The sequence below is a fragment of the Aquarana catesbeiana genome, linkage group LG03, assembly GCF_042186555.1.
Source record: "Aquarana catesbeiana isolate 2022-GZ linkage group LG03, ASM4218655v1, whole genome shotgun sequence".
Taxonomy (NCBI): domain Eukaryota; kingdom Metazoa; phylum Chordata; class Amphibia; order Anura; family Ranidae; genus Aquarana; species Aquarana catesbeiana.
This window is the reverse complement of record NC_133326.1, coordinates 304,955,395-305,027,483: the sequence shown is the minus strand read 5'-3', so window position 1 is coordinate 305,027,483 and position 72,089 is coordinate 304,955,395. Positions and strand designations below refer to the sequence as shown.

Genomic DNA, 72,089 nt, shown 5'->3' with positions numbered 1-72,089 from the left:
CCCATATAGTTAAACTGTCCCTTATATGTAAACCATTTTGGCAAATACAATCAGCTCTGCAACATCTCCCAGGAACAACTAAGTAGCCATTTTTAATATTCTACCTTTCTGCAATGTACAGCTTCTAAAAAGCAAACACAAATGTGCTTTAGCTACAGTACTTACTGCTATGGTAAACAATAAAGCACAGGGAACAGTTTCAACCCCTGCCCGTTCCGATCCAGCCCACTCCAGCTGCCTCTTCTAAGTCACAAGTGGAGGTCTGAGGAAGAGCGGCGGGTTAAAGTATAGTGCCCAATGCTGATTGGCTGAGAGGCAGTGGAGGGCAGAGCAATCGTCACTGTTGCAGCCCCGCAGTGTCAAACAATCCCATCCACTTCCTACTCAGCTGGGCACTGTGTGCAGTGGTGGATACCTGCCACGGAGCTTCCCACTGTCAGTCTCCCTCCACACTTTCCGCCGGCAGCTGCTTTTTAAAGACGGCCCTGCCGCCGACAGGGGGACATTCCATACCACTCGTTAGGCAAATTAGGCATCCGCAAGGCCTCCGTGAGTGTGAGGCCTAAGGCGGCCACCTAATTTGCCTAATTAAAGAGCCACCTCTGACAGGGATACCACATATGTGGAACTTTTTGGCAGTCTAACCGCGTACAGGACCCCGAAAGCCAATCACCGCCTTCAGGCTTTCTAGGGGGCGTACATTTTTTATTTCACTCCTCACTGCCTATCATAGTTTCGGAGGCCATGAAATGCCCAGATAGCACAACCCCCCCCCCCCCCCCAAATGACCCCAAGCTATCTGCTGAGAGGCATGTTGAGTATTTTGCAGATCTCGCTTTTTGTCACAAAGTTTTGAAAATTGAAAAAAAAAAAAAAAAATACATTTTTCTTTTCTTTCTTCATTTTCAAAAATAAATGAGATCTGCAAAATACTCACCATGCCTCTTAGCAAATACCTTGGGGTGTCTACTTTCCAAAATGGGGTCATTTGGGGGGGGGGTGTGCTATCTGGACATCTGGACATTTCAGGGCCTCCGTAACTGTGATAGCTAGTGAGGAGTAAAATCACAATTTTACGCCTTTAGAAAGCCTGAAGGCGGTGCTTGGTTTTTGGGGTCCTGTACATGGCTAGGCTCCCAAAAAGTCTCAAACATGAGGTATCCCCATACACAGGTGAAGCAGCAGAATGTATTTTGGGGTGTAATTCCACATATAACCATGCCATGTTTGAACAATATATCATTTAGTGACAACTTTGTGTAAAAAAAAAAAAATATATTAATTTTCCCGCAACTTGTGGCAAAATATAAAATGTTCCATGGACTCAACATGCCTATCAGCAAATAGCTTGGGGTGTATGGAGTATGGGGATACCTGATGTGTGAGACTTTTTGGGAGCCTAGCCACGTACGGGGCCCCGAAAACCAAGCACCGCCTTCAGGATTCCTAAGGGCGTAAATTTTTGATATCACTCCTCACTACCTATCACAGTTTTGAAGGCCATAAAATGCCAAGATGGCACAACCCCCCCCCCCCCAAATGACCCCATTTTGGAAAGTAGACACCCCAAGCTATTTGGTGAGAGGCATGTTGAGTCCATGGAATATTTTGTATTTTGACACAAGTTGCGGGAAAATTACAAACTTTTTTTTTTTTTTGCACAAAGTTGTCACTAAATGATATATTGCTAAAACATGCCATGGGCATATGTGGAATTACACCCCGAAATACATTCTGCTGCTTCTCCTGAGTACGGGGATACCACATGTGTGGGACTTTTTGGGAGCCTAGCCGCGTACGGGGCCCAGAAACCAAGCACCGCCTTCAGGATTTCTAAGGGTGTAAATTTTTGATTTCACTCCTCACTACCTATCACAGTTTTGAAGGCCATAAAATGCCAAGATGGCACAAAATCCCCCCAAATGACCCCATTTTGGAAAATAGATACCCCAAGCTATTTGCTGAGAGGCATGTTGAGTCCATGGAATATTTTATATTTTGCCACAAGTTACAGGAAAATGACAAACTTTTTTTTTTTTGCACAAAGTTGTCACTAAATGATATACTGCTCACACAGGCCATGGGCATATGTGGAATTGCACCCCAAAATACATTCTGCTGATTCTCCTGAGTACGGGGATACCACATGTGTGGGACTTTTTGGGAGCCTAGCCGCGTACGGGGCCCCGAAAACCAAGCACCGCCTTCAGGATTTCTAAGGGCATACATTTTTGATTTCTCAGCAAATAGCCTGGGGTGTCTACTTTCCAAAATGGGGACATTTGAGGGGGGGGGTTTGAACTGTCCTGGCATTTTATGCACAACATTTAGAAGCTTATGTCACACATCACCCACTCTTCTAACCACTTGAAGACAAAGCCCTTTCTGACACTTTTTGTTCACATGAAAAAATTATTTTTTTTGCAAGAAAATTACTTTGAACCCCCAAACATTATATATTTTTTTTAAAGCAAATGCCCTACAGATTAAAATGGTGGGTGTTTCATTTTTTTTTTCACACAGTATATGCGCAGCAATTTTTCAAACGCATTTTTTGGGAAAAAACACACTTTTTAAAATTTTAATGCACTAAAACACACTATATTGCCCAAATGTTTGATGAAATAAAAAAGATGATCTTAGGCCGAGTACATGGATACCAAACATGACATGCTTTAAAATTGCGCACAAACGTGCAGTGGCGACAAACTTAATACATTTTTAAAAGCCTTTAAAAGCCTTTACAGGTTACCACTTTAGATTTACAGAGGATGTCTACTGCTAAAATTACTGCCCTCGATCTGGCCTTCGCGGTGATACCTCACATGCATGGTGCAATTGCTGTTTACATTTGACGCCAGACCAACGCTTGCGTTCGCCTTTGCGTGAGAGCAGGGGGGGACAGGGGTGCTTTTTCTTTTAATTATTTTTTTTTGCTTTTTTATCTTATTTTTAAACTGTTCCTTTCATTTTTTTTTAATCATTTTTATTGTTATCTCAGGGAATGTAAATATCCCCTATGATAGCAATAGGTAGTGACAGGTACTCTTTTTTGGAAAAATTGGGGTCTATTAGAACCTAGATCTCTCCTCTGCCCTCAAAGCATCTGACCACATCAAGATCGGTGTGATAAAATGCTTTCCCTATTTCCCAATGGCGCTGTTTACATCCGGCGAAATCTAAGTCATGAAATGCTTGTAGCTTCCGGTTTCTTAGGCCATAGAGATGATTGGAGCCATTCTGGTCTCTGATCAGCTCTATGGTCAGCTGGCCAAATCACCGTCTGCATTCTCGGGTTCCCTGTTGGGACAGGAGAGCCAGAGAAAAACATGGAAGACGGTGGGGGGGGCATTCCCTCCCACTGCTTGTAAAAGCAGTCTAGAGGCTAATTAGCCACTAGGATTGCTTTTACATGAAAGCCGATCGCTGGCTGAAAAGAATGATACCAAGATGATACCTAAACCTGCAGGCATCATTCTGGTATAACCACTCAAAGTCCAGCAACATACCAGTACGTTGCTGGTCCTTGTTGGGTATATATTGTAAACTTTTTTTTCATGCAGCCTGTGGGCTGCATGAAAAAAAGATATTGATCGGTGGGTATGCCCACCATTAGAATACCTCCCTTCATCCACCCACTTCTAATGATGGGCATACATGCACCGTTTACATATGCCGAAGCATGGGGGCATCCTCCCGCAAAAGGTAGGAGCAAATCGCTCCTCCACCCACTGCTGCCCCCACTCTTCGGCATATATGCTGAAGTATGTAACTGTGGTGGTGAAATCACCTCCGACAGCGCTGGAGTCACGGCTTTATGTATCGTGGGGGCAAACGCTGTTGCTGTCAAGATAAATAAATCCATGCTGCAACTGAATGGCGTACCTGCTAAGCAAATGATGGTTAACAATAAAACAAAGTAACATTACAGTATAACTGTAATGCCCCGTACACACGGTCGCATTTTCCGATGGAAAATGTCCGATCGGAGCGTGTTGTCGGAAATTCCGACTGTGTGTGGGCTCCATCGGACATTTTCCATCGGATTTTCCGACACACAAAGTTGGAGAGCAGGAGATAAAATTTTCCGACAACAAAATCCGTTGTCGGAAATTCCGATCGTGTGTACACAAATCCGACGGACAAAGTGCCACGCATGCTCAGAATAAATAAAGAGATGAAAGCTATTGGCCACTGCCCCGTTTATAGTCCCGACGTACGTGTTTTACGTCACCGCGTTTAGAACAATCGGATTTTCCGACAACTTTGTGTGACCGTGTGTATGCAAGACAAGTTTGAGCCAACATCCGTCGGAAAAAATCCTAGGATTTTGTTGTCGGAATGTCCGAACAAAGTCCGACCGTGTGTACGGGGCATTAGACTTACCATACCTGCAAAGCAAATACAAAAAAAATAGCAAAAAATAAAACATTTAAACGCAACCTGTGCCTAAAATATATATATGCCGAAGCATGGGGGCATCCTCCTGCAAAAGGCGGGAGCAAATCGCTCCTCCACCCACTGCTGCCCCCACGCTTCAGCATATATGCTGAAGTATGTAACTGTGGTGGTGAAATCACCTCCGACAGCGCTGGAGTCATGACTTTATGTATTGTGGGAGCAAACGCTGTTGCTGTCAAGATAAATAAATCCGCTCTGCAGCTAAATGGCGTACCTGAAAACAAAAAAATGGTTACCAAACATGATAAAAACATAACAACAATAAAACTTTGCAGAATAGAATACAGTAAAAAAAGAGCAGAACAATAGAGAGAGAATAGAGAGAGAGAACAATAAAACGACAACTATTTTTGGTTTTTATTATTTTATATTTTTTTGTGTTTTTTTTTTTTTTTTTACACTTCTTTTTGTAACTTTAACTTTTGTAACTGGTACCAGGTTTGGGTCTCTCAAAATGCGATGGCATCTTGAGAGACCCTGTGAAAGTGTGTCCTAGTCTGTGCAGTGCTGTACCCTACGCTAATACTCAACTAGTGTATGGTAGCGTTCAAAACATGCAAAGACCAGGATTGTCAGGACAGGAGGGACAATAAAACCGCGTCACGCCTAAATCCGCGCTTGCTGCAGACACGGCATCTTTTTTGGGGGGCTCGTTGGGTAGGGGTACTCGGGAGGACATAAAGAAAATGCCTCTCATGCAGCCGGCTTACTGCATTTGGTTGGGAAAGGTGAGGTGGAGCACCGTCTGGAAACAGAAGGGCTCTGATGATCTCTTCCTGGAATTTAAGGAAGGATCCAGTCCGTCCTGAAGCTCTGTAAAAAGTGGCACGCTTGTGTAATAATTGTCAATGTACAAGTGGTACCCCTTTCCGAATAAGGGTGACACCAAGTCCCACACAATCTTGCCAGCGCTTCCTATGTAGTCAGGGCAGTTTGTGGGCTCTACGTGACTATCTTTGCCCTCGTAAACCATAAAACTACATGTATAGCCTGTGGCCCTGTCACAGAGCTTATACATCTTGTCCCCGTATCTGGCACGCTTTCTGGGAAGGTACTGTTTGAATGACAAGCGGCCAGAAAATTTAATCAGGGACTCATCAACGCAGACAACTTGATGGGGGGTAAACAAGTCTGCAAAATGTTGGTTGAAGTGTTTTACGAGGGGCCGAATTTTGTAGAGCCGATCGTATCCAGGGTCTCCACGAGACGACAGAGTTCATTGTCATTGAAGTGCATGAACCGCAAAATCTGCTTGTATCGTGCCCTGGCCATGGAGGCAGAGAACACGCGCATATGGTAATTTGGGTCAGTGGACCAATATGACCGCAACTCACTCTTTTTATTTATGCCTATGTTGAGGGAAAGGCCCAGAAAGATCTTAAATTCAGAAATCGTAATAGGTTTCCAATCTCTGGCAAGGGAGGACTGGGGAATAGTGGCGATGTGTTGACCAGCGTACAAATTGCTTTGGTCCACAATAGATCTATAGAGATCTTCGGTGAAAAACAGCGAATAAAAATCCAGTGATGTAAAATCAACTATTTCCACCTGAATGCTGCGTTGGCCAGTGAATGGGGGAAGTACGGGTGCTGCAGAAGTGGTGGGTTCCCAATTCGGATTGGGGAATGCAGCAGGAAGGGCACTATGGGCATGACGGGCCTGTGTTCGTCTTCTTGGTGGCAGCGGGACACTACTTGTGCTTGCCACCTCGCCAGCTTGAACTGCACTTATGGGACTCGCCACGTCACCAAGACCTAAAGGGGGATAACCCTAACTGCCCTACCACTTATAACTGTCACAAACTGACACCAATGCAAAAAAAAAAAAAAAAACTATTGGTGTGACTGTGACAGGGGGTACAGGGGGGTGATCGGGGGGTAAAAAAAGTGTGCCTAGTGTGTTCTACTGAAACTGTAGTGTTGGTGCAACTCACAGACCGGCTCGAGGAGAGATGACATCACTTCCTCTGCCGCTGTTTACATTACAGCAGGAGAAGAAGATTATCATTCGTGGGGAGCGATTGTGAGGGGGTGGCCACGAATGCGTGGCCTCCCCCTCAGCCTGTATCGCTTCCTCAATGAAGCCGACCGCCACGGGCATCGGGGGGGGGGGGTGCGATGCGTCCCCAGCCCGCTGGAGGCAGATCATGTACCAGGTACGTGATTTTGCCTGCCCGTGTCATTCTGCCGCAGTATATCTGCGTTAGGTGGTCGGCAACTGGTTAACACATCGGATTGGAGCTGTAACTGTTGTGGGAATTAACAACCCAATCTGGGGGCTGAGCCAAACAATATCTCATAGGGTGACAGACCATGGTTTCCCCTTGGAGTGTACCTGACACTGAATAGGGCAATGGGCAGGCTATCTGGTCAACTCATTCCTGTTTCCTGAGACATTTTTTGCATTCTAGACTTTATTGTGCCATTTAATCTTTCCACTTTCCCACTGCTTTGAGGATGGTATGGGGTGTGGAAAGCTAGTGTGACCCCTAAAGCTGTCCATATTTCTTTGGCCACTGAGGCCGTGAAAACCGGGCCCTGGTCACTCTCTATAACCTCTGGGTCACCATATCTGCACACTATTTCCGCTAGAAGTCTTTTTGCTGTGGTCTTTGCTGTCATGTTGGTGACAGTCTCTTGTTTAATTCCATGATTCCTTCAGTTTCTGTAGCTCCTTTCTTGATCCACACTTCTTTCTCTTCTTTGCCAGCTGCTTCTTGTTGCTCCTTGAGATGGGTCCTGTTTACAGGAGGGTTTTGTAGAACCATGGTGGTTTGTATGGTTTCTTCAGGGGTATCCATTGGATCATCCAGAATGGTTGTATTCACTCTGCTGACCACTTCTCGCGTCCCATCTTCAGCTTGTTTTGCGGCGGTATCCACCAGGTGATTGCCTCGTGCTTCTTGGGAATTCAGTTTGCCGTGTGCCTTCACCTTAAGTATAGCCGCTTGTGCTGGGAGGAGTAGGGCATCCATTAGGTCCTTGATAGCTGCACTGTGTTTTACAGGTGTACCTGATGCTGTTAGGAACCCTCTGGCTTTCCAGATGATCCCGAAATCGCAGGCCACGCCGAGGGCATATCTTGAATCTGTATAAATGTTGGCTCTTTTTTCTCCTGCCAATTTGCATGCCATAGTCAGGGCCTGGAGTTCTGCTTCCTGGGCAGACATGGAGGAGGGCAATGCTGAAGCATGAAGAACTGTATCTTCGGTGGTGACTGCGTATCCTGTGTGGTGCTGTCCAGCACTGTCTGCATACCTGGAACCATCCACAAAAATTGTCAAGTCAGGAGTCTCAAGGGCTGTTTCACTGACTGTCGGTAGATGTGTTGTTTCCATTTTCATCACTTCGAAGCAGTCATGAGTGGTGAGATGAGGATCTCCATTCTCCAAAGAAGTTCCCCCCTCAAGAAGAGGAAGTAGAGTAGATGGGTTAAGGGTATCACATCGGAGGAGAGTGATGTTATCGGGGAGAAGCAAGGCACACTGGAGTCTGAGGTGTCTTGCTGAGGACAGGTGTTTGGGCTGTATTTGGTTCAGTATGGCAGTTATGTCATGAGGTGCCAGGAGGATCAGGGGGTGGCCCAACACGAGGTCAGCGGTCTTGTCCAGAAGAGCTTGGGCTGCAAAGACAGCTCTGAGACAGGAGGGTCCCCCCTGGCCACTGAGTCCAGTTGGCAGGAGTAATAACCAATGGGTCTGATCCTGTTGCCATGGGCCTGAGCCAAAACTCCTGTGGCATGTCCTTGTCTCTCTGAGACAAATAGTTTAAAAGTCTTTTCATAGTCTGGGAGGCCCAAAGCAGGGGTTGTGGAGAGGATCTCCTTCAGAACTTCAAAATTGTTCATGGCCTCTGGGGAAAGCAGGAAAGGATCAGATTTCAGGGCATCATAGAGAGGCTGCATCAAAAGGGAGGCTCCTGGGATCCAGGAGCGACAATAGGAGATCAATCCTAGAAAAGCATGTAGGGGCTTTTGACCTTTAGGCAAGGGGATGGCCCTCAATGGGGAGGGTTATTCTTGCAAGAGGGCCTCCTAAGTCTTCAGAGGATACCATGGAGGGGGTGAGTGACACAGGCTTGCCGAAATCCTAGAGGAGGAGGACCATGTGATCCGGAGAGGGGCGAGGTGGGGTGTCATGTCTCTGATACTGAGCATTTTCGTGTGTACCACGGTTGAGGCCTGGTTGTCTGTGGGTAAACTTCCGAGGGCTTTGGCATTCCCTTTTGAAGTGGCCGGGTCTTCCGCAGTTGTAGCAGACGCACGGATTTTGTGTTGGTAGGGGCAGATACGGTGTGTCAGAGGCCATCATGAGACGAGCTACCTTTCTGCTGCTCTGTGAGGATTCTAGGCCTTTTGCCACTAATAACAACGTATCAAGGGGCAACACTCTGTACGCTTGGCGTGATAGGAGCAGACCCTTTTGGATTGGTTCTTTGAGACCTGAGACAAATGTGACAGCCAGCATGTGTGTGTGTGCTTTGTTCCGCATGCTGAAACCCAAATCAGTAAACACTTGTGAGATTCTAGTGTGAAATTTCTCAACAGATTCACCTTTGTCCTGTGTAATATCTTGAATACTAGTCGCTTGGTCTGCGAAGCGTTCTTGAGCCCAGGCTTTCAATTGGGCCACAAATTTACATCCTGAGTTATAGCTATGATCACTATAACCTATATATACTCATTGAAGCATTTCTCCATCACCGGCCAGTAAGCATCCCCTGCCTTTATTTCACACAGGCTCACCAAATCCCGCCACGCGGCCGCATATGTCTTTTGGATTTGGACAATCCTTCTGTAAAATGGCATGGGCTGCTTTTCGGGGTCCGGTAGGCTTGTGACAAGGGATGCGGCCTGTCTGGGGGTGAACGTTATATACATCAGTCGAGCCTCTTGTGCCACGGCTATTCCCCTAGGTGCCTGCATTGCCCCCCCCCCGTGCCTTGTGGTGCGCGCTTGAGACCTTGGTGGGTTCTCGGTTGGGGTGTGTCAATGAAGGGGCCATAGCTTGGGTGGTGCGGAGTACTGGGTGGTACAGTGCATGGTGGGGGGCCCTGTGTTTGTGTTCGTGTATTAGCAGCATACGGGTCACCAAAGGTGTGAGTAAAGGAATCTATTGCGGCCTCTCCCATTTCTGAGTCATACTGGGGGGACGTGACAACCTGTCGGAGCGGGATTGTAGTTGCCCCGGTAGGTATGTTAGGTAGGCCTCCGGGTGCTGTGATAGAGTCCAGCCTGTCTCCGGATATTATGGCCGGGGCGGCGTGACTCTGGTCAGGGCTTTGTTGGGAGGGGCTGGACGCCTGAATCTCCTGGCCTGTTGGTGGGAGGGTCTCAGTGAGATCTATTACTGTAGGACCATCATGATGTGTCTCGTTATTAGGGCCCACCTCGTCCTGGGGAGGCTCACCAGAGACGGAGCTAGTGGGAGAATTTACCATCATTAACGGGGTGGGTTGGGCCTTGTAATATGCTCCGGACTGGTCTATCACAGGAAACATGTGGGTGGGCTTCAGTGGTTTCAGGGTGGGCGGTTCAGGGGGAGGTGGCGTAGGGTGTGTTGCCACAGGGGGGGTGTCAGAATGGGAGGTATCAAAGTGGGAGCTGTCATCTGTGGCAGAGGGGCGATGGATGAAGGGCGGTACCCAATTCCCGAGGACAAGACGCCATCATAGGGCAGTGGCTGACTGCCTGGCTCGGGTTTTGACCTCTTTTCTGGTTTTCTATACACATATACAATACAACCATTTTGATTAATTTCCTGTTCTGTCCACCCTTCTTCATGAATAGCTTTTGCAACTTTGAACCAAGCATCAACAATCCGCTTTTTCTCCTTAAAAGAATGCGCCATTCTTCCGGCTGTAGCCGTCCACCCAAATGCATAGTGACCCCACACACTTTTGCCAATTTCTTTCCCTTTTTAACAGCATCCTCTCCTTCTTGCTCTAGTACTAAGTCACAAGCCAGGCTACCCTCTTTGGGTCTTTCTAACTTCTGTCCCATCATTAGCTATTGGAGGGTTTATGTGTCCAGGCTCAGGATTTGTATGGCGGTTTTATGAAGCTGCCTTGGACTCAAGGGTCCGACAATTCTTCTGACCATCACCAGTCCCTCTTTCGGACCACTCTCCAATATATAAGGCTGCCTTGCTACTTTCTGTCTTGATGACAGGGATATTTATGTGTCTGCTCAGGATTTTAGACGGGTCACGAGATTGCCTTGGATTCTGAAAGGGTCTGGCAATTCCTCTGTTTGTCACCTGGTACCAGTTCAGACTATATCACAGTCTCAAGTTAACAAGGACAAAACAGATAGAGCGAGAGTGTGAGAGAGAAAAAGAGGAACGTCTACTGTGTTCGACTGCCATGCAAGTCTCCTTGTGTGCGTCTTCCTAAAACATAGACTAGTCACAGTCCTGTCCACCCGAGGTGGCCGCAGGGGGGGGTAGGTGAGAAATATTTGACCACTTATTACTCTCAACAAGACATTTAACAGACAGATAAGTAGTACAGCAGTTAATATTCAATGCACCACTCTTGACTGGGTAATGCACATTTAATCTGAATACCAACACATCTGTGATCTCTGCCAACAGGGGTTGGTAACTAAGAAATTTCCTCTTATACCCTGGCTCTACTACTTTGACCAGACCCCAGCCCCCTTCGTGTATACCAAACAAGAGTCCACAAACACACTCAGGACATGACATAACCAACAAGATGTGACCAACAAGATATGTGACGACCGTAGTGGAATACAGGATTACTCAGATCCTCACGGGATCCCCACGCTGCTGTGCGTATTCCTGACGCCCCCTCCTGGGGCGCACAATTATTTATTCCCCCAGGAGGAGTTTATCCACGTCAATTATCCTAGTCCGTGACTATATAATCAATCCCTCATTCCCAACAGCCGCCACAAGACACAAGATCAACAGAACAGAACATACAAGAATACAACAGGCGGCAGATATAATGCAGGTTCCTTATTATATCAATAGGCTTTGGGCAAGATATATCACCTGTCTTTGCCGACCGTAGGTAGCCGATATGGACACAGAGACCAACCAGTCACAGGTACAGGATAAACGGTAGACAAGATATTGAAAAGTGTCTTACCGTTTTTTTCAGAGGTGATCACTCTCCGTCCTGCCCGTGTTGGTCCGTCCCGGTCTCCTCTGGATCAGCTATCCCCAGATTCGGAGCCCAATGCCCCTAGTTGGGCGCCAAATGTTTTGGATCGGACCACCGAACCATCCGAGATATTTATATCTGCCATCCGGCCAAATTGGTTTCGATATGGAGTGTGCGCACTCTGAAAATAATCCACGCTGAAACACAGACAGCTCAGTGTAAAGTTACTTCTGCTTTTTTATTGTTTCATGGCTTTTTATAATATCAGCCGGACATTCGTGTCACACAAGGCAAGGCATACACAATACGTAATATTGTGACAATGTATAAGCAGCTTTAAGCTAGATTATGTCCATATAGGGGGGTAACAATTGATCACAGCTATGTAGAGTAACTTCTTTCGGACAGGAGGCACAATCTTCTTAACTCTTTGCAGTCCAGTTCCACAATAAGGGAGGGGTGAGCTCGCAACAAGATCTTTGAGTAAAGTCAAGGCTGATGAGCATAAACAGTAGCAATCACAAATATATGTATACTGAAATAGGCATTTAATCCTGATACTCTAATCACATCCATTACAACAACGTTGTGTAAAAAAAAAAAAAAAAGAATTTTCCTGAAACTTGTGGCAAAATATAAAATATTCCATGGACTCAAAATGCCAAATGCAAATAGCTTGAAGTGTCTTCTTTCCAAAATGTGGTCATTTGGGGGGTTTTGTGCTATCTTGTCATTTCATGGCCTCCGAAACTGTAATAGGTACTGAGGAAGTGAAATCACCATTTTACGCCTGTAAGGAGCCCCTTGCTCGCTCGGTTCCACTCTCCTGACACTCCTCTGCTGTCGAAAAAGAGATAGAATCAGATTGCAGATCGCACGTCTGATGGTTCAGTCATCTGATGCTCCGGGATTAGAACTACAGCTATGTGCCGTTCTAATCCAGTTGTGTAGCTCAGAACAAACACCAGGCAGGCTGTATGTAAGTTCAACCAGGAACCTCTTTTATTGAAAAATACAGGCTCTTTTATACAAGGTGTATACCTCCGGCTCATATTACTCTGAACATACACCTGTGACCAGAAACCTAATTAACATGGGCTAATTAACTAATCCCTTTAGACAGCCTAGATGACTCAGACATGACCTTTAGGCCAGACTGGCCGTCTTGTAGCTCAGAAAACCCAATCAACATTATCACAATAGCGGAGTTAATTAACACAAACAACAATGGGGATCTAATGACTCTTAGATCCCATACTAGAGACTTATTTACAATACACATTCTAGCAGGCAACAGACAGACAGGTGGCTGGAATTTACATCAGTATCTCCTAACAGTATTTGTCCCAGCATTATGAATCAGCCACTATTTCTAATATGGCAAATCCAGGGTCCCCAGAGTCTGTGTGTCCTGGGGGACCAGGACCCGAATCCACAGTAATACCACCTCAAGGGTCCCCAGGCATACAGCTCACAAAGAGCACCGTTCCCCCAAATGGCAGGGCCTACGATCGATCGGCAAGAGGCTAGCATTCAGTCCCCTCCAAAAGTCTGATGGGGCATACACACGGTCGGGTTATCCGACCAAAAGCTCCCATCGGACTTTGCGCTTGGTTTTCAGGGTCCTGTACACGGCTAGGCTCCCAAAGAGTCTCACACACGTGGTATTCCCTGTACTCAGGAGAAGCAGCAGAATGTATTTTGGGGTGTAATTTCACATATGCCCATGGCATCTTTGAGCAATAGATCATTTAGTGACAACTTTGTGCAAAAAAAAAATTGTCATTTTCCCGCAACTTGAGGCAAAATATAAAATATTCCATGGACTCAACATGCCTATCAGCAAATAGCTTAGGGTGTCTACTTTGCAAAATGGGGTAATTTGGGGGGGGGGGGTTTGTGCTATCTTGGCATTTTATGGCATTCAAAACTGTGATAGGTAGTGAGGAGTGAAATCAAAAATTTACACCCTTCGAAATCCTGAAGGCGGTGATTGGTTTTCGGGGTCCTGTATGTGGCTAGGCTCCCAAAAAGTCTCACACATGAGGTATCCCCATACTCAGGAGAAGCAGCAGAATGTATTTTGGGGTGTAATTCCACATATAACCATGGCATGTGTGAGCAATATATCATTTAGTGACAACTTTGTGCAATTTTTTTTTTTGTCATTTTTCAATCACTTGTGAAAAAAAAAAAATATTCAATGGGCTCAACATGCCTCTCAGCAGGTTTCCTTGGGGTGTCTACTTTCCAAAATGGGGTCATTCGGGGGGGGGGGGTGTTGTACTGCCCTGCCATTTTAGCACCTCAAGAAATGAAAAAAAAGCTGCGTAAATTCCAGAAAATGTACCCTAGTCTGTAGACGCTATAACTTTTGCGCAAACCAATAAATATACGCTTATTGACATTTTTTTTACCAAAGACATGTGGCTGAATACATTTTGGCTTAAATGTATGACTAAAATTGAGTTTATTAATTTTTTTATAACAAAATTAGTAAATATCATTTTTTTTCAAAATTTTCGGTCTTTTTCCATTTATATCGCAAAAAATAAAAATCCCAGAGGCAATCAAATAACATCAAAAGAAAGCTCTATTTGTGGGAAAAAAAGGACACAAAATTTGTTTGGGTACAACATTGCATGACCGCGCAATTACTAGTTAAAGCAGCGCAGTGCCAAATTGTAAAAAGTGCTCCGGTCATTGAGCAGCCAAATCCTCCGGGCTGAAGTGATTAAAGCGGAACAATACTCACGGCATCATCAAGAGGTCCCTGCCCAGCCACTGACATCTTCAGGTGGCTTGCTTCCGGGTCTGGATCGCCAGTCGCTGGGGATGACGTCACTCCCGCACATGCGTGGGAGTTCAGTCAAATTCAGCGTTGCCAAATTTGTACAGCGAGCTGCGCGTAAGTGGCTCACTGTACAAGGGAAGACAGGCAGGTAAGTAGTTTTATTGCAGAAGAGACAAAGCATGACCTACCTATCCAACAAATTTAATTTGTTATGCCGCGTACCCATGACCAGTTTTGCCGTCGGAATAAACTCCGAAGGTTTCTCTGACGGAACTCTGACGGAATTCCACTCAAGCGGTCTTGCCTACACACGGTCTAACCAAAGTCCGACCATCCAGAACACGGTGACGTACAGCACGTACGACGGAACTAGAGAAAGGAAGTGCAATAGCGAGTGCGCCACCCTTTGGGCTCCTTTTGCTAATCTCATGTTAGCAGAAGTTTGGTGAGAGACGATTCGCGCTTTTCAGCTTTCGTGCTTTTCAGTCCGTTACCGCTCTTCAGTTTGTGCTTGTGGGTTTGTATCTGCTTTTCAGAGCGTGTAGACAGTTCGTATCTGTTTTTTCAGTGTGTTCTTGTCAGCTTGTTTCTGATTTTCAGCTCGCTCTTCACAGGCCTTGCTGTTCTTCAGTACGTTCTGTTAGTTCGTTCTGACCAGCCAACCGTTTTGAAGCCATGTTGAGGGTACATACTCGTCGTAGAGTTCGTGCTATGCGGGTGCTTGGTGTTGGGGTTCATTCTTTGACCCAAGCCCAGTCCATGAACAGGGTGGGGAAGAGTTCATGGACCAAGAATTGGTTACTCCAGCGTGACCAATTCTCTTATATGCCCTTGCTTCGTGAGATCCAGGAGAATAATCCTGATAATTTCAGGAACTTTGTCAGGATGACGGACTCCATTTTTCACCGTCTGTTGGCTTTGCTGACCCCTTATATTAGCAGGCAGGATACCTGCATGAGGCAAGCCATCACTCCGGAGTAGGGTAGGGGAAAAAATCGATTAAAATCTTGAATCGAGTTGAGAGGTCAAATCGATTCAAAATTTAAGCAAATCGATTTTCTTAGATTTTTTTTTCACTGCGCCGGTCCTGAGGAGCTGCGGGCAGGAGTTTTTAGGCAAGGTAGCGGCTTCGGCCTAGTCCGCGAATCCGGACGATGAGAACTAGGCCGAAGCCGCGGCCTTGCCTAAAAACTCCTGCCCTCAGCTCCTCAGGACCGGCGCGGTGTCTGAAAAAAAAAAAACTTGAATCGCGAAACAAGTTTTTTTTTTTTAAAAATCACAGATTACTCCGGAGCAGAGGCTAGTCGCCACGTTGTGGTACTTGGCGATTGGAAGAAGTCTGCAGGACCTCAAGTTCTCGACAGGCATCTCCCCCCAGGTTCTGGGGACCATTATCCCAGAAACCTGTTCTGCTATCATTCAGGTCCTGCAGAAGGACTATATTAAGGTAAGTTTTTTCCTTTAACATCACATTTTGTATTGTTTTATATATTGTATTTAATTTATATTGTATTTAATGTTTGCCAATGTTTCCTATTTCTTTCCTCATTCCATAATTACCATGATTGTAATATGCTGTGAATGTCCCCTTTGTTCTTATGCATGCTGCAATCGTTTAGAATGCTCCTTTTTTGTCCTTCATGCATATTTCCCTTCACTAACCTCCCCAGCATGCTATCCTGGGCCCATACACACCTAGCCTAGTCACTTAACAATGTATTTTGTCAGCTCCATTGTAGTGCTTTACCCCAAACACCCCCTAAAATGTGTCCAAATGTTATTGTTGTCCTTAAATTCATGCAGAGTGCCAGAGGCTTTTTTTGGGGGTCCCAAACTCAGCCTGAACCCTCCCCCCCCTAAATTTTCTACAATGGGCCATCAGAGGGGGGGGGGTCTGATAAGTGGACCTTACAATTTTGGCTTTAAATACTCCTTAAAATGAATGTTATACTGATGTTGGCCAAGAATGTTTTACTCTATGCACATTCATGTGCGTTATAAAATTTTTTACAAAAATATATTTTTTTTTATCAATTTTTTTTTTTAGAAACAGGCATGTTTTAAAACATAACGTACACAACTCTGGAACTTACAAAGTTCAAAGTATAAAAACTGAAGGCAATATCAGACATTATAATGTCAAAAATGTCTTGATATTGCCTTCATCAGATGGGGTGATGTCACCCCTGTAAAAGCCAAATTTTGAAGATACACACAAATTGGGAGTCCAAATGGGTATTTCCCCACTGATCCCATGCCTAATGTCAACATGTGCTTTCTCCCAACATGAGGGATCAATGGACGTGTTTTGGGGGTGCAACCCCTTCCTCTCACCTACTAGAGTTACGAGGAAAGGGTTGGGCTCACAAAATGCTTACATTGAGATCCCTTGATGGCAGATAGCACATGTTGACACACCGTGTGCATCTTCAAAATTTGGCTTTTAAAATGTAAAAAGAAAAATTTGGTTTAGTCCAAGAAATGGGAAAATGAATGGGATTTGAAAGCAGTTTATATTCTCCCCAACACATCTATCACGTTCTTCATTTGTTGTTCCATAACATTCAGTTTTTTCCTTATAATGTCTATTTCACCATTCCACACCATGTTGTGGATGAACCTTTGGGAGCTGTCACTTGTGAAAGGTCCAGCTTGCTCTTCAACAACCAGCACATCACCTAAAAATTGGTTAAAAACATGTATTATAAATATGCAGGCATACATAGATTACCTGAAGCTGGGGTGTCAGATACTCACCTGTTTGGGTGACAATCTCGCCCACTTCTTCCACCTCTCCTTCCGCCGGATCCTCGGGGGGTCTTGGGCTGATTTCCCCTTCTTGGTGATGTGGTGGGTCCCTGGTGTCCTCTGAGTGGTGTCCTCCGAGTCTTTTCTCCCCTATGAGAATGAAACAAAAGGTATACTTAGCACACAGATATTTGAGTCCAGAAATAGGAATATGAAATATTGCTGGGAAGTGGGGTACAATTGTCTGTTTTGGGCAGAGTTCCAAGCTGAAGACATGATTTTTTACCTTACCAATGCTGGAATACTTACCTTTTTGTGACAATTTTCACACATGGAGACACCCTAAGTATCCACTGGAGCACCTGTGTGGGACACCTTAAAAAGTTTGTTCTTGTGTCCCACACTAGTGCTCCTGAGTCCAGATGTGTAAACAGTCCTCTCCTTACATTACACTGAATCAAGCTTGCATTTCATTCTAGTTACAAACACATCTAGACAGCAATGTACAAAACTTCATTTTATACAAATAGGCATGACCAAATGTATTTAACCTGTATCTGCCCAAAACATCGTATTTAATTAGCGAACAATGTTTCCTACGACCGATTACTGTGCCCACGAACATGAAATTCGCCATTTTAAAATGTACAACAGTAAAGAAAAGCACATGGCGCAGCATGCAAGTAATAATAATGATAGGAACACACAACAAGTACTTACTTTTTAGAAGCACTCTCTTTATTCTTCTATACTGATCCGGCTCCCTCAGGTCAGACCAGCGTTTCCTTATTTGCTCTTTGGAGTGTCGTACCCCAAAATTCTGCCACAGACTCTTCACAACTTTCGTCATGATCTTGGCCTTTCACAAATTAGGGTTTAGGTACGGTCCATGCTTCCCATCATAGTCGTTCCTCCGCAAGATGTACACCATCTCCACCATCTCTTCAAAGGCCATATTGGAGGCCTTAAATCTCCTCCTTCGGGCTCCGGGCTTTCCTCCTCCTCGTTACTGTAATAATTTCCACACACCTGCTCTTTATCCACCATGTTACTCCTACTGCGCGCTGAAGAGAGAAGGGGCGGAGAATCTTCGAGAAAGAACGTCAGGGGCGGGCGGAGTTTCCTGCATGCGCAGTCTATATCAAGCTAACATGCATGTGTCGTACGTACGATGTGTGGAGGAAGGACGAACGGAAGGTAAAATTTAACTTGGCTTATCACAGTGGCATATACTGCTTCAAGATTGAGACCTATATTGGGATTTGATAATGAGAGTTTAGGCTGACATTAGTGTTTTTGTCTTGTGTATTGTCTTACAGCAAAGATGAATCACTTTAAGGACCCAGAATTCATGGCCAGTTTCATAGACAGATACAGGGACATGAGGAATTTGTGGGAGGTGAAACACAGCTTATATTATAATAGTAAACAAGCTAGGAGGTCATCGCTGGAGAAACTTCTGAAATTTGTGAAGACTTAGGTCCCCGATGCAAACATGAAGTTTTTGGACAATAAAATTAGGATCTTGAGGAGCATGTATAAGAAGGAGCATAAAAAAAAACAAGAAATCACTCAGATCAGGAGCAGCAGCAGCAGCGCAAGTGTATGTACCCAGGCTGTGGTACTTCAACAAACTGCGGTTTCTGGACGACCAGATTGAAGCCAGGGAATCACTTTCTACCATTCCCTGCAGCCTTCCCTCCACCCTTCCCTCAACCCCAGCAGAGACTGACAAGGAACTACCGAGGCCTTCCATCCTGGAAGAAGTGGATGCGCCCAGCTAGAGCCAGGTTTATTATTAGTAGACATATTTATTGTCCTAATATTAATGATGCTAACTAGATGTTATAATTGATAACTAATTAATGATTTTAAACAAAGTGATTTTCATATGAATAGACAGTAGTGGCCAAAATGTTTGGGACAAGAAAGAAAAATGCTGGGGTCAGAATGATAGTCTTTTCTATTTATTAACATTCAATTTGCAAGTCACGAGCTAAAAATTGTTTGTGATTTATGAAGCAAAAACTAAAACTATGTCTCTTTTTTATACACAGGATGAGCTCAGCCAGGAGGAGGGTCTGGAAAGTGGCAGGCAGGAGGAGGCCATGCCCAGTGACAGCGAGGGGTGGCTGTGCCCAGTGACAGCCAGGAGGTGGGCGGGCCCAGTGTCAGCCAGGAGGTGGCTGGCCCCAGTAGGAGCCTCACCCAATCCCAGGTGCCTCAAACAAAAAGGCCCAGAAAGGGGACGATGACGGAGGAGGCAGCACTGGGCCTCATTAGGGAAGCAAATGATGTGCTCAGAGGCCCCCCCGATGCTGAAGAGGCCTATGGCTGCTATATAGCCACAAGATTGTTGAAATTGGAGGAGGGCCCAACGCTTACTGTGTGAGCGACTTATTTTTGAGGACCTTCAGAAGGGGTTGAGGGGCCAGCTGACAGAGAACAGCCACATATATGATCTCACCCAGCCTCCTCCTCCTGCTACAAGTCCACCACCAGAAACACAGCCTCCAAGGAAGGCTGCAGGGAAGGCTGCAGCGAAGAGAAGAAAGTGAGGGCCTGGGTTCAGTCTGGTCTGACAGAAGACGCAGGCTGGTATAGTACCACAGCCTGGGGACATAGATATCATCTGCTGCTGGTCCTGATCTCAGGGAGTCCTGGACCAGATTGGGCTCAAAATTATATGGACTCAAGATAACATTTTTTATTTACACAGACTTGATGTCTGCCCTGGGGCCAAAAGGCTTCGCAAATTCCAAAAGTTTCTCCAGCTTTGCCTTCCTCTTTATTTTGTTAACAAGAATAAATGGATATTTTATTTTGAGAAAATACTTGCCTATATGTGTTATTAAAATAGGACAGATTGTTTGTGAGTAGGCAGGTACAGTTCAAAAAGACAATGTCAAATTAACAAGGGACACCAACCAGCCTCCTTGAGGTTACAAAATACAAGATAATAATGTTATTATGATAACTTGAAACACCAAAAAAAAATAAAAAATTATGGAGATCACTAGAAAAAAATTTTGCAATAATCAAAGGAGATCATGATGAAAAAAAAATGATAAAAAGAGATGACTATAAAAAATAATTCTAAACATTATTCTGGAGATCTGGCTTTAAAATTATAAAAGATTATTCATGAGATCACGAGAAATAATAAAGAAAAAAAGTTTGTGAGAACTGTGTGTGAATATCAGCAGCAAAACAAGTTCATTCTCCTAGCATTATAAAGCACAAAAGAATGTGCTGCATTAAACGATCACAGATTTTGCAGCATGAGGAATGTGCTATCTCCATTCCGAACACTAGTTTTACCAGACCGAGCGCTTCCGTCTCGTACTTGCTTCTGAGCACGCGTCGTTTTTGGTACATCGGAACAGCATACAGACGAGCGGGTTTCCCGATAGTAATTAGTTCCGTCGGTAAAATTTAGAACATGTTCACTATCTACGTCCGTCTGAATTTTCGACGGGAAAAGTCCGATGGGGCATACACACGGTCGGAAAATACGATGAAAAGCTCCCATCTGACTTTTTCTGACGGACATTCCGCTCATGTGTACGCGGCATTAGCATAAAGTTCCACTTTAACTGACAATTAATCAAAATAAATAAAATGTATATCATTTTTTCCACACAAATAGAGCTTTCTTTTTGAGGTATTTGATCACCACTGTGTTTTTTATTATATAAATTAAAAAAAAAGGAAGATGAAAAAAAAAAAAATGTACTCTCTGTTATAAGACATATCCAATAAAATCAAATTTCTTCATAACTGTAGGCCATATGTATTCTGCTGCATGTCTTTGGTAAAAATAACACTGTGTTTTGGGATGCTATACTATTGGGGACACTAGTATAATTCCGACCGTGAGTAGGATACTGATCTAGACAGACAGCCTGCTGACAAATTCAGGCTGTATCCAACCACAGCACAAGCGGCAGAGAGCAGGTGCGCCTGTAAAGCAGGACAGTCCCCTTGGATGTGCAGGTCGTTGTGGGGAAACAACAAATCCACCAGCCAGCAGTAAATGTTAAACTGCTGGTCGGCAAGTGGTTAAAGTGCAACGCAGCATGCCAATGCTTGTGTGTTTACTTGTGCTCAACCCACATATTGCAGTGTTATTGGGCCCTTAAGAATAAATGGCAGCGTACTTACAGCTGTGGCAAAAAGTTTTGAGAATGACAAAATTTAAATTTTTACAAAGTCTGCTGCTTCAGTGTTTTTAGATCTTTTTGTCAGATGTATACTGAAGTATAATTACAAGCATTTCATAAGTGTGAAAGGCTTTTATTGACAATCACATTACATTTATGCAAAAAGTCAATATTTGCAGTGTTTACCCTTTTTCAAGACCTCAGCAATTCGCCCTGGCATGCTGTCAATCAACTTCTGGGCCACATCCTGACTGATGGCAGCCCATTCTTGCATAATCAATGCTTGGAGATTGTCAGAATGTGTGTTTTTTTTTTTTTGTTCACGCGCCTCTTGAGAATTTATCACAAGTTCTCAATGGGATTAAAGTCTGGGGAGTTTACTGGCCATGGACCCAAAATTTTTGATGTTTTGTTCCCCAAGCCACTTAGTTACTTTTGCCTTATGGCAAGGTGCTCCATCATACTGGAAAAGGCATTGTTTGTCAACAAACTGTTCTTGGATGGTTGGGAGAAGTTGGTCTCTGAGGATGTTTTTGTACTCTTTATTCATGGCTATGTTCTTAGGCAAAATTGTAAGTAAGCCCTCTCCCTTGGCTGACAAGCAACTCCACACATGAATGGTCTCAGGATGCTTAACTGTTGGTATGAAACAAGACTGATGGGAGCGCTCACCTTTTCTTCTCCGGACAAGGTTTTTTCGATGCCCCAAACCATTAAAAAGAGGATTCATAAAAAAAAAAAATGACTTTACCCCAGTCCTCAGCAGTCCAATCCCTGTACCTTTGGCAGAATATCAGTCTGTTCCTGAAGAGAAGTGGCTTCTTTGCTGCCCTTCTTTGACACCAGGCTATCCTCCAAAAGTCTTCTCTTCACTGTGCGTACAGATGTACTCACACCTGCCTGCTGCCATTCCTGAGCAAGCTCTGCACTGGTAATGCCCCAATCCCTCAGCTGAATCAACTGTAGAAGATAGTCCTGGTGCTTTCTGGGCTTTCTTGGGCGCCCTGAAGCCTTCTTCTCAAATGCAGAGGAAATGTTTTTTATGGGATTAAAGTATTTATTACCCCCCAAAAAATAAAGATCCTGTTCCTTTAACCACTTGCCGCCAGCCGGCTGTCATATGACAGCGAGGCGGCGCGGCTCTCGTTCTGGGAGGGCGTCATATGACGCCCTCACCTTCCCTACCCACCAGGGGGCGCGCGCGCCGCCGACGGCAATCGCGCACGCGCCGTGTCACTGGGCCCCCGATGCAATGTCTGCCGGGCACACGCGATTGCCCGGTAACACGGCAGGACGTGGATCTGTGTGTGTAGACACACAGATCCACGTCCTGTCAGAGAAGAGAGGAGACCGATCTGTGTTCTCAGTACAGAGCAACACAGATCGGTCTCCTCACCTTGTGAGTCCCCTCCCCCTTCAGTTAGAAACATTCTCTAGGAACACAGTTAACCCCTCGATCACCCCCTAGTGTTAACCCCTTCCCTGCCAGTCACATTTATACAGTAATCAATGCATTTTTATAGCACGGATCGCTGTATAAATGTGAATGATCCCAAAAATGTGTCAAAAGTGTCCCATGTGTCTGCCACAATATCGCAGTCACAATAAAAATCGCAGATAGCCACCATGACTAGTAAAAAAAATTAAAAAAAATAAAAATGCTATAAATCTATCCCCTATTTTGTAGACGCTATAACTTTTGCGCAAACCAATCAATATACGCTTATTGCGATTTTTTTTACCATAAATATGTAGAAGAATAAGTATTGGCCTAAACTGAAAAAAAAAATGGATATTTATTATAACAAAAAGTAAAAAATATTGTGTTTTTTTCAAACTTGTCCCTCTTCTTTTGTTTATAGCGCAAAAAATAAAAACCGCAGATGTGATCAAATACCACCAAAATAATGCTCTATTTGTGAGGAAAAAATAATAAAAAATTCATTTGGGTATAGTGTTGTATGACCGCGCAATTGTCATTCAAAGTGTGACAGCGCTGAAAGCTGAAAAATGGCTTGGGCAGGAAGGGGGTTAAAATGCCCTGTATTGAGATGGTTAAAGCATTATATACAGTACAGTGCTTGTGCTGTGTAATCCCCCCCCCCCATATCACCTGAAATATCTGGCTGATCCTGCCAGTTTCTGCCCTCCCCTGTGTACTTTGACCACTATATATTAGGACTGCTGAGCCTGAACACCGTTGTCAGCAATGCATATGTGCCTCCATCAGCCGCAGCCCTGCTCTGTGTCTCCTCCCCTCCCCGACTGTCAGCTCCGTGTCCGCACCACCCCCTCCCGTTCTGCTGCTCAAATTAGAGTTAACCTTACATTATCCTCTTTTTTGATTCATCTAATGTCTCCCTGTGACTGTGCTTTATTAAAAAGGCAGCTATCTATATACCTTGTTTACTGAGCGCAGATCGGCAATCACGTGACATGCTGCCTCTCTCTTCTTTCGCATGACAGCTGCAGCGGGCCTCCTGAATGATGTCAGTGGGGGATCCTGGGCCCCACCCGCTGCATCTGTCGGGCCGAGAGAAGAGAGAGGCGGCATGTCATGTGAGTGCCGATCTGCGATCAGTAAACAAGGTATATAGCTGCATTTTTATTAAAGCTCAGTCACAGGGGGACATTAGATGAATCAACAAAGAGGATAATGTAAAGTTAACCCTGTGGGTTAACAAACACTTTAAGTTCATTTTCATGGTAAAGAAGGACTTTGCAATTAAATTGCAATTCATTTGATCACTCTTCATAACATTCTGGAGTATATGCAAATGTGGCCTTTATAAAAACGGAGGCAGCAGACTTTGTGAGAATTAATATTTGTGTCATTCTCAAAACGTTTGGCCAGGGCTGTACAATAAAGACACCCATTGCTACCACGTACAAATGTGAACTGCAACTAAGGCAAAGTGCTTGTCCGTGCATTGGGACTGCGTTGATCAATGGGGCTGGTGCAGTGTTATGACTAAGGCCTTATAGGCTGAAACGCGTCAACAGATTTAATCTGCGTTTGTTCACTGTGGCTATTCAATAATAAGGATGAGCTCCGGCGTGTTCGCAGACACCACGTGCAGAGCTCGCCAGAAAGTCGGCCCTGCGCCATGCTAATCACAGGCAGTGAGACATTGTCCTGATGCATGGCTGCAGAGATCGGGAAATGTCTCACTGCCTGTGATTAGCGGAGGAGGAGCACATTTTTTACTGACAACCTGAAAAATGACATTAAAAACTATGAAAATCACTATGATAAAACAGTATAAACACAATACGGAAACATCGACAATACCCGTAGCAAGCAATTTGACTAGTGTACACTTACAAAAGTCAACACAGCATGACAAAACGATGAGCCCCCGAGATTCACAAACAGTTGTAACAATTACTGATTTTTACAAACTGTCTGTAAATTTACTGACGGCTGGCAACATTGGGCTGGTGTGAACGAGCTCTTAGTCTGGAAATATAAAAGTAGTGCTTTATAAGCTCTATGGAAAGCATTCCCCAGTGAGTAATTGAAATAGATGGAACAAGGCACTTCGCTATAGATAAAGGTCACCTAGCAGAGATGACCTCGCACAGTGACATTGGAGTCAATCACAGCCATGTATACACTAAACACCAAGTCAGGGCGATCAGGTGACGCTCACGTAGTGTACGTAAAAGTCCTTCTGCCGTGCGTCACATGGCCAAATCCGCCCTTCTTCTGTAGCAGCCAATGAGGACACCGGACTGTTAGCGGCTCTACATACGAGAGCCAATGATGTCGACGTAGAGGTGGTGGGGGTGTTGCCTCTACGTCACAGAAGGACAAATTCATTAGGTCTGGAGGACGTTCGGTCTCTGTTAGCCGGTGAGGGCCGTGTGAGCGCCATCTTCTAGGTAAGTGTGAGTAGGCCGCGGAGTGGGGGAGTCATTGCGGGAGCCGGGGATGGGCGGGTTGTGGCACGCTTGTGGTAATAGGTGGTGTAAGGAGGTGCTCATTGCCGGGATGTCCTTCACGTGTTTAGCGGTAACAGGACGAGGCGTGTCACCAGCAGACGAGGCCTGTGTGCCTGGCGGGGGGTTCTCGTTATAGCGCGGTGTCCTTGAGAGCCGGGAGGAGGAGGAGCGGGGATGGTGTGTGCGCAGGGTGATACTGGAGAAGGAAGCGCTGAGTGCTCATCTACATGGGACACTCTGCTGTTTTCAGCCGTCTAGGCAGTGACCTCCAACCTGGACCGATCTGATCGGCGTTCTAATGTACTAGATATTAGTCTATTGAAGTCTGACCTGTACCAGGATTGCCACAAGATCAGATCACGTCCATTCACTTTCATAATTAGGAGGTTCAAGTATAACGAAGGGCAAACTTTTTTTTTTTTTTCTTTTTTTTTTTTTGATAGTGTAGATATGCAATTAGCGGACCTCCAGCTCTTGTAGAACTACAAGTCCCATGAGGCATAGCAAGACTCTGACAGTCACAAGCATGACACCCAGAGGCATGAAGGGACTTGTAGTTTTGCAACAGCTGGAGGTCTGTACACCCATTACTGTCTGATCAGGTCCGCTTGTCAGTTTTTCAGGCGGACCTGATCGGACGCTCCATTCAGCTCTATGGAGCGGCGAATGTTTTTGCGCCCCCCCCCCCCCACAGAACAGGTGTCCATGTGAAAGGGGCTTTAGCCTCGGTTCACACTGGGAAGACTTGGTCGCCTGACAAGTAGCATCCCGTTCTGTGCAATGGAACCTTTCTAATCGGAGCGACGCAAGTCACTCCAACTTAGAATAAGGTTCCTGTACTACTTTGGGGGTGACTTGCATTGACTTCTATACAGAAGTCGTTTTGCAAGATGCCGCTGAGTTGTGTCCTGGGTCGCCTGAGGTAGTTGCGCTGCAAGTCGTGCTGCCTCAGTGTGAACCGACCCTTAGGGAGATTGACCTTCTTCTCTATTTATCCTGTTTACCTTTATCACCCAGAGTGGAGGATCATTGCAAAGCTGGGTTGTCACCAGAACAGGAATAGTAGAGGGGAAATCTTCCAGTGGGGACACTAGTTCTGGTGACAGTCAGGGATTTCCTCTTGCTTCCTGTTGTGGCTATGGGATAGGAAGTGAAGGGACTTGTGCCCCCCCCCTTCCTAATGGGACCATGATCCCCCCCCCCCCCCCAAAAAAAAAACAAAAAAACGGGTCTAAGGCAGCTTTTTTTTCAACCAGGGTGCCTTCAGGTTTCTTCAGGGGTGCCTTGGCAAAATGTCTAAAGATTGCCTAAAAATTATATTCAAGCCAGCAGGTGGATCAAGCCTGCCTTTTAGGTACACAAAGCCACGGGTTTGTTATGCACCATTACAATCTTCCAGTATCCTAACCAATGACATTATTGGTGGTTATGGACATCAGGTGCTTGCACAGCAGGATTGTCCCTCTCCTGCTCTTCTCTGTAAGCACTGGGGTCAAGTTAGCTGAGCAAGGAACAGAAACTGAGGGAAAAGAGAAACATTGGTATACTAGTCAGTACCGGTGTGCAAAGCTGTATTTGCTTTGGAAGAATAAATCACCTCTAGCAGTGTCCTACATGTGTGGATGTTGCTGCCTTTATGTAAAACTATTCCTTTAGTTTGTTGCATTTTTGGTATAGTGTGCCTTGAGATTGCACATCATTTTAAAGGGCACCTTGGCTGGGAAAAAGGCTTGAGAAATACTGGTCTAAGGAACGGCTAACACTACAATGTCTGTTCTGGATGCGTTTCTGCTTGTTGCATTTTTGATGTGTTTTGCTGTGTTCCATACAGAAAAATACAATGGGGGAGATTTACTAAAACCGGTGCCCTCAGAATCTGGTGAAGCGGTGCATCGTAGCCAATCAGCATCTAACTTCAGCTTATTTAATTAAGCTTTGACAATAAAACCTGGAAGCTGATTGGTTTCTATGCAGAGTTGCGCTCTCCAACTTTAGTAAATAACCCCCATAGTTTTACTCTTGTTGACTGCAATGGAACGCACTGCACTGGTGTGAACTAGGACCATTGGAATCCATGTTAAACACTGTCCATGTATTTTTGATGCAGAATAAAAATGCACTGAACTGCTTCTGGTGTGAACCAGCCCTTAAAGGATAAGTTCACCTTTCATAACATGTTACACCCATATTTGGGGTGTAACATGTTATAAATGCACCGGCCCCCGCACCATTATTTGATTCTTCCTGTCGGAATGTATCCGCTTCCTCATATGAGGTACGAACAATCAGATACACTGACAGATCTGCAGGAGAACTGAGCTGGTGCAAAAAATATGTGCCTTTTTTATATATATTTTTTTTTTTTTTTTTTTTTTTTTTTTTGTCAAAAGGTGAGCTTATCCTTTAACCCTCCCTTACTTCATCCATCTGGAGGAAAAAAGCTTTGCCATTAGTTCAAACTTTAAAGTGTATGCAAAATGACTTTTTTCTTTATTTGGTTTGTTAAAAATATAATTGAAAGTGTTCAGATTTATCTGTGCAGAAAATTGATCTTGTGATAAGTCAGCAGAAAGTACAGTCTATCTATGGACTACAGAACTGTTGTGTTATGGAGAAGGAGAGCTTTCTTTCACCCTGTTGTAGGGTGATAGTGCCGCTCCTCCGTAGATACAGTACAAGTAATGCCCCGTACACACGGTCGGATTGGACCTTGTTGTCGGAAATTCCGATCGTGTGTACACAAATCCGACGGACAAAGTGCCACGCATGCTCAGAATAAATACAGAGATGAAAGCTATTGGCCACTGCCCCGTTTATAGTCCCGACGTACGTGTTTTACGTCACCGCGTTTAGAACGATCGGATTTTCCGACAACTTTGTGTGATCGTGTGTATGCAAGACAAGTTTGAGCCAACATCCGTCGGAAAAAATCCTAGGATTTTGTTGTCGGAATGTCTGAACAAAGTCCGACCGTGTGTACGGGGCATACCTATTGTCAGCTGAGTACTGGCAATATCACCAGGATATAAACAAGGAAAACTAATGCAGCCCCACAGCAAAGGACTGATGAGCTGTAAATGATTTATTTTTTGTTGTTGGGTTTAGGTACACTTTAACCTTCAGCCTATCTGATCTTCTCTCCTTTATTAGGAACTGTAAATCAGACAATTTGAAGTCTACTTGGTAAAAGCTAGGAAAGATCTATGTCCCTCTTTATTCTAGGATGGGATCAAATCTAATGTTAAAGGCATGGCAATTTGTGCCCCCCCCAGGAATTGGGCTCTCCTAACCTTTTACAATCACTTCATTTCACAAGGACACAAAGGTTGCGTTTCCCAGGGATGGAAGAGGCTGACTCTCCCCAGTTGGCATGCACAGAAGAAGAGGAAAAAAAAAAAACCTGTCAAGATTTGTAAACATTCCCTCTTTTCTATCCGATATTTGAAGGGGGAAAAAAAGGCTTTGCCTATAGGTTTATTTAGTGCTAAGACTGGTTGTGGAAATCTGTAGTTTTTTTCCCGACTGATTTGACTTTTACGTAGCATTTAGTCTAGGTTCACATTGGAGCGATTTGTCATGTGATTTGAAAGATCAAATCGCATTACAATTCACAGCCTATTGGAGGCAATGACACTGTTCTAATCGGTGGCACACCGATTTTGTGGCGCCGCACCAATTTGCAAAAGTAGTTCCTGCACTACTTTTGCCGATTGCAGGTGTGACTTCAATAGACATTTGTGTATGAAGCCACACAGATGTCGATCAAGTAGCACCTGAAATCGCGCTGACTTTGCTACTTTGAAATCGCGCTGCTTCAAGTGAAGTAGCGCGATTTCAAAGCAGGATCAGTGTGAACCAGGGCTTAAAGCTAGCAGTACATTTTCAATAGCAGGACCTATTTATATCACACAAAAATAGCCTATGATCTCTGAACACCAGATTATAGCTGCATACATTAAGAAGTACCGTATTTATCAGGGTATTCACGCCCGTTTTCCCCCTGAAAATAGGGGGCAAATCACGGTTGCTTGTTATACGCCGATGGTTTACCAAGGAGGGGGGAGGAGCACCGCCGGAATTCACTGAGCCTTCATCTCCTGTATAATCAGCTCTGACGTCACACACACAGACCTGCCACCGGAATTGGACCAGTGTTCTGTCAATTACAGTAGCTGGTCCACTGCCGATGGCGGAGGCGGGACTGTGTATGTGACTGCTGACTGAGAGCCGAGTAAACGGGAGATGGCGCAGATCAGGCTGCATTGATGGGCACTGACCATTATTTTGCTTCAAAGTGGTTTATTTTAAAGTTTTTTTTTTTTTTTTTTTTTTTTTTTGTTTCGTTTTTCCTGAAACTTCCCTCTTTAAATTGAAGGTGCATGTTATACGCCGATAAATACGGTAATTAAACCTGCTTCAGAAATTCTGCAGCAACTGCAAATCAACCCAGAAAACAGGGAAACTGCTTTAGACCTCTACCACAAAGCGTTGCAAAGCACTAAGATACGTTAATGACTTTGATATAGAGTATGTACAACTCAGACCTTATCTAAATTTGTGTATAAGAGCTCACATTTGTAAGGGATGTCAAATTAACTTATTTTACATAATTCACTTCGGGGAGGGAAATAAAATTAAAGTTTCCCTTTGTGAACAATTTCTAGTGTGTGTGTGTGTGTGTGTGTGTGTGTGTGTGTGTGTGTATATGCAGATCTAAATTTATCCTGCCTAAACTGGTTATACACAAGCCTTGGTGAATATTGTTTGAGAACAAAACAGTTGACAGATTAGGTACAGAATGATACAAAAGTTTTGAAGTAAGAAATTTTTTTTTTTTTTTTACGTGTGGACTTTTGAACCTTAAATTTTGCAGCAGTTCCAAAACCTGTAATTATGCTTGTCCTTCACCTTTTTGTAGGGTGTTCACTTGTTTTCTGTCAAACCCACAGCTGCCGAAATGTACTCCACCGTTGCGCAGCTAGCCCGGGCGAATCCGTTCAATGCACCACATTTCCAGGTGGGTCAGGAATGTGTGACTTTAAGGAAGAAAAACACTCCAGAGATCCAACCTGTCCGACGCCTTGCTGCTGCAGCTGCTGTTGCTGAAGGTGAGTTTTAGCAATCGGTTCGATTAGGATAAAGTGTGCAATGCATAGCTGCCCTTGTTAATGGGCAGCATGTAATGTTAGTTGTTGCCATCTGCTATCTGCACATTAATGTGTATTTTTGGACACCAGTCCTACACGGTCACATAGTACCTTTTCATGTAGAGAGAACATTTCAAATTGCTAAAACTGGATCATATTTTCTAGTGTCTTAAAGTGGAGGTGCGCCCACTCCTGCAAAAATTAAAAGCCAACAGCTACACATACTGGAGCTGCTGACTTTTAATAATGGGACACTTGCCTGTCCTATAGTCCACTGATGTCAGCACCACAGCTGATGTTTCCGTTGGGTTCTACTGCCACCATTGCCAGTAAGGGAACCCGGTAGTGAAGCATTACGGCTTCACGCTGGGTCCCTACTGGGCATGCGTGAGCCACCACTGCTATCTCCTACTGGTCCGGCGGGGGGTGGAAGAGGAGGGAGCCGAGCTGCTGCTGTAATGAGGCCTGGTCTCGCTGAAGTTTCACTTTTAGATGGCACTCTGCTTTCATCTTTGTATGTGTTTGTATAGATAACTAGGGTAGTATTTTGTGCTTTCACTTTACCTTGGTGTTCTTAGAAGTAAATCTATAACCTAAAGCTAGACTAAACCAATGAATAAATGGCTTCTCCTGCCCCTCTTCCACGCTGCCATCTTAGGAACTGCAGTATATGTGCCACCAGAGTCTTCCAGTTATGTAGGACCTGGCAGAGACCGGTGGTACATATGCACAGACATGGCAGGATTTGAGTTGTCACCATAACAGAAATAAAATGGAGTCTTCCAATAGAGACACTATACGGGTTTCAACTGCAAAGAGCATTTCTTGCGTCTAAGGAACGGCAGGTGGAACTGAATGGAAATCTTCCTAAAGGGACATAAATGGCATACATGATACATGTTATGTGACTTTTCTAGCATCCAGAATCTTTATGGATATCTGAATATTCATATCATTGCTAGGAATATCTTTTACTATTTGATTCATGCTGGAGTAACTAAAATGCCTACCAGTATGTTTAAGCAGTACGACATGAAAAGTGTTTTTTTTTTTTTTTTTTTTTTCTCCCATGCAGTGGGCTGTGAGTTAACTGTTTATTTTGCCCAGGGGTGAACCGAAAGGCTATACTTGCCCTATCATTCAATCCTCTAGAAAACAGCGCTGCCCCCACATCCAGCGGTGGACTGTCCTGTCTACCTCACATCCAGAGCTGGACTATGGGCGTTAGGACATCAAACAGTCCATGCACAAGACAGCTAGCATGAGGGGGGAAGGAACCGGTCTTGCGTTTTGGAGGATCGGCAGTTTAGGTAAGTATATCTCCACTCTTTTCACCCCTAGACTAAAGCAAGCAGTTAACCCATGCAGTGGGTGCACAAAAATCATTTTTTCTTTGGATTTCTTTTTTAAAGTGGTGGTACAGGTTCGTTTTTTTTTTTTTTTTTTTAATAACAAACATGTTATGCTTACCTTCACTGTGCAGATCGTTTTGCACAGAGTGGCCCCGATCCTCCTGTTCTGGGGTCCCACGGCGGCTGTCTCGGCTCCTCCCCGCAATAGATAACCCCCTCAGGAAGCTCTCTCCCAAGGGGGTTACCTTGTGGGCGCGCTCCCGTCTCATACACTCTGCGTCCATAGTGTCTCAGTCCCGCCCCCTGGTGGCCTCGACATTTAGATTTGATTGACAGCAGCGCGAGCCAATGGCTGCGCTGCTATCAATCTATCCAATGAAGAGCCGAGAAGCCAGCGCGTTCTTGATGTGGGACTTTCGAGGGCTCGGGTAAGTAAACCGGGGGGGGGGGGCTGGGGGGCCTGTAACCATCAGATGTTTTTTCACCTTAAAGCATAGGATGCAGTAAGGTGAAAAAAAACGGAAGGTTTACAACCCCTTTTAAGTCTTAAATGATGGTACCTAAAGAACAGAAGTAGCAATGCTTTGATTTACCATTTTAATATTCAGCTTCCAGCTTTTTGCTCAAATGTATTAAACTTTTCAGTATGATATTTTTTGGTTTGTTGGTTCAGAATACAATAAATGGTAAAATACTGCTTTTGTGAGTTTATGTATTTGCATACACATATTTTTAACATTTTAAGTGGCAGTGTATTGCCAAGTTAATTATGGTTGTCGTTAACCGGTTCCTGACCGGCTCCTGTAGATATGTCGGCAGAATGGCACGGCTGCGCAAAGTAACGTACCCGTACGTTACTTTGAATTTGCCGATGTGTGTGCGCGCGCCTGCCGCGATCTCCGTGAGTTGCGTCGCCGGTCCCGCGGACTCTATCTCCCCGGGCATACCCGCGATCGCCTCCCGGAGAGGACGAAAGGGGAGATGCCGTTGTAAGCAGCATCTCCCCGTTCTGCCTAGTGACAGTGTCACTCGATCTCTGATCCCTGTCATCGGGAGCAGAGATCAGTGACGTCACACACACAAACCATTCCCCTGACAGTTAGAATCGCTCCCCTAGGACATGGTTAACCCCTTCACTGCCAGTGTCATTTACACAGGAATCAGTGCATTTTTATAGCACTGATTGCTGTATAAATGACAATGGCCCCAAAAATGTCTGATGTGTCTGCCATAATGTCGCAGTCACAATAAAAATCGCTGATCGCCGCCAAAACTAGTAAAAAAAAAAAATTAATAAAAATGCCATAAAACTATCCCCTATTTTGTAAACGCTATAACTTTTGCGCAAACCAATCAATAAATGCTTATTGCGATAATTTTTTTTTTTTTACCAAAAATATGTAGAAGAATACGTATCGGCCTAAACTGAGGAAAAAAAATGTTTTTTAATATATTTTTTTGGGGATATTTATTATAGCAAAATTGTTATGGAAATGATTAAGAGCTCCAATCGAGCTCAAGGTTATCTGCTGCTGTCTCTAATTTGAAAAGTGTTGATATGCATGCATATAAAAGTAAACACACTGAGACACGCTCAGTTTCGTTACCGTTACACTTCTAATTTATTCAAGGCGGTGTTAATGTTTTATACACACAAATACGTCATTGCTATGTCAGTCTAATAGGTACATCTCATTGGTCAAGATAGAAAAGAAGATGGATAATTTTCATAACGAGGTTTGGCTCTCTTTGTTCTTATCTCCAGTTCCGCGTTCTTCTGTGTGTGGGAGGTAGGGGGTACACGCCATTTTGAGAAAATATAGGAACAGAGCAAATCTGTATACTTATATAATGAGTAAGGAGAAAAATATGTATGCACATAAGAAAATAGACATTTTCAGATTACTATTATTATTATCTACATCACATTCCTTCACAATCCCCCCTAAAATGACTATTTTCTCATTTCTGTCCCTAATACTAAAGGTCCTACTTTTTAGCCTGGCCCTTCTCCTCAGCAACTCTTTTAGGCTGTATATAGAATTGGGCAGCAACTGTTCACTTCCCTCCTCGATACAGCTGGAGAGGTGCAGTCAGGCGCTATCTATCCCTATAACCCTATAGGATTGTGAGATTATGGACAGGGAGTGACTGTAGAGGAGTGAAGGGTTTGTCATCTTCCATCATAAGGAGGTCCTCTTCTTCTTGGTGGAGAAATGTAGGTGTGCTATTGTCTACAGCCTTGCTCATTAACTTTTTTACAAAAGGTAGAATACAGCATATAATCAGGGCTAAAAGATCCAGGATTATTAATACCGTTACCCGTATCTGGGCGAGCACCTTCTGCCACCCACTCATCCAGCTAAAATATTGGTCCCATGGGTCTGTGATACCTGAGTTCTTCTTCAACTCTAGTGACAGATCTTCTAATTTCTTTATAGCTAAAGTAACCTTACCATTTGGGCCAGTATTATCAGGAATGTATGTACAACAGGTTCCCGTTTTTTCCTATGATTTTACAAAACACCTCCTTTCCCAGCTAGCACCATGTCTAAGGCCATCCGGTCCTGGAATGTCATGTAGGAAGTGGGGGCTAACTGATCAGAAATTCCCTGGAGGGCATCTTTAGAGTAATTTACAAATCTCTGTTGGTTATAATATGTGTAGTGTCAGGTCACCTAGAGGCTGGGTGACAGATGCACACCGTTGGGATCAGGAGTGCACCGCAAGGTAGTGGACCCTAGCACTGACTGCTGCGGATTGTACCTTGGGAGGTTCAGGAAGCAGGTCTACTGGATCACTGACACAGATCCCACTGGGAGCTAGAGCATAGATTCCCCAGGGCGCGGAGTCTAAGAGCCAGCAGGTGTTCACCAGAGCCTCTAGTGGTGAGGATGGACTGCGCTGCAGTCTGGCTCCAGGTCGCGGCCCCCAGGGTCTCACAGCTCACGCTCACGGTAGACTACAGGAGCAGAGGAAGGAGGGAGCTGGCTGGAACATCAGGGTCGCAGGCAGACAGGGATGGCCGGGAACAGGCCAAAGTCGGTAACAGAAATCAGATGTAGGAAACATAGCAAGTACACACATAGGCTAACACACAGTGGTTGATCAGCACTGCTGGCTTGCAGTGCACAGGTTAATATAGGGTTCCCTGATAGGGCCTGGGGTGGGGCCATGCTTAGAGGGGAGGTTACAAAAGCAGTCAGGTGAGGGTCAGCTGATCTCTAGAGATGAACACATGGAGACAGGTAAGCTGATCGACAAACTCTATTGCATAACCATGACATGTAGTTAATTCAATCTACATTCTTGCTGACAGTTGTTATGGGGATCAAAGACTCAAAACCAGCTTTTACCTGATCCCTGCCTTTAAACTCATCAGGGACCCCCCTTGTAACCCCTATGACATGTATGTATACATGAGGATCAAAGCTTCCGGAGAGAGCTGCTCGCTTCCTCCTCTGACTGTGTGCTGGGTCAGTGCATGTATCAGGGGTATCTTTGGTTAGGATATGGGGGCTTTCTATTTTCATCTTTTTTGTCTAATGCACTCTGTGGTCGCCCAGTCTGGCCCTGTGTTCCAACCCACTGGCCCCCACAGAAACCACAACTCTGTCCCCAGTAACTGTCTGTGTGGCATACATATATGTCCTTACCGTCAGGGATATCACTGTACCAATGGCATCACCATGAAGGGTCAAACGGACAAGGTACTATGTCACAGTAATCTAAGGTAAAGGTGGTCACATGTGTACCTGAAGAGTTACACCAAAACATAATTATGTTATCATTTTTGTGATGGCCACCTCCTGGGCCCCTCCCCCCTAGATCAAACAGAAAAAGGATATGCAGCACCCGAAAACACGCTCTCCTGCAGTGATAAGCGTGCATTCAGGTGTTCTTCCTGGCCAACTTGACTGAGGTGGCTGTGGTCAGCAAAACTTGGAATGGACCATCATAACTTGGCTCAAGGATCTCCAGACAGTAGTTGGTGTGTTCCTGTATCTGATTCAGGATCTAGAATGGAAGAAAACACCTGGACATGCATTCAGGTTAATTCTCGTGATAATGTGGTTACATAATTAGTCAACACATCAGACTGCAACTGTAACTGTTGTGGAAAGTAACAACCAAGTCTGGGGGCTGAACCAAACAAAATTTCATAAGGGGATAGGGCATGTTTCCCCTGGGGGTGTGTCTGACACTGAACAGGGCAATGGGCTAACTGTCTGGCCAACTCATGTTAGTCTCTTGGGCCATCTTTAACATCCTGTTTTTAGTGTCCCATTCATCCTTTCTACCTTCCCGCTACTTTGAGGGTGGTATGGGATGTGTAGTGCCAACTGAACCCCCAGTGCTGCCCAAATCTCTTTAGTAAGGGTTGTTGTTAGGGCTGGTCCCTGATCTCTCAATATCACCTCTGGGACCCCAAATCTACATACTATCTCACTCAGTAATTTCTTAGCTGTGGTCCTGGCAGTCATGACCACTTCCACTAGGGCGTATTCGAATCTGCCACTTCTTGGCACTTGAGAATGATCAATTTGCATCCTCTGGAATGGGGTATAGGGCTTTTGCCAGGTGCTTCTTCTGTGCATTCTGGGTTACATTTGGTGCAGATAATGCATGATCTGCAGAAGCTGTCGGTCAGTGGAGTAACTCTTGGTGCAACACTTGTTGATAAGAGAGTTCATAAAAGTCTTTGTCAAGTGGGCAGCTCCATGTGCCCATTGCACCACGGCTGGGTACATACTCCTGAGTAGACAAGGCTTCTTGTTGCACTCGAATAGTCCATTTCTGAGAGTTGCTCCTTTTCTCCATTTCCAGCTTTCCTTCTTATCCGGACTTGTTGTTTCCTGTAGTTCTTTTAGATAAACTCTGTCCACTGGGAAAGTCTGTAAGGTAAGCACGGGGTGGTTTTCTTCTACCACCCTGCTGTCCACTTCCCGCGGACCACCAGCTGTTTGTTTAGCAGCTGTATTGGCTCGATGATTGTCTTAAGCTTCCTTTGAGTTCATTTTGTCGTGTGCTTTTACTCAGAATAGTCACTTGGGTTGGGAGAAGCAAGGCATCAATCAATTTTTCACAGGTGTTCCTGCAGCCATCAGGAATCCTCTGTTCTAGATAACACCATAATCATGGGCAATGTTGAAAGCATATCTTGAGTCCATATAAATGTTGGCTCTTTTTCCCTCTGCCCATTTACGTGCTGTAGTAAGTGCTTATAGCTCTGCCTCCTGTGTAGACATCACCGGTGTTAAGGCTTCAGCTTGTAGAACAGTGTTTTCAGTGGTGACCGCGTGTCCTGTGCGGTCACGGGGGTAACAAGTCAAGACTCTACTCCTCCTCCTCCTTTCCCCCCTCGAGAAGTGGAAGAAGGGTGGTAGGGTTCAGTGTTTGACAACTTAATAGAGTAATGCTGTCCAGTAGGAGGGAACACAGGAGTCTCAAGTGTCTGGTAGTGGACAAGTGTTTTTCGGCTGGATCTTGGTTGAATATGGCAACAACGTCATGGGGAACAAGCAGAACGAGGCAGTGTCCGAGGACCAAGTTCAAAGTTTTGTCAAGCAAGTCTTGTGTAGCAAATCCAGCTCGCAGACACAATAGGCCTCCTCTTGCTACCGCATACAGCCGACAGGAATAATATCCTATGGGGCGTAGGCTGATGCCGTGTGATTGGGTGAGTACACCTGCAGCATGTCCCAGACGTTCGGATACAAAGAGCTTGAGCGTTTTGTCGTAGGCTGGGAGCCCTAGCGCCGGGGGTGGCGCACTCAAGGGTTTCAAACTTTAGATATTTCTTCAGGAGACATCTGGAAGGGTCTGATTGCAGAGCATCAGTAGGAAGGCTTCTGGAATCCATGCTCTGCACTAGGAAATTAGTCCAAGGAAAATGACAGGTGTTGAGCACCACTGCAATTTGGGCTTTGAGGCTCTGCAGCCCTGGTTGGCAAGATAGCACAACAGGCTTTCTGAGGTGACTTCAACAGGGGGTAAGTCAGCTGCACAAAAGAGAAGGTCATCAACATGTTGGAAGAGAATCACTTCCGGGTGTTCCTTTTGTCATGTGTTAAGGATGATAGCCATAGCTTTTGCAAACTGGCTTGGAAAGTTCTGTGCCCCTTGTGGCACAACTGTTTAGGTATGTTGCCGTTTCTTTCCGTGGATGAATGCGAAAAGGTACCAGCAGAAGGGGTGAGGGTGGACACTGAAGAAAACGTTTGTAAGGTCCACCTCTGTGAGGTATTTTGCAGTCAAAGGCATCCACAGTAGGTACCTGGTTCTCTTTTTAGGATTCTCTTCTTGGGGTTATTGTGGTTTCCGGGGCAATGAAGCGCCCTCTTTTAGCTTGACTGAAACTGGTGGCACCTTTAAGTTACCGTTGTCTCCCGGTCCTGTGGACCATAGGCACGCAGGGATTCTGTCAAGTACTTCCTGCAGTATTGAACTTGAAGTTTTTTTTTTTTTTTTTTTTTTTCTTCATTAAGTGTCATCAGGAGAGGCAGAGAACACAAAGCAGATGAGTCTTCTAAAGATAGGGGAGTATGTAACTTCACCCCCCTTCAGGCGTGTCCTGATTGAGGCCTGTAGTCTGGACAACACATCAGCTCCTAGTAGATTCAAGGGACATGTAGAGGACACCACAAATCTGGTAAGCAAATCAGGAAGTGGAAAGGAAAGAATTATTAGGCAGGTTCACCGCTCTCAACACACTTTTGGCTGCACCCCTGTCAATGAGGAAAGTGGTAGGTTTTTCGTCTGGGACATCTTGGGGCTCTGCATTCTTTCCTTATGTGACCCCGTTTCCCACAGTTGTAACAGGTGATCCTTACCCTGGTATTGGGCAGTGGTGGTGGACGAGTGTAGGCGGGATCTTCATCATGGGTTACCATGAGGGGCGTTGGTTTTTTACCTTTTTTGATTTTCTATACCTCTGGCCACCAACAATAAATCAGACATTTTCATTGAATGGTATTCAGGGCGGGCCACCATCAGGCCTTTTCTGATATCCTCTCTGAGCCCTGAAACAAAAGCAGTTGATAACATGTGTGTGTGTGTCTTTTATGAGTCTAGCATGATACTTCTTCACACACTACCCTTTATCTTGGGTAATATCTTGGATTGTGGTCTTCTGATCCGTCAACTTCTCCTTTGCCCAGTCGTGGAGTTGTGCACAGAACTCCACGCCTGAGGTGTAGGAAGTGGCACTTGTCAGGCAGGCATCATTGAAGGCCATCTGCATGACTGGCCAAAAGACATATCCTGCTTTGATTTGGCATAGGCTGATCAAGTCTCTCCAGGCAGCTGAGTAAGTTTCTTGTATCTGCACTATCCTGTGGTAGAAGGGAATTGGCTGCTTCTCTGGGTCAGGCAGACTTGTCACTAAGGCCGCTGCTTGTGATAGAGTAAAAGCGACATACATCACTGGTGCCCCTTCTGGTAACCGAGACTGTTGTTGGGGCAGGGGCTGACAAGAGGCACTGTTCTTTACGGTTGCCAGCATGTGTTTGAGATCCTCTCGGAACTGAGAGTCTGGAGCCGGATTGGGGGTTAAATCAGTGGGTGGCCTTGCTGCCTGCTGTCGGGCTTCCCATTCAGATGCTTCTTCATCATTAACATATCCAGCCTGGGAATGTGATGCTCCCGTATTGGGGAAGACAGGTGTGTGGTATGAACCATCTTGGTCTAAAACAGGGAGGGCTGGGTACAGGCTGTTTAAGCTTACTGGGTGTACCAAGATGGCCGCCGGCAGGAAGTGCACTGGACTGGGTAGAAAGTGAAGGCATGGGTGCACTAAGATGGCCGCCGGGCTGAGTTGTCACAGTGGGTTGTGCTTGGGTGGTGAGAAAGGAGTGGTTGTTAGACGGAGGGCAGTGCTGTCCCTCCCCTCCTTTGTTTAAAGTTCCAACATATCATCAGCTATACATACATAATACAATCGCCATCTTTCTTAACTTCCTTTATCCAATTTTCTTTATCACACAGGATTTTTCTCCCTGTTTCTTCTGCAACATAACTTTCGTCACTTCTTTCAACTTTGTTAACTATTTCAACATCTTCTTCTCTCCTTCTTTACAATATCACTTTCTGTTTCTCGGCTAACGGCTTGAGAGGGGAATACATACAACCAAGGAGTTAATATTTTTCTCAGCGTTCTTATCAGCAAATTCCTTCGGTGGGAGCTCATAAGACTAATGTACGGTTAATCTCAGAACAAGAACAAACACATTAGGGGTAGTGAGGAGCAACGGCCCGCGACCCAACAGATCTCCCGGGCAGCCCCCCTCCGACTTTAACCAGTCCCCACCCCCTCTCGTGTATATAGCAAACAATAAACCACAAATACAATCACGACAGGACATTACACCTGCCACTCTCTGAACCGTAAAGCCTCAGCAGGCTAAGATAAACGCAAGGGCAGACCACCCTGCAAAAATAAACCCGTTTATAGACGTTTTTCTACAGCTCTACACCAAGAGGCCGACAACTCTTCTTGGGGTGAGTCCTCTGTAACGCTTTCAGACTGCAAAGCCAGCAGCTGAGATAACCCTCAAAGGTTCCTTGAACCTAGAGCACACCTGTCTATAAACGACTGCTACAAAAAAACTATCTCACTCCAGAGGCCAACAGCTCGTCTGGAGATGAGACCATACATTCACGCATGTAGCACTTTTAGACTGCTGAGTTTCGTAACCCAAAGAATGACAGACAGTGAACAAAAAATACAGTCAGCAGAAACCCATTGGCAGGTTCGTTAAACAACCTCAGGCGAGGAAATACCTGCCTCTAAGACAGTCTCAGCATACCGACAGAATCCAGCCGTCAACCGAAAGATAAGAGAGTCGTACAGTGGTAAAAATATCAATCAACTCACCGGTACTGTTAGGGCTGCGCAAACCCCACTCTCATTAATCAGTTAACGCCCGAATGCTTGTCGCGGTATAACTTCGACCGTAGCCTGAGGTCCCGGGTTTCGGCACCAACTGTTATGGAAATGATTAAGAGCTCCAATCGAGCTCAAGGTTATCTGCTGCTGTCTCTAATTTGAAAAGTGTTGATATGCATGCATATAAAAGTAAACACACTGAGACACGCTCAGTTTCGTTACCGTTACACTTCTAATTTATTCAAGGCGGTGTTAATGTTTTATACACACAAATACGTCATTGCTATGTCAGTCTAATAGGTACATCTCATTGGTCAAGATAGAAAAGAAGATGGATAATTTTCATAACGAGGTTTGGCTCTCTTTGTTCTTATCTCCAGTTCCGCGTTCTTCTGTGTGTGGGAGGTAGGGGGTACACGCCATTTTGAGAAAATATAGGAACAGAGCAAATCTGTATACTTATATAATGAGTAAGGAGAAAAATATGTATGCACATAAGAAAATAGACATTTTCAGATTACTATTATTATTATCTACATCACATTCCTTCACAAAATAAGTCTGGCTATAATGTGCAGGCAGGTCAAGGAGGGTAAGACCTAGGTGCTGGATGCAGCTGGGGGGGGGGAGGGGAATCCTTCCCACCGAGGTATTGTATTTTGTCGGCGAGGAGCCTTCCTCGCGGTCGGAATACAATGATCGGTGTTGGCTATAGCTGATGGCACTGATCGCTCGGAGTGGGGGGGGCCTGACAGGCTGGTTGTACACGATAGATCAACGTACGTACAACCAGCTAGTTCATAAAGAGAAGAGGACGGCTAAGGTCAGGGGAAGGAGGCAAAAAGATAAGTGAACATTAACAATATAAACTGTAAAGCATGTTAAATGCAGACTGTTTCACCTATAAAGTCTGAGTAACACATTGTGTCACTTTTAATTAAACAGAGGACTATAGCTGTGCTTATGGATCTGCAAAATTCTTTGCTCTTTGTGGCTTTGGTGGAATCATAAGCTGTGGTACAACACATACTGCAGTGGTCCCATTAGATCTGGTTAAATGCAGAATTCAGGTTTGTGTCTACATGCACGTGATGAAGTTTGAGTGTAAACTAACCAGTGTTGACTAAATTAACTTGTTTTGGTACTAAATATATTACGCATGTGTGTCTTTATTTTTTTTAAAGCATGGTTTTTTGGTTTGTTCATTTAGGCGACTACAGTTGTGAATATGGCTCAACAAAATTTTATGCTTTTTGTGGCTTTGGTGGCATCCTCAGTTGTGGTATAACTCACACTGCAGTTGTACCTTTGGATTTGGTGAAATGTCGTATTCAGGTGGGTATGCTAACAATGTTTTCATTTAATGTCTGTCAGAAGCACAAGTTACTAAGCATCCTAAACATGACAAGCTTTGTTTATATGCATTATACATGTTGCATTTATTTCCAGTTTGCATGCTGTTTTATATTATTAGTTATAGTTACGTAGTAGGTGAGGTTGAAAAAAGACACAAGTCCATCAAGTCCAGCCTATGTGTGTGATTGTCTGTATTACATTGTATATCCCTGTATGTTTTGGTCAATCAGGTGTTTATCTAATAGTTTAAAAAAAATAATAAAATAAAAAAAAATAAATAAAACACTATCAATGCGCCCCTGCTGAGAGTACTGCCTGTAGAAGGGAATTCCACATCCTTGTCGCTCTTACAGTAAAGAACCCTCTACGTAGATTGTATGGTTAAACCTAATTTCTTATTTTAATGAGTGGCCATTTGTCAAACTCCCTTCCGCGAAAGTTTTATCCCTATTGTGGGGTCACCAGTATGGTATTTGTAAATTGAAATCATATCCCCTCTCAATCGTCTCTTCTGCAGAGAGAATAAGTTCAGTGCTTGCAACCTTTCCTCGTAATTAATATCCTCCAGACCCTTTTATTGGCTTTGTTGCCCTTCTTTGTACTCGCTCCATTTCCAGTACATCCTTCCTGAGGACTGGTGCCCAGAACTGGACCGCATACTCCAGGTGCGGCCGGACCAGAGTCTTGTGGAGCTGGAGAAGTATCGTTTTATCTCTGGAATTAATCCCCTTTCTAATGCATGCCAATATTCTGTTTGCCCTGTTAGCAGCAGCTTGGTATTGCATGACATTGCTGAGCCTATCTGCTAGGACCCCCAGGTCCTTTTTCATCCTTTTTTTATTTAGTGAAAGGTACAGAGGGGGCAATTTGTCAAAACTGGAGCAACTAATCATGGCAACCAATCAACCTATTTTTCTTTTTCAAAGCTTAACTGGACAAGGTGTAGCTAGAAAACGATCCAGATTCCTTTTTGGCTCTTGTTTAGATAAATTCACCTGTGTAAACTGTGTTTTGAGTTTGGGAAATTGGTATGTGGGTTTCAGGATAAGGCTCAAAATGGGGGTCTAGCAGAAAATATTACTTTTTTTCCAATTCTAGCAGCATACAGTGCATCCGGAAAGCGTTCACAGCGCTTCACCTTTTCCACATTTTATTGTTGGCCTTATTCTGGAATGGATTAAATATGTTATTTTCCTCAAAGTTCTACAAACCATACTCCACAATGACAACGTGAAAGAAAGTTTGTTTTGAAGTCTTTGCAAATTTATTAAAAATATCTGAAAAAAAATCACATGTACATAAGTATTCACTGCCTTTGCCATGGCACTCAGAATTGAGCTCAGTTGCATCCTGTTTCCACTGATCATCTTTTGAGATGTATTTACAACTTGATTGGAGTCCACCTATGGTAAATTCAGTTGATTGGACATGATTTGGAAAGGCACACACCTACCTGTCTATATAATGTCCCACAGTTAACCGTGCATGTCAGAGCACAAACCAAGTCATGAAGTCTTTGCCAAAAGACACCTGAAGGACTCTGAACAGGAGAAACCAAATTCTCTGGTCTGATGACAAAGATTGAACTCTTTGGCCTGAATGGCAAGCGTAATCCCCTCCCGCTGCTTGTAATAGCAGCCACTCGGCTGTTATTGCAAGAAAGCCGACCGTGCGCTCTAAAGAACTGTACTGGGCTGATGTCTGCAGCTGCATGCATCACCCCGTACAATCCCTCGAAGTAACATCGGTAAGTTTGTTACCGATGCTTCAAAAAAAGTGCAAGGCATTTACACTTTTTCCTGTTTTGATGACTAACTATAATGAAGTAATAAACTTTCAAAAAGGTGTAACGGTTGACTTGTTTAACCACTTGACCTCCAGAAGTTTAACACCCCCCCCCCCCACACCCTTCATGACATGCCTTTTTTTTTTTTTTTTTTTTTTTTTGTTTTGCAATACGACACTGCATTACTTTAACTGACAATTGCATGGTCATGGAACGCTGTACCCAAATAAAATTTGTCAAATTTTATTTATTTTTTTTCCTCACAAATGCATTTATTTATTTATTTTTTTTGTGCTATAAACCAAAAAAGCATCAATTGTGGGGTGGGGGGAACAACCCTATCTTTTACTTTCTGCTATAAAACATATCCAATAAAACTTCAGAAATCGAATTTCTTTATAAAGAAAGCTCAATATGTATTCCGCTACATATTTTTGGTTAAAAAAAAAATCCTAACAATCGTATATTGATTGTCCACACTATAATTTATGTGCAAACCAAACTACGGTGTATGTATTTAATTTTACTTATTTTTCTCTCCTAGGTGGATCCCCAAAAGTACAAGAGCATTTTCAATGGGTTTTCTGTAACTCTTAAGGAAGATGGTGTCCGTGGACTTGCCAAGGGATGGGCCCCAACATTTATTGGGTATTCCATGCAAGGATTGTGTAAATTTGGATTTTATGAAGTCTTCAAGGTCTTGTATTCTAACCTTCTAGGGGAGGTAAGCGTGTTTTTTTTTTTTTTTTTTTTGTAAGTTTCTGATCTTGAAATGTGTATGGCATTTACAATCACGTTAAAGGGAATCAAGTAAAGTGTTTTTATTTAAAAAAAAAATTAATAATACTTCCCTCGCTATCTGCAGTGGTTTTGCACAGGGCAGCCTGGATCTTCATCCCAGGTTCCTCTTTGCTGCTCCTGGGCCCCTCCCGTCTGTCTAGTGCCCCCACAGCAAGCAGCTTAATATGGAGGCACCTGAGCCGAGCTGCAACTGTGTCCATTCAAACATGGAGCTGCCGTTCGGCCCAGAGGTGGGGCTCAGGTAAGTATTAGGGGGTGCTGGGGAGACTGCTACAAACAGAAGGCTTTTAATGCATTAAGATGATTAACCTTCTGCCTTTACAACTTCTTTAACGTCTTCTCATCCAGTGTACATATGTATATGCATGCTGGAAGGGAAGCAGTTATACCAGGATCATGGCTGCAGCCATGTTCCTGGAATTGTGTTCTACAGTCGTGGATCGGCTTTAATGTAAAAATGGTCTGAGTGGCTTTACAGCCGGCTGATCGCTTTTAGGCTCCATTCACATTTGGGCAATTTAAATCGCAAGCAGAAGCGGCGTGATTCCAAATAGCAGCTGGGCGAGTTTGCGATGCCATTACTACTTAATGAAACCCCAATGGTAGTGTAATTTTGCAATTGTGGCAAATGGTGATGCTGTCACCCAAAAGAAGATCCTTCTCCTTTTTCGAGTGGCATGTTTCTTGCATTGCAATTTTTCCACAATTGCAGCGTGATTTATCTGCCAAAATCGCACCATGATTGGGGTGACATGAAGATGTAATGGCATTGCAAGCGGGTCCTGCGTTTTGCCCCCCACCACCCATTTGCTGCAGTTCTAACCCCCTGATTCAAATTGCCAGGTGTGAATGAAATTTTGAAGGCCACCATCCGCCACTGTTCCTGGGCTATCCCGTTCCATTGGTGGGGTCGGCTGCCAACAGAGGAGATGGAGGAACATCCATTCCCACATCTGAAGAAGCTGGAAGAAAAAAAATGTAAAAACAAATATATAAATAAAAATTTATATATATATATATATATATATATATATATATATATATATATATATATATATATATATATATATATATATATATATATATATATATATATATATATATATATATATAATTTTAAGCACCCTTGTTCCCCTGTGCGAACGCACAAATGCAACGTGCACATAGCTCTGTCATAAATATGTAAACCGTTATTACATCACATGTGTGAAGTATCGCTGCAAATGTTAGAGCACAATTTTAATGCCAGAGCTCATGCTTAAAGGATAAGTTCACCTTTTACAAAAATACCACATTTTTTTTTTTTTTTTTTTTTTGCAGGTAAAAAAATTCATTTTATTCTTAGGAGCCTGTGAAGTATTGCACCCATGACCAGCAGATCATGGATGTAATGCCATAATCCCACAGACTGTCTGCCCGTACCTCCGACAGGCAGGAACTTCAGTCAACTAACTAGAGTAGTAGTCGTACGTATGTGTGCACCCCAAAGCTCAAATGTATGTGTCGGCAGTGGTTTTTACCACCCTTCCTGACCAGAGCACTTTTTACAGTTTGGCACTGCGTCGCTTTAACTGCTAATTGCGCGGTCATGCAATGCTGTAACCAACGGAATTTGCGTCCTTTTCTTCCCACAAATAGAGCTTTCTTTTGCTGTAATTTGATCACCTCTGCGGTTTTTTATTTTTGTGCTATAAACGGAAAAAGACCGAAAATTTTGAAAAAAAAAAAAAGACATTTTCTACTTTTTTATTATAAAAAAAAAAAAAAAATGTCAAGCGTATATTGGTTTGCGCAAAGTTATAGCGTCTACAAACTAGGGTACATTTTCTGTAATTTACACAGCTTTTAGTTTATGACTGCCTATGTCATTTCTTGAGATGCTAAAATGGCAGGGCAGTACAACCCCCCCTCCCCCCCCCCCCCCCCCCACAAAGCATGATGAGCCCATTGAATATTATTTTAAATATTAGAAAAAGTTGTCACTAAATGATATATTGCTCACACAGGCCATGGGCATATGTGGAATTGCACCCCAAAATACATTCAACTGCTTCTCATGAGTATGGGGATACCACATGTGTGGGACTTTTTGGGAGCCTAGCTGCGTACGGTGCCCCGAAAACCAATCACTGCCTTCAGGATTTCTAAGGGCGTAAATTTTTGATTTCACTCTTCACTACCTATCATAGTTTCGGAGGCCATGGAACGCCCAGGTGGCACAACCCCCCCCAATGACCCCATTTTGGAAAGTAGACACCCCAAGCTATTTGCTGAGAGGCATGGTGAGTATTTTGCAGCTCTCATTTGTTTTTGAAAATGAAGAAAGACAAGAAGAAGAAAAATTTTTTTTTTTTTCAAAACTTTGTGACAAAAAGTGAGGTCTGCAAAATACTCACTATACCTCTCAGCAAATAGCTTGGGGTGTCTACTTTCCAAAATAGGGTCATTTGGGGGGGGGGGGGGGGGGGGGGGGGTTGTGCCACCTGGGCATTCCATGGCCTCCGAAACTGTGATAGGCAGTGAAGAGTGAAATCAAAATTTTACGCCCTTAGAAAGCCTGAAGGCGGTGCTTGGTTTTCAGGGTCCTGTGCGCGGCTAGGCTCCCAAAAAGTCTCACATATGTGGTATCCCTGTACTCAGGAGAAGCAACAGAATGTATTTTGGGGTGTAATTTCACATATTCCCATGGCATGTGTGAGTAATATATCATTTAGTGACAACTTTGTGCAAAAAAAAAAAAAAAAAATTTATTTTTCCCGCAACTTGTGTCACAATATAAAATATTCCATGGACTCGACATGCCTCTCAGCAAATAGCTTGGGGTGTCTACTTTCCAAAATGGGGTGATTGGGGGGGGGGGTTTGAACTGTCCTGGCATTTTATGCACAACATTTAGAAGCTTATGTCACACATCACCCACTCTTCTAACCACTTGAAGACAAAGCCCTTTCTGACACTTTTTGTTTACATGAAAAAAATTATATTTTTTTGCAAGAAAATTACTTTGAACCCCCAAACATTATTATATATTTTTTTTTTAAAGTAAATGCCCTACAGATTAAAATGGTGGGTGTTTCATTTTTTTTTTTTCACACCGTATTTGCGCAGCGATTTTTCAAATGCATTTTTTGGGGAAAACCGCACTTTTTTTTTTTTTTTTTTTTTTTTTTTTTTTTTTTTTTATGCACTATATTGCCCAAATGTTTGAAATAAAAAAGATGATCTTAGGCCGAGTACATGGCTACCAAACATGACATGCTTTAAAATTGTGCACAAACGTGCAGTGGCAACAAAATAAATACATTTTAACAGCGTTTACAGGTTACCACTTTAGATTTACAGAGGAGGTCTACTGCTAAAACTACTACCCTCGATCTGACCTTCGCGGTGATACCTCACATGCATGGTGCAATTGCTGTTTACATTTGACGCCAGACCGACGCATTCGCCTTAGTGCGAGAGCAGGGGTGCTTTTTGTTTTTTTTTTTTGTTTTTTTTTGTGTTCTCATTTTTTTGCTTCTTTATCTTATTTTTAAACTGTTCCTTTCGTTTTATTTATTTTTTTATCCTTTTTATTGTTATCCCAGGGAATGTAAATATCCCCTATGATAGCAATGGGTAGTGACAGGTACTTTTTTTTTTTTGAAAAAATTGGGGTCTATTAGACCCTAGATCTCTCCTCTGACCACACCAAGATCGGTGTGATAAAATGCTTTCCCAATTTTCCAATGGCGCTGTTTACATCCGGCGAAATCTAAGTCATGAAATGCTTGTAGCTTCCAGTTTCTTAGGCCATAGAGATGTTTGGAGCCACTCTGGTCTCTGATTAGCTCTATGGTCAGCTGCTGAATCACCGGCTGCATTCTCAGGTTCCCTGTTGAGACAGGAGAGCCAGAGAAAAACACAGAAGACGGTGGGGGGGGGCATTCCCTCCCACTGCTTGTAAAAGCAGTCTAGAGGCTAATTAGCCACTAGGATTGCTTTTAGATGAAAGTCGACCGCTGGCTGAAAAGAATGATGCTAAGTTGATACGACGGGCCTGTGTTTGTCTTCTTGGTGGCAGCGGGACACTACTTGTGCTTGCCACCTCACCAGCTTGTACTGCACTTATGGGACTCGCCACGTCACCAAGTGTTACTGCAGTGCTGGTTTACTACGACCGCGGTGTACTAGGCCGCTGGCGCTTGCCAGTTCACCAAAATGCTACCAAAAAAACTGTTAGCGATCTCAGCGATCAGGCCTGACTCTGCGAACGCTGCAGTTGTGCGTTTAGTGTTTTGTAAGTGACAGTGATCGATCGATACTGCACTTGGGTGGGTGGAGGGGCAAAACGCAGGTGCTAGCAGGTATCTGGGCTGATCCCGCTATCACTGCGTTTTTTGGGAACCCTAAACTTCTGGGACGCTAGTATAGATCTGATCGGATCAGATATTGATCCGTTCAGATACTATACCACTAAGGGAGGTGTACCGTGCGTGGGTGTTAGTGGTACTGGCGCTAACCTGACGCTGCCTGGGGCGACTCATATCACCACCGGGCGATCAGGGGGCTAAACCTTTATTCGGTAATAAACGGCAGGTGCCCTGACACTATAAAAAATAAACGAACTAACCAGCGTCACCCGTAACAGTTATACGGTGATCAGTGGTGAAAGGGTTAACTAGGGGGCAATCAAGGAGTTAAAACATTTATTAGCGTCAGGGACCCCCATATACTATAAAAAGCTGACGGCGAACCTATATATTTACCTCCCTAACTAGCGTCACCAGTGACACTAATACAGTGATCAGAAAAATGATCGCTTAGCGACACTGGCGACGGGGGGGGGGGGTGATCAAGGGGTTAAAACTTTGTTAGGGGGGGTATCCTAGACCTAAAGGGGGCTAACCCTAACTGCCTTAACACACTGTCACAAACTGACACCATGCATTAATCAGGGAAAAAAAACTGCTTGGTGTCAGTGTGACCGGAGGGTGGGGGGATGTAATGTGTGCCTGGCATGTTCTACTGAGCGTGTTGTGCACTCACATTCCAGTCTTCTCTCCTCGGTGCCGGAACGGAAAATACTGAGCCGCTGAGAGATGACATCATTTCCTTTGCTGCTGTTTAGCATACAGCAGCAGAGGAATGATCTAATTGGCTGGGAGCGATCGCGAGGGGGGGCCACAAATGGATGGTCTCCCCCTCACGTCTGATCGCTCCCAGACACTAGCTGACCGCCTCGGGAACCGGTGGGGGGTCCGGTCGGACCCCCCGCCCGCGGGAGGCAGATCACGTACAGGTACGTGATTCTGCCTGCCCGTGCCATTCTGCCGACATACGTTGGCGTGAGGCGGTCGGCAAGTGGTTAAGGAGCCCCATTTGAGGGACTTTGGTAAAATATCAGCAGGGGAAATCTGTGGCGAATAGGGGTGTGGTGTGTGTGGTTTTTTTTTTTTTTTTTTTTTTTTTTACAGCGATCAGTGCTATAAAAATGCACTGATTACTGTTTAAATGACACTGGCAGGGAAGGGGTTAACACATGGTGATCAAGCAGGTTAAATTTGTTCCCTGGGAGGTGTTTCTAACTGGGGGGGAGTGGACTGAGTCAGAATGGGGATCTGTTTGTTTTCATTGACATTAACCTTCCCCCCCCCCTCTGGCTCGGAGGAGCCATCGTGGGTGGCCGGTGGACATCACGGCTGCCAGCCACACGCATCAGCTCCCCCGCCGTGCAGCAGGCGCGCCTGCTATAGCTGTAAAAGGGACCAGTGTACAGCTACGGCGATTCGTGAGAACGAGCCGACCTGCCGCAGCATAGTGATGGGTGGGTTTTTTGTGTGTGTGTTTTTGTTTTTTTTTTATAATATTGTGCAATATTAAAAATTGCAACAGCCACCATTTTATTCGCCAGGGCCTTTATTTTCATAAATTGTATTATGTTTGGGGGATTCTAAGTAATTTGAAGGGAAAAATAATGCTGACTTTTACCATATGTGAAAAATGTCAAAAATTGCCCTGGATATCAAGTGGGTTAATGAAGTAAAACGGCCCTTTTCTGCTTATCTTTTTTATAACCTTTTGACTTAACCAAATTGTTAAGCCATCAAATGGCTGGTGGTATAACTGATCAAATGTATAGGATAAGAGGGTTTAGTTCTGCTTTAAGAGCAAACCATCCAGTTTCATAAATTGTATTTTTTAGGTTGGAAACCTTGAGAAATATATTTTAACATTTCTTTGACTTTTCAGGGAACAATACATTATGCATCTGTTCCTAAATACTTTGTTTTCAAATCCTGAGGTGTTTTGTGTTTTTTTTTTTTTTTTTTTTATCTACATCTTAGGAAAATTCCTATTTGTGGCGCACATCTCTGTACCTGGCTGCATCTGCTAGTGCCGAGTTCTTTGCAGATATTGCACTGGCTCCGATGGAAGCTGCAAAAGTCCGTATTCAAACACAGCCGGGATACGCAAATACTTTGCGACAAGCGGCACCCAAGATGTATGCTGAAGAAGGAATCTGGGCGTAAGTGTGTTTTTTGTTTTTTTTTTTTTTGTTTTGTTTTTTTTTTTTTTTTCCTGCCTTGCATTGTTGTTTTTTAAAACAAATGAATGGATCTCAAACTGATCGTAATGTGTTATTTGCTTTTTGGCTTCCTAAATGAAACATGCTCCCTTAGATCCACCTTTGTGGGTGTTTTAACTTGTTCTGAGTTCAGCTGGATCAATCTAGCAGTTCAAGTTCAGTGTCACCCAGCAACTTGTTTGGTTGTACAGTCAAAGGTGCTTGAGTCATTGGCATGTAAGAATAATATACCTGCAGGTTGGCTATTGATGTTCTGTTGACAGCGGTTGCAACATTAATGCTGTGCTGCTTTTTACCAATGGGACTTGGCTAATATGCGGACAGATAATTGGAGCATAAAGAGACACTGTGCTTAGTATTCTAATACCATCAAGCTTATTCCAGAAGGAAAAGGGCAGCCCATCACCACCAGTAATTGTGTGGCTTACTGTTTAGATATACATTCATTTTATTTTTTTTTTATTTTTTTTGTACTTTTTTTAAAATTGCTAACTGCTGCACAGATGTATAGTGATAGTGTGATGGGGAGGGTCATTCTTTTCCTTGCATTGTCTTCTCTAAGCTGTACTTTAGGCATGTGTTAAATGTGCTGTATTTGTAGGTTCTATAAAGGAGTTGCTCCTCTCTGGATGAGGCAAATTCCCTACACCATGATGAAGTTTGCGTGCTTTGAACGTACAGTTGAAGCACTGTACAAGTATGTTGTACCCAAGCCACGAAGTGAATGTTCAAAGGCCGAACAGTTGGTTGTGACATTTGTTGCTGGCTATATTGGTAAGTCCACTAGGTTTGCTATATGTTACTACTTCACCACCCCTGCATGAAATTTTACTCCCGGTTTGTTTAGATGACTCCAGGTGGTTCAGAAAATTCATGAATTTAAGGTGCTGTCTATCCACTACATAAAAAAAATTAGACAAATAGCTGTTTGACCAGTTTCACCTCCAGTTCCACAATTGGCACCTTTCAGGGGGGAGGGGGGTGCAGATACCCGTTTTTAGACAGGTATCTGCAGCCACTTCCGGGAATAGACTCTCACGGGAGTCACGCCCCCTCCCGCACCGCCCCACTGTCTCCTGGGAAACACACAGGTCCCAGGAGATAGCGGGGACCACTTAGGATGCGCAGCGCGACTCACGCATGCTCAGTAGGGAACCGGGAAGTGAAGCAGCAGCAACCGAGAGCCGAGCAATTGCTTGGCTCTCGGCTGCTGACATCGCTGGACTCCTGGACAGGTAAGTGTCCGTTTATTAAAAGTCAGCAGCCGCAGTATTTGTAGCTGCTGGCTTTTAAAAAAAAAAAAAAAAAAAAAAAATTTATTTTTTTTTTCAGGTGGACTCCCTCTTTAAGTATAAACTTGCTTCTGAATGAATCTTATTTTAAAGAAGTCCAGCCTGAGCTCGTTTGGCTGGGCTTCTCCTATGGATCACAGGAAAGCAATTCGTTTTGCACTTCTGAGTCTCATTTTCAGCAGAGAGTGGTCTGATGTCTGCTGCTCTCTGCTGACTTCACCAAGATCCGTCCAGGCATCGGACTATGGGAGTCTGGTTCCACCAGGTGCCTGTACTGATGGCTGTCTTGGCCTCTCAGCGAACTGCTGAGATGGCCACTGACCGCCCCTCCACAGCTCAGCTCTCCAGTGAGCGTGGCGACTCAGAGCTGCTGATTGACAGGCAGCAGCTCTCTGTTCGGGGAGCAGTGAGAACCGAGTCATTGGCAATGTTCGATCTCTCTGTTCTCAGTAAAGTCAAGAGGTGTCTGGGTCTGATGCTGCATCCACCTAGGTAAGTATTAATCTGCAAAAAAAACTGATTCCCATACTACTTTAAGTGTGTTTTTTGTTCTTGGCTTCCTAAATGAAACATGCTCCCTTAGATCCACCTTTGTGGGTGTTTTAATGTGTTCTGAGTTCAGCTGGATCAATCTAGCAGTTCCAGTTCAGTGTCACCCAGCAACTTGTTTGGTTGTACAGTCAAAGGTGCTTGAGTCATTGGCATGTAAGAATAATATACCTTCATCTTGGTCATTATGTTCTGTTGGCAGTGGTTTCAGTGTTTTGCTGTACCACTTCTCACCAACAGGACTTGGCTAGTATGAGGACAGGTCGTCTTGGACCATAACAACTGTATTCCTATGCTGTTCAGCCTATTCAATAAAGCAAAAAACAGTAGTAGCTGCAGTTTGTAGTAGCAAATGTTTGTTTCTTGTGCTTTGTGACAATTGATGTGTTTACTACAAAGGCTAAATAACATCTCTTTTATAGCTGGTGTGTTCTGTGCCATCGTCTCCCATCCTGCTGATTCAGTGGTGTCTGTTTTGAACAAAGAAAAGGGAAGCACTGCTATGGAAGTCCTTAAACGACTTGGACCGAAAGGTGTGGTGGTTTTTTTTTTTTTTTTTTTTTTTTTTTATATATATTTTTCACTTAATACATTTTACTGTTATACATTAGACTCAAAATATATATTTTTATTTGTCTATGCACAGGAGTCTGGAAGGGGCTGACAGCCCGTATCATCATGATTGGTACCTTGACTGCTCTGCAGTGGTTCATCTATGACTCTGTGAAGGTCTACTTTAGACTCCCTCGTCCTCCTCCCCCTGAAATGCCAGAGTCTCTGAAGAAGAAGCTTGGCTTGACTGAGTAAACACATGGACTTAATTAGTGAAAGTTCCAATGACACTTCAAACTGAGAAGTTTTTATAAATGCAATTGTGTAGGACTTGCCATCTTCTCAGATGTAATTATTGGTTGTATTCACTCTGCTTGGTACCCCACAATTGTAACTTGGTTTTACCACTGTACCTGTCTAAATAAACAGAAGACCCCGGCGGATGAAATCTTGAGGATTTTGTCACATTTTCTAGACAGATATGTAAGCTTGCCTTTGCGTTTTTGAAGTAAAGAAAAATATTTGAAGAAAAGGAGTGAAGGATTAGAGGATAATGAAGTCTTGACTAACTGAAATATTGATACAGATCAGATATTTGGGACTGTCTTGGTGGATTGTTCTATAGAGTGCAAGATTGGGGTTGTCATTATTAACCTGGCTTCACTGTTTAATGATTCACTGCCCTAAAACAAATGTGGGTGAAGAACTCCCTTCCTATGTGTGTGTGTCCCAGGTCACCCTTATTGAAACAAAGCTGGCATCCGTGAAGCCTTGTATCTTTAAAAATTTTGAAAGTGGCCAATATTGCTATTACATGTTGCTTTTAGTGTTATTTATCACTTTAAATTTCTGTGTGTACATTTCTACTAGAGTTAGTTTTTTTTAGGTATATACTGTAGATTTTTCTATACAGTGGCAAAGTATGTGAACTCATTGGAATTGATTTTTCTGCTGTAATTTGCTATAAATTGCGATATTTGATCCTTTAAGTCAAAAAAATAGACAAACACAATGAGTGAGCTGGTCCTGCTGAAACGGCAGAATTTTAGGTCAAAACTTTTTTTTTTTTTTTTTATTTGGACGAATTCCAGGGAATGAACATAAATGAGACTTTTCATATGTAGTACAATCAATGGCGACCATACAAGAAATAGACAAAGCAGTGCAATGGAAAGATAGGTCTTTATATCTAAAAAAATAAAATTATATATATATATATATATTTTACATACACATACAGTGGCTTGCGAAAGTATTCGGCCCCCTTGAACTTTTCAACCTTTTGCCACATTTCAGGCTTCAAACATAATGATATAAAATTTTAATTTTTTGTGAAGAATCACCAACAAGTGGGACACAATTGTGAAGTGGAACGAAATCTATTGGATATTTTAAACTTTTTTAGCAATTAAAAAACTGAAAAGTGGTGCGTGCAAAATTATTCGGCCCCTTTACTTTCAGTGCAGCAAACTCACTCCAGAAGTTTAGCGAGGATCTCTGAATGATCCAATGTTGTCCTAAATGACTGATGGTGATAAATAGAATCCACCTGTGTGTAATCAAGTCTCTGTATAAATGCACCTGCTCTCTGATAGTCTCAGGGTTCTGTTGAAAGCGCAGAGAGCATCATGAAGACCAGGGAACACACCAGGCAGGTCCATAATACTGTTGTGGAGAAGTTTAAAGCCGGATTTGGATACAAAAAGATTTCCCAAGCTTTAAACATCCCAAGGAGCACTGTGCAAGCGATCATTTTGAAATGGAAGGAGTATCAGACCACTGCAAATCTACCAAGACCTGGCTGTCCCTCTAAACTTTCAGCTCAGACAAGGAGAAGACTGATCAGAGATGCAGCCAAGAGGCCCATGATCACTCTGGATGAACTGCAGAGAACTACAGCTGAGGTGGGAGAGTCTGTCCATAGGACAACAATCAGTTGTACACTGCACAAATCTGCCCTTTATGGAAGAGTGGCAAGAAGAAAGCCATTTCTCAAAGATATCCATAAAAAGTCTCGTCTAAAGTTTGCTACAAGCCACCTGGGAGACACACCAAACATGTGGAAGAAGGTGCTCTGGTCCGATGAAACCAAAATCGAACTTTTTGGCCACAATGCAAAACGAATTGTTTGGCGTAAAAGCAACACACCATCCCCACTGTCAAACATGGTGGTGGCAGCATCATGGTTTGGGCCTGCTTTTCTTCAGCAGGGACAGGGAAGATGGTTAAAATTGAGGGGAAGATGGATGCAGCCAAATACAGGACCATTCTGGATGAAAACCTGTTGGAGTCTGCAAAAGACCTGAAACTGGGACGGAGATTTATCTTCCAACAAGACAATGATCCCAAACATACAGCAAAATCTACAAAGGTATGGTTCACAAATAAACGTATCCAGGTGTTAGAATGGCCAAGTCAAAGTCCAGACCTGAATCCAATCGAGAATCTGTGGCAAGAGCTGAAAACTGCTGTTCACAAATGCTCTCCATCCAACCTCACTGAGTTCGAGCTGTTTTGCAAGGAAGAATGGGCAAGAATTTCAGTCTCTCGATGTGCAAAACTGATAGAGACATACCCCAAGCGACTTGCAGCTGTAATTGCAGCAAAAGGTGGCTCTACAAAGTATTAACGCAAGGGGGCCGAATAATTTTGCACGCTCCACTTTTAATTTTTTTATTAGTTAAAAAAGTTTCAAAAATCCAAAAGATTTCGTTACACTTCACAATTGTGTCCCACTTGTTGGTGATTCTTCACAAAAAATAAAAATTTTATATCTTTATGTTTGAAGCCTGAAATGTGGCAAAAGGTTGAAAAGTTCAAGGGGGCCGAATACTTTCGCAAGCCACTGTGTGTGTATATATGTATGTGTGTATGTATGTATGTATGTGTGTGTGTGTGTGTGTTTTAAACAGTCTAGGGCTGGCCTAGTTAAACCCCCATAGACTAATTGCTTAAATTAAAGCTAATTGGAGTCTGTAGTTTACACACGTGGAGTCCAATTAATGCAACAAATGTGCAGGTCTAGATTAGAGCTACTTTGATAAGACACTCAAACATTTTAAGATTGCTGCTCACATGCATCATCTGATGTGAACCATGCCTCTCAAAAAAGAGCTCTCTGAAGACTATGATCAAATGTAGTTGATCTGCATATGGCTGGAAAGAGAGAAAAATCAATCTCAACGTTTTTAGGTATCCATCAGTTGACAGAATTGAAGTTTATTTACTGAAATTGGAGAGCGTAAAATCTGGTGCCGCTTTGCATAGAAACCGATCTGCTTCCAGCTTTTGTTGTGAAGGCTTGAACAAGCTGAAATTAGAAGCTGATTGGCTACCATGCACAGCTGTACCAGATTTTGCACTCTCTGGGTTTGGTAAATCAACCCTACTGTATCAATGGAGACTGTGTAGTACTGTGGCTACTCTTTGTAGAAGTGGGCTCCCAGCCAAAATGACTCTCAAGACACAATGCAGAATCCTCAATGAGGTAAAGCACCTATAAGCACAGCTAAAGGCTTAAAGACATCACTGGAACTGTCAAACATCCCTGTTCATGAATCTAGTAGGTCTTTTGAGCAGGCAAGGTGGCCATGGCAGAACACACCACAGAGGAAGCTGTTCTCCAAAAAGTAAAAACATTGCTGCGTGTCTGAAGCTTGCCAAAGAACACCTTGGTAAAGCATAATTCTACTAAGGAAACAAGTTAAATTGTCCAGGAAGAAAACTCGGCATTTTGTATGGCACAAAAAGGGCACTGCTTACCAACATCAAAACTTCATCCCAGTGGTGAAGTATGATGGAGGGGATACCATTAATTTGGGCTTGCTTCTTTGCATAGACCACTTGCCATCATTGAAGGGAAAATTCCTAAGTTTACCAAAATCTCCTACAGGACAATGTCAGGGTGGCTGTCTGTCAGCTGAAGTTTTAGTAGAAGTAGGGTGATGCAGGAGGATAACTCTAAGTGTCAAAGTAAATCAAGGACAGACGGCCTTAAAAAAAAAAAAAGTAAATAAAAAAAAAAAAATTGCCTTTTGGAGTGGGCCAGTTAGACCCTATGGAGCTGCTGTTGAATGACCTGGAGAGCTGATCACACCAGACTTCCTACAAATGTGTCTGAGCTGAAGCAGTTTTGTAATTTTTAATGGTTAAAAACCACCTGAACATTGTGCAGGTCTGATCCAAAGCTACTGAAAGCGCTTGAAGTCTTTGCTGCCAAAGGAGGTTTGACCAGAAATTAACTCCATGGGTTTACTTTTTCCTTTAGCACTGTGAAGGTTTAATGGGTGTGGTCAATAAAGACATGAGAATTAGAATCGTTTGTGTGTTGTCAGCTTAGACCCCACACACACTATACGTTTGTCTGATTTCCTTTAGATTTACCGAAAGCATGTAGTGCAAGGGCCTGCCGGATTGCTAACAAATTGAAACCCTTAAAGTTTGACTTCATGAGTATTGGAATTAAGGCTTTTTTGTCAAAGTTTTGGGGGTGTGACCGCTGACCGGATGTGAGAGAGGTGTGTGGTGAGAGGAGAGCAGGATGCGTGTGCCTCTCTTCTGTTTCCCCTTGATATAGTGGAGCTGGCCGGTGACTGTAGGAGTGGATGGAGCAGCGATAACCTGGGCTGTGTATGATGGGAGGAGCAGGGAAGAATGGCCGCACCATCCTGCAATACAGCTGACCGTTTGGCTTGCTGGAGAGCTGACGGAGCGGCAGGACGGGGGAGAGAGAAGAGTCCGATGTATCCCTGTATGACGCTGCTACGCTGTGAAGGAATCTCCTGAGGGAATCTGAAACCGTGTACTCTTACCGAAGGCATCAGTGAAGAGAGGTGGGGGAAGTTGGTGACATGCAAGTGATGTGTAATGCAAACGGGAGCGATGGGGGGGGGGAGTCGACTGGTGAGTGACTTTATCATACCCAAAATATATGCACATACTTGCCACCTGCCCCCCGGAGACCCTTTGATGCCTGGATTGTTTTGCATGAGAGATCCCTTTTCTTTTTTCTTCTGGTGTTCAAGTAGGACATCTGGAGACCATGTGTATGGTCGTGCCTGGGACATTATATTCACACTAGGAAGCGTAATGGCATAGATGCATTATATCAGCGGACACTGTTCTGAGCTATTTTTTGCCCCTAAAGTGCTGAGCAGCTAATTCTGCAAGGTGCAGCTTACCCTTAGTTGGAATAATTAGCTATGGCCTATGGAGCCCTGATTGCCCAAGTGAACGGACGCCTGAACATCTGCTTTATTACCTGGACGTTTTTGATGCATGTGGTGGTTTTTTTTTTTTTTTTTTTTTTGGGACCTGGTAAAGAATTGATCCCATTCTAGGCACAGCAGGAGAATACTGGGTCTTTGGCAACAAAAGAAAAGGAAGAGGGGAGCCAGGCTGCAGCTACACTGGAGAGGTTTTCCCATACTCCTGGAAAGTCACCCAATAAAGGGCCCCTACAGTCTAGTGTAAAGGGCCAACCCGGACCCTCTCACGATAGAGCCAGGGTCAGAAAGCCTCGCTACCCACGGGTATAAAAATGGCAGGTACCAGGGGCAGAAGATGAGGCCTCGGTGCCTCCTGTTGAACAGATCCTTCACACCGCTCTAGAATTACAGGAAGAACCAACATTGAAGGATATACTTACAGCTGTAAATGCATGTAATTGCTCACTGAATAATCTCTGAACAAATTGGGGGAATTAAAGAGGAATTGCTTGTGATGGGCCAGGATTTGAAGAAAATTGGGGAAAGGACGAGCCCTAGAGGAGAGATTGAGTTTAATTGAAGATTACTTTTTCCCCTTAAAACAGGAAATTAAAGTGATGAGAGAACTAATGGGCCTTCGGGTGTCCAAGCTGGACGAATTTGAGAACAGGTCACGCAGGAGCAATGTGCGAGTGGTGGGACTTCCAGAGATGTCTGAAGGTCCCCATCCAGTTGAGTTCTTAGAGAAATGGTTCAAGGAGACATTTGGGGGAAAACTCCTTTTCACCCTAGTTTTCAATAGAGAGAGCCCACAGAACCCCTGCTAACGTACCGCCATCGGGTGGGCATCCCCGGTCAATCCTTTTAAAATTTCTCAACTACACTTACAGAGACCCTCCTAAGAAGAGCTAGGGAGATGGGGAATATTCTCTTTAATGGCGTTAGGATATAATTTTATCCAGATAAATCCAAAGGCGAAGAGCTGAGTTTATAGGGATTAAACGCTCTTTGTAGAAGCATAGAATTAAATATGGCCTATTGTATCCTGCACGTTTGCAATCACAGCAGCTGGGGGCACCTCATTTTTTTTTTGGATACACCGGCCGATGCGGCAAGATGGTTTGAAGAAAATAAAAAGAATTTATAGACTGCAGAGCCATACGTGTAAAAGGGATGGACCATGGGGTTTGCAGGGGGGGAGGGGGGAGGCACATGTATGATAGCATTATAATGTTTGTGGCAGGTAGTGTACCTGTTAGGATGTTTTTGATTGTTTTGATGTTGGTGGGAGGGGGTTGGAGGGTAAGAGATAATAATAAAATGCGACAATGTATAACACAGGGGTGGTATGGGGAGTAGATTGGGCAATGGTCATGCAGAAAACCCCTGGGGTTAGCCTAGGTAGGCAAGTACAAGTGGGGGGGGGGGGGGGTGGTAGGGAGGGGCAGAGGTGGGGGTAGGCACATTATTTATATAAAAAGGTATATACATGATGGGGATAAAGACAAAGAAAATGCACAAAGAAAGTATGCTGTGTATCAACACAAAATGGGATAGCATAGCAACACATGTTATTAAGAACCAAGTATTGTTTAATGACACTTATGTAAGTATAGAAAATGGTGAAATATTAATAATTTGGAGTGTTCTCTCATTGAGCAAGGGTATAGTTCACCTGCCCCCTGTCCTTGTCCTTTTTTTACTTCAGGAACATTATAGAGGCCCCTTGGATGCAACCTAGTATTCTTAATATAGCCTCCTGGAATGTCAGGAGGCTTGGTAACCCAGTTAAAAAAAAAATGGCATATTTAACCAGAGATACGATGACATGTCTTTATGGTAAGAAATTTAGGTTCCAATACCATTTGGTTTACTCCTCTTACTGCAGGGGCGTAAGCATAATGGTAAGAACCGGTGTGCGTTTTCTCCTGTAGGCAAGCCAAGATAGATAAAGAAGGGCGTTATGTGTTTTTGTACTGTCAGATAGAAAATAAACCATACATCGTGTCCAATCTCTCCACCTTCTTTTAAGATGGAGGTTTTATATGAATTGGCAAAATTCTTGGAAGATAAAGAGGACGTTCCGGTCATAGTGGTAGGGGACTTTAATGAAGTTCTTGATAATCTATCTGACAAGGTCCCGGTGGGACGGTTAGCCCAATTTTTGGAGGAGCTGGGAATGTGATGTTTGGAGAACTCGGAACCCAACGAGGTAGCAGTACTCATGTTTTTCCAGATCATATGCAACATTGTCAAGAATAGACATGGCTTTTGGAAATGGGGATATGTTGCAGTTGGTAAAAAGCATTATATACACTACTAGGGGAATGTTGGACCATTCACCACTAATAATGACGATTCAGTTTGAAGCTGAAAATTCCCAGAGAGCGTGGAGTATAAGCCCATTTTCATTGGAGCTAATGGGGGAATCAACAGAGGCAATATCAAAATTTAAAAGAATTTGTAATATCGAGTAAGGGTTCCGCAACAGCTGGGGTAGTGTGGGATACTCTAAAGGCCTTCCTTAGAGGGTCAACACAGCAGGTTGCAAATATTAAAAGGAAGTCTAGGGAATGGGAGGAAGCCATTGGGAGGGAAGCTGCGGAATCTGAAATACAATGTGTGGAAGATCCAACCCCAGAAAAACAAGTGAGGTGGCTTAAAAGTCAATAAAGATATCAAAACATTGTTACTAGAAAGGCTGAGAACAAGCGTCTTTTTCAGAGTCCATGCTTTTTTCTGAGGGGGAGTGTGCAGGCCGTATGCTGACTTCCCATCAGCAATTGCAGCGATTAGGATGCCAGGGGGAGCAATCACCTCTCGGACTCCTGAAATATTGGACTCATTTAGACAGCACTATGCAAATTTATATAAATCTAGGTTTGGAGAAGAGGTGAGAGAAATGGACCGCTTTTTTGGGGGATTGAGGTACCAGTTCTTTCAGAACAGGAAAAAGATCAACTAGAGGCCCCCATAACTCTGGAGGAACTGCAATGCGCGGTGGCTGGGATGGCTAATCAGAAGTCTCCCGGACCAGATGGTCTTCCTACAGAAATTTATAGGCGGTATGGGGAGGTGATGCTTCCAGAGTTACTGAGGATGTTAGGGGAGGTGGCGGCAGGGGGAGGATGCCCTCCTCAATGACAGAAGCCACAATAGTGGTCCTGCCAAAAGAGGGGAAAGATCAAACGGATACTTCATCCTATAGTCCAATATCGCTACTGAGCTCAGATGCCAAAATATTGGCAAGAGTGTTGGTGGCCAGGGTGACTAAATATATAATATATATATATATATATAGTTCATTCACCCAGATCAATCCGGGTTCATCCCCAATAGATCTACTAGTATCAATGTAGGGCGGGTGTACCTGAATCTTCAGATCCCAACGGAAAATATGGGTTCATGAGCTGTCGTTTCCTTGGATGCCGCTAAGGCATTCGATAGCCTGGAGTGGGTCTATTTGTGGTGGGCTCTGGAGGTATTTGGGTTCAGACCTTTTTGTAGATTGGGTAAAAGCACTTTATAAGGAGCCAAGTGCCAGGATAAGGATCAATAACACACACTCCAAGCCAATCCAGCTTGAGAGGGGAAGACGACAGGGATGTCCCCTGTCACCCCTGTTATTCGCCCTGGCAATAGAGCCACTAGAAATTGTGATTAGATCTGCAAGAGGGATACAGGGATTTAAAAGAGTCAGGGAAAGAAAGGATCACATTATATGCAGATGATATCCTGTTCTTCCTGGGAGATACAGACTCATCCTTGGCGATGGCGATGAAAATTGTGGAGGATTATGGGCAGTTTTCAGGCCTGGTAATTAACTGGGAGAAATCGGCCCTGATGCCTGTAGACTTAATAAACTCTTGTCCATCTTCGGTCGGGCAATTAAGGGTGGTGGATAGGATGAAGTCTTTAGGAGTATGGTTAACAAGGGACCCAAATCAGTATACTGAGGATAATCTTGCTCCCCTTCTGCTTAGATTCAAACGCAAGTGCGATATCTGGAGCCGTCTCCCCTTGTCAGCAGTTGGAAAAATTAATCTGATCAAGGTAATCTGGATGCCCCAACTTTTGTACCAGTTGCATAACTCCCCAGTTTGGATTAGAATGGAATGGTTCAAGAAAATTGAAACACTGTTTAGGGAATTAATTTGGAAGAAGGGTCAGACTTGTATTGGCTTGCAGATATTGCAGCTACCAATAAAAGAATGAGGAGCTGCAGTTCCACACCCTCGTAGCTATTTTTTAGCCGCTCAGTTGCAGCATCTGAGGGGATGTAATATATTGGGAGTGGGTAATAAAAACATACGAATGATGCTGCAGGGAGCCCCGCAGAGTAGCCTGGTTGAAGCCCTGGAAGTGGACTCTCTTCTTGGGTGCCCCACACTAAAACTAATTATAAAGGTATGGCAGGCAGCCAAAACAGTAATGGAATATAGGGGGTTAACAGAATATACCCCAATCTGGGATAACAAATATCTCCCAGATTTGATCCCTATGGGTAAAATAAAAGAGTGGGAGGTTTGTGGTATTGGAAAACTTGTCCAACTATATGGAGGGAGTACTTTGAAGTCATTTGTGGAGTTAAAAAGTGAGTACGATATCCCAAAGCACTCAATCTACCGATACATTCAAATTAGACATGCCCATTTTAAAACACAAATAGTGGAATGGTATAAAGTACCCCTTATACAAAAAAATTGTCAAATCAGGATCCTCCCAAGGGTTTGATATCGGAGATATATGAACAGTTATGTAGTAAAACTATTACTGGGGACAGACTGGCCAAAAATAAAAATAGATGGGAAGAGGACTTGGGGGGGTAATAACAGATGAACAGTGGAGTAGGATATTGGAACTGAGTCCCCAGGCGTCAGTCACCCCCTCACAGAAAATGTCGCAACTATTTTTGTTACATAGAGTTTATTATACTCCAAAGAAGCTTTTCCGGTATGGATATAGAGTTGATGATAAATGCCCAAGGTGTCAAGGAACAGATGATTTGATTCACATGATGTGGAGGTGCTCAAAGCTATTTAGGTACTGGACAGAGATACTGGAGGATATTACTAAGTTTGGGCTCAAGTTGGAGCTGGATGGCACATTATGTTTGCTGAGGAAAATAGGGTGTCTGTAGATAGCAAAATTGCAGATGGCCAAAATGGCAATAAGACGTTCCAAGCAGGAATGATAATAGCCCAGAATTGGCAATCATTGACACCCCCGGTACCAGAAGAATGGGTCAAAGCGATGGATGCTACTGTATGGAGGGAAAAAGTGGTATTTATTAGACGGAGGAATCTGGATAAATTCTTAAAGATGTGGAAGCCCTGGTTAGATAAAATGGGGTGCCCACCATAAAGGGAGTAACCAGGTAGTAGAGATCATATCTAAAGAGTAAGTGGATATTGCCAGGAAAACGAGGGGGGAGTAGAAAGGACAGGGGGGATGGAAAGTAAGAGAGAGAAACAATAACACATAATATATTTGTTTATTATATAAATAGACACGTTGCACGGATAGGAGTGTCTATAGTTTAGCACAAGGAGAGTTGGGGGGGGCTGTATAAAGGTTTAGAGGATAAATAGAGGGGTCGGAATGGAGGTATTGGTAGCACTTTTGTTTTTCTTATTTTGTTAAAGAGAAGCAAATATGAATTGTGTACAATAAGTATTGAAAGTTATTTAAATTTGAAGTTTTGTATGACATTGTAAATATGCTATAGTAATATGCCCATGGTTTTAGGTGCCTCCTGATTAGTGGTTTATATTTTTGTAAAATTTATAAAAATAAAAGAGAAAAAAAAAAAGTTTGACTTCTTATTATATGGTTTTGGAAAATCTACAGAAAATTGTATAGTGTGTATCCACCTTAGACTTAGATGAGGATCTGATCACGATTTAGCCTAGGTTCACACTGACAGCGGGAATGAAATTGTGCGAGTTCAGCTGAACTCACGTGATTTCATTCCTGCATGTCAGTCCCGACTTCGGGGGCAAATTCCGAGACATCTGTAGGTTTCTGCACAGATGTCTATTGAAATTGCACTCAAGTCGCCAAAAGTAGTATAGAAACTGCTTTTAGGAATCGATGTGGTGTCGCAGTGATTCAGGCGGTGCCATTGCTGGCAATAGCTGCTGATTTGGCATGCGATTTGACATCAAATCGCTGCAATGTGAACTGGGGTTTATAGCTAATTACTGCAGAAAAATGGTTAATTCCAAGGGGTTCACATACCTTTTTCTTGCTCCTGGAGGTTTTGCCTGTAATGCCTCTCCTTGAGGGCTGGACCCCAGGACCCAGGACTTTTTGGTCATGCTATATTACCTAAAGTTTACCTGAGGGGTGCTATACAGGTCCAAGGCCGTGGACCCCCTATCATAGGGACCCAGTCCTTGAAGGTTTGCTAACGCAGCCCGCCGTGATGGGTGAAGTTTGGATCTGTCTGTTACAGCAGTATCCTGCAGCGAGGAAAAGGTAAGGGAAGAAGCCTAGGAACTGTAAAAAGTCCACCTATGCTTTTTTCTTATATTACATAACGTAGTAATGTTGTCATGCCTAAAGTCTCCACTAGAGGGAGTGAATGCATACCTTAGTACGTTGCTTCTCAGTAGCTCAGAAGTCCAGCCAAACAGCACGTGTGTGGTCTCAAAAGCATAGGGGGATCCTCATTCTGAACATTTCCCCCCTAGGGGAGGTGCAACTGAAACTTGTACCCCCCCCCCCATCAGGGGGTGCAGCAGATGCTTTTGTTATTTAGAAATTTCTTCTATTCCCCACAGAAGTTTTTTTGAACCTCCCGCCGCCCAGCCCTCCCTTGCCTGCCCTCTCGCTCAAGGAGCGTGTCAGCCGTCCGGCGTGCGCGGACTAAGGGATAATTTTAATAAGACAGAGGGAGGACGTTGATGGAGGGGCGTGGCTAGGGTGCGGCACAGTGTGCAGGACGTAAGTACACGAGGCACACGGCGCTGGGGACAGAGACAGACGCTCACTCTCACAGCTCAACAGCTGCAGCGAACACACAGGACACAAGAGCGCTGGGGGTACGTAAGGGATGCAGGCATTTCCAGTACAGGAAATAACATGACAAACAACTAAAAGCTGAACTTTATTAGCATTGTCTTTTGCTAAAACAATTTTGCTCAGATAGTTGTGCATTTACTTAGTGCCTCTGTTTTTTGTTCTTAGCACTATGGCTCCCAAAAAGGCACCCCAAAATTCCACCCCAGGCGCTGGGAACTCCAGTCGTGTCTCCACACTGTCATTCTCGCCTGAGATACCAGATATGGCAAAAAAGCAAGGGTGAGTCATTGGGACCAATTGGTGGTGCAACTACTTCTCACATTTCAGCCCCTGTATACATGACTGAAAATGCGTTTTCCTCCACCCTGCAGGGCCTAGAAGGAAAATTAGCGACTTTAATCGCATCCGCTATCCAAAAGGATAGGAAGCGTGTCAAATCCCCCTCCCCCACCTTAGACCTCTTATCAAGGGAACAGTGGGTAGAGGATGAGGTGTTACCCTCAGGATATCAGGAAGAAAGGCAAACTGATTACTTCACTGCGGAGGAAATAACATTAGATGAACCTTTTTTTCAGCCTCACAATCTGAGATATTGCTGGTACAAATTTTTTAACAGAGATGGTTTATGCCTCTTTCAAGCTACCTCTAGCAGAGTCAGCTGATAGTTTTGTTTCTTCTTTAGGTTCCTTAAAACCTTCACAGCCTATTCATGTGTTTCCTGTACATGCATTATTAGAAAAGCTTATTTATACTGAATGGGATCACCCAAATAAACATTTTTTTTTCCCTCCAAAGAGATTCATATAACTCTGTCCCATGGAGGAGAAATTCACCAAAAGCTGGAAGGTACCAGTAGTTGATGCTGCGATTTCCAGTGTGAATAATAGCCTAACTTGTCCAGTAGACAATGCACAAATGCTTAAAGATCCAACTGATAAGGATTGGAATTTCTGTTAAAATCCTCTTTTTCTTTGGCAGGTGCGGTTACTCAGCCTGCAGTTGCAGCAATAGGCATCTGTCATTCCCTAAGGGACCAGTTTAGACATGCCCTTAAAGAGGTCCCTGCACACAGACCTGCGATTTGGCCGAACTACCAAGGGTGCTATGTTTTGTCATAGACGCCATGAAAGACTCTATTCACCAGGCGTCCCGCCTTGCGCTTGTGCTAGTACACATGCGTAGGACCCTGTGGTTAAAAAAAAAAAAAAAAAAAAATTGGTCAGGTCAGCCAAAGCACCTTGCAAAAGGCTTCTGACTAGTTTCCCGACTATTTGGGGAGGATTTGGTCAAATACAACCAAATGATTTCTAGTGGGAAAGGTACTCTTTTGCCCAAAAGAAAGTATAAACGTCCTTTATTTAAACGGACTCCTTCCCCTGTGCCAGGGGCATCCGCCTCTAGGCAGTGGTGACGGCTTCCGCTGTCAGACTCTAGAGGAAAGCCTCAGGGTCAGGCCCAGACAGAAAATATTTCAGCCCCTTTATACATGACTGAAATGTGTTTTCCTCTGCCCTGCAGGGCCTAGAAGGAAAATTAGCGACTTTATTCGCATCCGCTATCCAAAAGGATAGGAAGCGTGTTAGATCCCCCTCCCCCACCTTAGACCTCTTATCAAGGGAACTGTGGGTAGAGGATGAGGGGTTACCCTCAGGTGATTAGGAAGAAAGGCAAACCAATTACTCCTCTGCGGAGGAAACAACGGTAGATGAACCTTTTTCAGCCTCGCAATCTGAGAGATTGCTGGTACAATCTCTTACAGAGATGGTTCGTGCCTCTTCAATCTACCTCTAGCAGAGTCAGCTGATAGTTCTGTTTCCTCTTCATATTCATGACTACTTGGGTTATGCTTCCACCTTCAGGTGAATGGACACTGGCCAAAAAAAGGCAAGATTCTCTGCCCAGGCATAACTCCTCCCAGCTAAGCTAAGTCTATTTTCTTTTTTCCTAGTATCCTTAGAAGATGGATGTGCCTCTGCAGATTCTTTCAGTGGGTATTAGTCCTCTGGTTTCATGGCCTTTGCACATCCCAACTGGGCATAGGGAAAGGCTTAACCAGGATCAGTTGCCTACAGCCCTGAGGCGCAGAGGGATGGTACCTGGACCCTGCATACAAGAGTTATTCTTTTCTTGTCATTCACCACTGGAGGCAGCAGGCAATAATCCCTGGAGTATGTAGTATCCAGATGGCATCCCCGGCAGGATGCAATACAGGTCTTGGGGAGTAGAGTCCCTGAAGGCCCTTGCAGGTGGGCCCACCATGTGGGGTTTAGACTGAGACGCTGGCCCTGCAGCTTGGAGTGGTGACTGCCTCTAGATGAGGAATATCTTTTGGCAGCCTCCATGTGTTCCTTTGGGCTTGTCTGCAAGTGTTGGGGCAATACACATATGTGGCGTTATTCAATAGAGGCAGAGTGGGCCGTGACACGCATGCATGTCTGCCATTTGGGTCCCCCTGAGCAGTGGACACACGTGTGATCAGTAACTCAGTGGTGCACAAGAGTGCCAGTGCTTTTGCAAGTATTTAGGACACTTGTTGCAAGGTGATTTGCTGCATCCACTACTTTCAGCTGGGTGGCTGCTCCCATTACTAAGGTTACAGGCATTTTGACCCTCAGCAAGCCATGACCTGTTCAGATAGGCAGAGAATGTGGGGAAAGGACAATAGGGTGAGTTCAGCTCTAGCAGCTAGGATCCCCTGCTTAGGTTGCCCTGTAATGACTCCCCTAAGGTCTCAGCTTAGCTCTGAATCCCTGCCCTTATGTAGTATTTCCACTGTTCCTTGGGCCACAATTGTCTGGTTCCTTTGTGTCTAGGAAGGATTTTTCAGTCGTCATTTCTGGTTTATGTGACCAGCTCTCAGGGGTCCTCACTGGGTTAGAATGCCTAGAGGGTTGCAGCCAGCGATGGCGGGAGTGGAAGTTTGCCAGGGCCTCGAAGTTTGGGCAAAGCCTGTTCTTTATTCCAGAGAATCAGACCAAGGGAAATCTGCCATTTGACAGTTACTGGAAGATTTCATGAGAGCCTTGATTTTCTCAACTCGAAAGGGTACCCTTTGAACATTTGTTTGGAGCGTGCTTGGATTCCTTTGTCCAGAGGGTGACCTTGAGTAAAAGGCACACTCTTACCACTAAAGAAGAAGGGAATGTCAACAGATCAGAAAACAGTACCCCCCCTCCCTTCTGTGTCCTAGAAGAGTTCATTTTGTAATCAGCAAGCCTTTAGCTCTAAGCAGAAAACTACATCCTAGTTCTGTAAGAACTGGGCCCCCAAGTCCTTCAGGTCTGGAGGCAGGTCTTCACCATGAAGGAGTGTCCCCACTCACATGGGTGGGGGGATGTCCATCTGCCTTTGTGGTCATCTGAACTCAGGAAGTCGCAGAAGATTGGTACTACAGTGTGGTGGCCAGAAATTACAAGGGAGGGGGGGTGTTTGCTGATTTCCCCCTCCACGCTTATTGCACTCAAAGTTCTCTTTGGAGTCACAAAAATGAGTGGGTTTCTTTGTGACTCTGGAAAGGCTGCTCTCAGGAAATCATCATGTCCAAACCAGAAGGAGAGAAGTCTCTTGGTTTCAGCCTTTTTATGGTTCCCAAGCCAAATTGAAACATCTGGACCTCAAGGGTCTAAACAAATTCCCAAGGGAAATTCAAGATAGTGTCTACTTGTTCGGTGATTGTATCACTTTATCAGGGGCATTCCTGGCATCGGTGGATATTAAGGATGCCTACCTGCACATTCCAATTTTTCAGCCTCACCAACAGTGTCTGCAATTCGCACTAAAGGACCGCCACTACCAGTTTGTAGCATTGTCTATGGCCTTTCTGCTAGTGCATCTGACTCCCAAAATCAAGTTGACTCTGGGTTCCAAAGAGTTTTATTGATTTTTCCAAAAACAAGGAATAAACAGTACATAAATAATTTCTGAAGAAAGCAATAGACTAGGGTATAATAAAGGAGCATAGCTCCGCATAAAGAAAATAAAAGGAGTATGTAAACAAATGATGAAAAAATCTTACAAGACAGAATAAAATACCCGAGTGAATACAAAAACTTGAATGTATTAGTTTAACCACTTGCTTACTAGGCACTTAAACCCCCCTCCTATCCAGACCAATTTTCATCTTTCAGTGCTCTCACACTTTAACCACTTCAGCCCCGGAAGGATTTACCCCCTTCCTGACCAGAGCACTTTTTACAATTCGGCACTGCGTCGCTTTAACTGCTAATTGCGCGGTCATGCAATGCTCTACCCAAACGAAATTTGCGTCCTTTTCTTCCCACAAATAGAGCTTTCTTTTGATGGTATTTGATCACCTCTGCCGTTTTTATTTTTTGCGCTATAAACGGAAAAAGACTGAAAATTTTGAAAAAAAATGATATTTTCTACTTTTTGTTATAAAAAAAATCCAATAAACTAAATTTTAGTCATACATTTAGGCCAAAATGTATTCGGCCACATGTCTTTGGTAAAAAAAATGTCAATAAGCGTATATTTATTGGTTTGCGCAAAAGTTATAGCGTCTACAAACTAGGGTACATTTTCTGGAATTTACACAGCTTTTAGTTTATGACTGCCTATGTCATTTCTTGAGGTGCTAAAATGGCAGGGCAGTACAAACCCCCCCCAAATGACCCCATTTTGGAAAGTAGACACCCCAAGGAAATTGCTGAGAGGCATGTTGAACCCATTGAATATTTATTTTTTTTGTCCCAAGTGATTGAATAATGACAAAAAAAAAAAAAAAAAAAAAAAATTTACAAAAAGTTGTCACTAAATGATATATTGCTCACATAGGCCATGGGCTTATGTGGAATTGCACCCCAAAATACATTCAGCTGCTTCTCCTGAGTACGGGGATACCACATGTGTGGCACTTTTTGGGAGCCTAGCCGCGTACGGGGCCCCGAAAACCCAGCACCACCTTCAGGATTTCTAAGGGCATACATTTTTGATTTCACTCCTCACTACCTATCACAGTTTTGAAGGCCATAAAATGCCAAGATGGCACAACCCCCCCCCAAATGACCCCATTTTGGAAAGTAGACACCCCAAGCTATTTGCTGAGAGGCATGGTGAGTATTTTGCAGCTCTCATTTGTTTTTGAAAATGAAGAAAGACCAGAAAAAAAATTTTTTTTTTTTCTTTTTTCAATTTTCAAAACCTTGTGACAAAAAGTGAGGTCTGCAAAATACTCACTATACCTCTCAGCAAATAGCTTGGGGTGTCTACTTTCCAAAATGGGGTCATTTGGGGGGGTTTTGTGCCACCTGGGCATTCCATGGCCTCCGAAACTGTGATAGGCAGTGAAGAGTGAAATCAAAAATTTACGGCCTTAGAAAGCCTGAAGGCGGTTCTTGGTTTTCGGGGTCCCGTACGCGGCTAGGCTCCCAAAAAGTCTCACACATATGGTATCCCCGTACTCAGGAGAAGCAACAGAATTTATTTTGGGGTGTAATTTCACAAATCCCCATGGCGTGTTTGAGCAATATAACATTTAGTGACAACTTTGTGCAAAAAAAAAAAAAAAAATTTGTCTCTTTCCCGCAACTTGTGTCACAATATAAAATATTCCATGGACTCGACATGCCTCTCAGCAAATAGCTTGGGGTGTCTACTTTCCAAAATGGGGTCATTTGGGGGGGTTTGAACTGTCCTGGCATTTTATGCACAACATTTAGAAGCTTACGTCACACATCACCCACTCTTCTAACCACTTGAAGACAAAGCCCTTTCTGACACTTTTTGATTACATGAAAAAATTATTTTTTTTTGCAAGAAAATTACTTTGAACCCCCAAACATTATATATTATTTTAAAGCAAATGCCCTACAGATTAAAATGGTGGGTGTTTCATTTTTTTTTTTCACACAGTAATTGCGCAGCGATTTTTCAAACGCATTTTTTGTGGAAAAAACACACTTTTTTAAATTTTAATGCACTAAAACACACTATATTGCCCAAATGTTTGATGAAATAAAAAAGATGATCTTAGGCCGAGTACATGGATACCAAACATGACATGCTTTACAATTGCGCACAAACGTGCAGTGGCAACAAAATAAATACATTTTTAAAAGCCTTTAAAAGCCTTTACAGGTTACCACTTTAGATTTACAGAGGAGGTCTACTGCTAAAATTACTGCCCTCGATCTGACCTTCGCGGTGATACCTCACATGCATGGTGCAATTGCTGTTTACATTTGACGCCAGACCGACGCTTGCGTTCGCCTTAGCGCGAGAGCAGGGGGGACAGGGGTGCTTTTTTTTTTTTTTTTTTTTTTTCTTTATTATTTTTTTGCTTTTTTATCTTATTTTTAAACTGTTC

At 43.8% G+C, this 72,089-nt stretch overlaps 1 protein-coding gene and 2 non-coding genes across 5 annotated transcripts; all 3 read left to right on the top strand.

Moving 5' to 3' along the window:
- Positions 1-25,027: 25,027 nt before the first annotated feature.
- Positions 25,028-53,979, top strand: SLC25A3 (solute carrier family 25 member 3). Of its 3 annotated transcripts, none has more exons than XM_073620258.1 (8): positions 25,028-25,181; positions 30,191-30,349; positions 41,838-41,962; positions 44,314-44,493; positions 50,897-51,078; positions 51,740-51,912; positions 53,402-53,512; positions 53,626-53,979. In XM_073620258.1, the coding sequence occupies exons 2-8, from the start codon at positions 30,199-30,201 to the stop codon at positions 53,784-53,786; spliced, it is 1,083 nt and encodes a 360-aa protein (XP_073476359.1). In that variant the 5' UTR covers positions 25,028-25,181; positions 30,191-30,198; the 3' UTR covers positions 53,787-53,979. The 3 variants fall into 3 exon arrangements, with proteins under 3 accessions (XP_073476359.1, XP_073476361.1, XP_073476360.1); XM_073620260.1 differs by lacking the exon at positions 41,838-41,962 and adding an exon at positions 41,573-41,697; XM_073620259.1 differs by having other exon boundaries at positions 25,038-25,181; positions 30,160-30,349.
- LOC141135772 (small nucleolar RNA SNORA53) lies at positions 51,218-51,463 on the top strand. The gene has a single exon (XR_012243626.1). It is a non-coding gene; the product is annotated as a small nucleolar RNA SNORA53 (small nucleolar RNA).
- On the top strand, positions 52,999-53,242 carry LOC141135771 (small nucleolar RNA SNORA53). Its single transcript, XR_012243625.1, has one exon. It is a non-coding gene; the product is annotated as a small nucleolar RNA SNORA53 (small nucleolar RNA).
- Positions 53,980-72,089: the final 18,110 nt, after the last annotated feature.

What these genes read in the sequence shown, in the direction of transcription:
- SLC25A3 (XM_073620258.1), top strand. Translation starts at nt 30,199, where the DNA reads ATGTACTCCACCGTTGCGCAGCTAGCCCGGGCGAATCCGTTCAATGCA. An exon ending in TGCAGCTGCTGTTGCTGAAG is followed by an intron (nt 30,350 to 41,837) that starts GTGAGTTTTAGC and finishes TTGTTCATTTAG; the next exon opens with GCGACTACAGTTGTGAATAT. An exon ending in ATTTGTTGCTGGCTATATTG is followed by an intron (nt 51,913 to 53,401) that starts GTAAGTCCACTA and finishes TCTCTTTTATAG; the next exon opens with CTGGTGTGTTCTGTGCCATC.